Raw genomic sequence first — 54,795 nt, forward strand, 5'->3', positions numbered from 1 at the left:
CCCTTGTAGTCCTCTTACACCTCTTCAATCTTATTTGGGCACAAGGAGTTCTTCCCCAGCTGTGGAAATCTGCCATTGTTCTCCCTTTCCGCAAACCGGGTACTACAGGACATGATGCCTCCCACTATCGTCCCATCGCTCTTACTAGTGCAGTTTGCAAAGTGATGGAACGTCTCGTAAATCGACATTTAATGTGGTATTTAGAGACACACAACAGTCTCTCTGCTAGTCAATATGGCTTTCGTAAGGGCCGTTCTACCATAGACCCCTTACTACGCTTGGATACGTATGTTCGTAATGCCTTTGCGAATAATCACTCAGTTATTGCCATATTTTTTGACCTTGAGAAGGCATATGACACAACTTGGAGGTATAATATTTTGGCCCAGGCCCACTCCTTAGGCCTCCGAGGCAATCTACCATCCTTCCTTAAGAACTTTTTAACTGACAGACATTTCCGTGTTCGAGTTAATAATGTTCTTTCCCCGGACTTCGTCCAAGCTGAAGGTGTCCCTCAGGTATGTGTTCTAAGCACAACACTTTTTCTCCTTGCTATAAATGATTTGGCCTCTGTTCTTCCACCCAATATTTGGTCATCACTCTATGTTGATGACTTCGCTATTGCTTGTGCAGGCGCTGACTGTCATCTCATTGCAGTTTCTCTCCAGCATGCGGTCGACCGTGTTTCCACTTGGGCCACCACGCATGGGTTTAAATTTTCCAGTATCAAAACTCACCAAATTACTTTCACTAGACGCTCTGTCATCTCCGATCATCCTTTGTATCTCTGTGGCTCCTGTATCCCTGAACGTGATACACTCAGGTTTCTAGGCCTTCTCTTTGACCGTAGGTTATAATGGAAACCTCACATTACCTCTCTGAAGGCAACTTGTCACAGCTGGCTAAACCTTCTTAAAACCCTTGCTCATCTTTCCTGGGGAGCTGATCGTCGAACTCTGCTTCGCCTACATTCAGCCCTCGTTTTGTCGAAACTCGATTATGGTGACCAGATTTTTTCAGCAGCCTCTCCTGCTACTCTCTCTAGCCTTAACCCCATCCATCACCAAGGATTACGTTTGTGCCTTGGTGCTTTTTGCTCTTCCCCTGTTGAGAGCCTCTATGCAGAAGCGAATGTTCCATCCTTGTCTGATCGCCGTGATGCCCATTGCCTTCACTACTATGTATGCTCTCACGATCTCCACAATCCTTCCATTTATAGAATGGTAACCGATATTAGTAGACATTCTTTATTCGTTCGCTGCCCCTGTTTGCTCCATCCCTTTTCTCTTCGCCTACATTCGCTCTTGTCTTCCCTTCAGTTACCACCTTTATATGTTCATGTGGCATCTCACTTTTCCCTACCCCCCTGGGAAGTTCCAGCTGTTCGGGTCTGTTCTTTCTCACTCCCTTGCTCGAAAGCTCAACTGCCTACGGTGGCTTCCCGCTCTCTTTTTCTTGATCACTTCCACTCCTAGTCTCATGCCATCGCTGTGTACACAGATGGCTCTAAGTCTTCAGACGGCGTCGGATTCGCAGCAGTGTTTCCGGACAGCGTCGTGCGGGGGCATTTACTATCTTCAGCTAGCATTTTTACTGCTGAATTGTATGCCATTCTTGCAGCACTTATTCTTATCGCATCTATGCCTGTGTCATCATTTGTGGTAGTCTCAGACTTCCTTAGTGCTCTACAGGCTATACGAAAATTTGATACATCTCACCCCCTAGTTCTCCGTATCCAACTTTGGCTACGCCGTATCTCTACCAAGCTTAGCGCTTCTTTTTGATTATAATAATAATAACAATACCAAGCATAAAGATATTATTTTTTGTTGGGTCCCTGGTCATGTCGACGTACAGGGCAATGAACAGGCAGACACTGCTGCGCGTCAGCAGTACATGACCTACCAATTTCCTATAGAGGTGTTCCATTTCTGGACTATTTTGCTGCAATAGCTACCCACCTTCACACCCGTTGGCAACAACGTTGGTCATCTCTGCTTGGTAACAAACTTCATTCTATTAAACCGAGCATAGGTTACTGGCCATCTTCTTGTCATCAGTGCCGTGGTTGGGAGACCACTCTCTCCCGCCTTCGCATTGGCCACACTCGTCTTACTCACGGGTATCTTATGGAGAGGCACCCTGTTCCTCTCTGTGAGCAGTGTCAAGTTCCAGTATCGATTAGCCACATTCTGTTAGACTGCCCTCTCTATCAACGAGCACGCAGAATTTACCTCCAATGCCGTCTTCGTTCTACTACTCTCTCTTTACCTTCCCTTCTTGCTGATGGACCCTCCTTTAATCCTGACTTTCTCATTGACTTCTTGACAACGACTGATTTACTCCACAAACTCTGATGATGATACCTTACGCACTCCCCTCAGCCCTTTCTAGCTCAGTCTCTTGCTGCCCTTTACCCTTTCACCATCCACTGCCCCGCTGTTATCCGTAACCTATTACTCCTCCACCTCCCTTTTGCCACCTGATGCCCTCGCTTCCTTCCTGCCCTGCAGCCCTGTATAGCCCTTGTGGCTTAGCGCTTCTTTTTGATTATAATAATAATAATATCAGCAGGCATTCAGGATTCACTTCCAGTATCTCCAGTGCTCCTTTCCTCTCGTCAACATATTTTTAAACTATCCACATTTCCCTGCTCACTCCTATAGGTCTTTCCTGTACTGTTTAAGTTCCACTGCCCCAACACACTCGTTGTGACTGACTTCTCTGACACACTTACCTTTGATGCAGATTTTTTCTTCAAATTTTTTAACAGAAACTAACTTTTTGCACCCTCCTTGATTTCCATTTTCCTCTTGCACTAACCCTTACCTCTCACTCATTCCTAACCTTTGCACATTACTAATGTCACACACCGCTTCCCGCAGAGCTGTATTACCCTTTTGGGTTTAGTGATTACCTTGATTATAATAATGAACAGCACATCAAGTCCCAATAGCAACTTCTCTCCACTCAACCCAGTGTAACTTGGTCACATATGCCTGCTAAATGTTCAATCCTTCACCTCTTAATATCTCTTATGTTCCTTCCAATGATTCCTTGGATATTTCATAAACTCATTCCACCCACTCTAGATTTATCCTTCTTTATCAAGCTACCTTCTTTCATTGTTTCTACATGACAAAGCCTATTTCAATAACCTCTTCTGTTCTTTAGATTATACCTTTCATACTACTGCACTATCTTCTAATTTCTTTTTTTATACATTTTTTATTAACACATCAAATTTTTCCCACCAAAGTAGGGTGACCCAGAAAAGAAGAAACATTTTCATCATCATTCACTCCATCACTGTCTTGCCAAAGGTGCACTGACACTGTAATTCAAAATCTGAAACATATCTCCACCTCTCCTTCAGAGTGTAGGCACTGTACTTCCCACCTCTAGGACTCAAGTCTGGCTAACCCCTGAATCCCTTCATAATGTTACTTTGTTCACACTCCAACAGCACGTCAAACCATCAATACCATTAGCCTCCACTCCTGTCTAACATACTTGCTGGAAATCTAAGACCCCTTGCACACAAAATGTCCTTTACCCCCTCCCTCCAGCCTCTCCTAGGACAACTCCTACCCCACCTTCCTTTACAGATTTATATGCCCTCCATGTTATTCTACCCTTCCTCAGCCCTCTGGATAATACTACTGCCTCTTCACCTTGTTGTAACATTCACCACCCATGCTTCACACCCATATAAAAGAGTGTTGGTACCACTATACTCTCATACATTCCCCTCTTTGCTTCCATGGGTAACGTCCTTTGTCTCAACAGTACACCACTCACCTTTTGGTTCACCTTCTTTCATAGACACATCAGCTGACAAGTTCATGCCCAAATATCTGAACACATTTACTTTCTCCTACCTCTATGGCTCACACATCCCTGAACGTGATACAGTCAGGTTTATAGGCCTTCTCTTTGACCCTAGGTTATCCTGGAAACCTCACATTACCTCTCTGAAGGCAACTTGCCACAGCCGGCTGAACCTTCTTAAAACCTTTGCTCATCTTTCATGGGGAGCTGATAGTCAAACTCTCCTTTGCCTACATTCAGCCCTCATTTTATCGAAACTTGATTATGGTGATCAGATCTATTCAGCGGCCTCTCCTACTCTCTCGAGCCTTAATTAATTCCATCCATCACCAGGGATTACGTTTGTGCCTTGGTGCTTTTCGCTCTTCCCCTGTTGAGAGCCTCTATGCAGAAGAGAATATTCCATCCTTGTCTGATCGCTGTAATGCCCATTGCCTTTGCTACTATGTTCGCTCTCATGATCTCCACAATCCTTCCATATATAGAATAGTCACCGATGTTAGTAGACATTCTTTATTTGTTCATCGCCCCTGTTTGCTCCGTCCTTTTTCTCTTCGCCTTTCGCTCTTGTCTTCTCTTCAGTTACCACCTTTCTATGTTCATGTAGCATCTCACTTTTCCCTGCATCCCTGGGAAGTTCCAGCTGTTCAAGTCTGTTCTTTCTCACTCCCTTGCATGAAAGCCCAACTGCCTACGGTAGCTTCCCGCTCTCTTTTTCTTGACCACTTCTGCTCTCATTCTCATGCCATCGCAGTGTACACAGATGGCTCTAAATCTTCTGATGGCATCGGATTCACAGCAGTGTTTCTGGACAGTGTTGTGCGAGCACATTTACTATCCTCGGCTAGTATTTTTACAGCTGAAGTGTATGCCATTCTTGCAGCACTTACCCGTATTGCATCTATGCCTGTGTCATCATTTGTGGTTGTCTTGGACTCCCTTAGTGCTCTACAGGCTATACGAAAATTTGATACGCCTCACCCCCTAGTCCTCCATATTCAACTTTGGCTATGCTGTATCTCTACCAAGCATAAAGATATTGTTTTTTGTTGGGTCCTTGGTCATGTTGACGTACAGGGCAATGAACAGGCAGACACTGCAGCGCGGTCAGTAGTACATGACCTACCAGTTTCATATAGAGGTGTTCCATTTCTGGACTATTTTGCTGTAATAGCTACCCACCTTCACTCCCGTTGGCAACAACGTTGGTCTAATCTACTGGTAACAAACTTCATCCTATTAAACCGAGTATAGGTTACTGGCCGTCTTCTTGTCATCAGTGTCGAGGTTGGGAGACTACTCTCTCCCTTCTTCACATTGGCCACACTCGTCTTACTCGTGGGTATCTCATGAAGAGGCACCCTGTTCCTCTCTGTGAGATGTGTCAGGTTCCAGTATCGGTTAGCCACATTCTGTTACTGCCCCCTCTATCAACGAGCACACAGAATTTACCTCTAACGTCGTCTCCGCTCTACTACTCTCTCTTTACCTTCCCTTCATGCTGATGGACCTTCCTGTAATCCTAACTCTCTCATTGACTTCTTCACAACAGCTGACTTACTCCACAAACTCTGATGATGATACCTTTGGCACTCCCCTCAGCGCTTTCTACCTCAATCTCTTGCTACCCTCTACCCCTGCACTATCCACTACCCCGCTGTTCTCCGTAACCTACTAATTATCCCTCTCCCTTTTGCCACCTGATACCCCCGCTTCCTTCCTGCCCTGCAGCGCTGTATAGCCCTTGGGGTTTAGCGCTTCTTTTAGATTATAATAATAATAATGTTTCACACACATAAAATGTTTGCATTGTGATTCTCTGATGCATTGCTATTTTTGCATTCGTTGACAAATTTCTAACACTTTTACAACTTTCTTTTCTCGCCTGTTCTTTGATTTAAAGTATCTCTCAGGCACATGCACTGATACATCCACTTCAAGTACATACTGTTCAATATCAGGATATATTCTCTTCTTCCACACATATAATTCTGTTTTCTAAACTTTCATTTCCTATACTTGTTCTCATCACTTTGCTTAATTCTGCATTAACTTAAAGCTTACGCTCTGTACACACCCTTTCAAACACCTCTGAAGCATCTTTCAACAGCACTAAGTGTCACTTGCAAACTTCAACTGTGTTGATTCTTGTAGTAAGTCGTCATGTATTACCACCACACTACTTTCAGACACTAACTTTAACGTTAACTCAGGGAGGTTCCTTGATTACGATGAGGGAGTCTCGATGTGAGGCATTATACCTATCCTCCTCTTTCTCGGCTCAAGCCTCATTACTTCCCATTTCTCCAGGTGCTGTATGACCCCAGTGGGCTTAGCACTTCTCCTTGAATATAAAAATAATAATAGAATTTATTTGTGTCCAGCGTTGTATATAAACACATTAATTATCAACAGCAAAGTTGCACACAACTGTAACTTAACCTTTGCCTCACTCCCATCATCGAAAATTTTAACACTTTTTACAACTTACCTGGAAAAGGGAAAAAGTAGGGTAAAAGTAGGTCTTAGACAGGGATGTGTAATGTCACCATGGTTGTTTAATATATTTATAGATGGGGTTGTAAAAGAAGTAAATGCTAGGGTGTTCAGGAGAGGGGTGGGATTAAATTATGGGGAATCAAATACAAAATGGGAATTGACACAGTTGCTTTTTGCTGATGATACTGTGCTTATGGGAGATTCTAAAGAAAAATTGCAAAGGTTAGTGGACGAGTTTGGGAGTGTGTGTAAAGGTAAAAAGTTGAAAGTGAACATAGAAAAGAGAAAGGTAATGAGGGTATAAAATTTAAAGAAAAATTGGATATCAAATTGGGGAGGAGGAGTATGGAAGAAGTGAATGTTTTCAGATACTTGGGAGTTGACGTGTCGGCAGATGGATTTATGAAGAATGAGGTTAATCATAGAATTGATGAAGGAAAAAAGGCAAGTGGTGCGTTGAGGTATATGTGGAGACAAAAAACGTTATCTATGGAGGCAAAGAAGGGAATGTATGAAAGTATAGTAGTACCAACACTCTTATATGGGTGTGAAGCTTGGGTTGTAAATGCTGCAGGGAGGAGGCAGTTGGAGGCAGTGGAGATGTCCTGTCTAAGGGTAATGTGTGGTGTAAATATTATGCAGAAAATTCGGGGTGTGGGAATTAGGAGAAGGTGTGGAGTTAATAAAAGTATTAGAGGGCTGAAGAGGGGTTGTTGAGGTGGTTTGGTCATTTAGAGAGAATGGATCAAAGTAGAATGACATGGAGAGTACATAAATCTGTAGGGGAAGGAAGGCGGGGTAGGGGTCGTCCTCGAAAAAGTTGGAGGGAGGGAGTAAAGGAAGTTTTGTGGGCGAGGGGCTTGGACTTCCAGCAAGCAAGCGTGCATGAGCATGTTAGATGGGAGTGAATGGAAACGAATGGTATTTGGGACCAGACGAGCTGTTGGAGTGTGAGCAGGGTAATATTTAGTGAAGGGATTCAGGGAAACCGGTTATTTTTATAAAGCCGGACTTGAGTCCTGGAAATGCGAAGTACAATGCCTGCACTTTAAAGGAGGGGTTTGGGATATTGGTAGTTTGGTGGGATGTGTTGTGTATCTTTATACGTTTATGCTTCTAAACTGTTGTATTCTGAGCACCTCTGCAAAAACAGTGATTGTGTGAGTGAGGTGAAAGTGTTGAATGATGAAAGTATTTTCTTTTTGGGGATTTTTCTTTTTGGGTCACCCTGCCTCGGTGGGAGACGACCGACTTGTTAAAAAAAATTAAAATGCAAAACACTGTTTTGTAACAGCAACTTAGAATGGTTGAATTAGCAATTATGACGGTAACATTAATGATTAGTTTCAATGTCTTGCTTAGTTTATGCATGATAATTAACCAAGTGATCTTTACATTGCCACTGATTTGTACAAGTGATATTGTACCCGTGAGAGACTAGGAATGTTATCAGACACTGTGTAATAATGTGTTTTCCTACTTTGCACATCTTATAATAAACAATGAGAAAAATGTTTGTTTTTCATTGAAGAGTAGTTGATATCCATTGTGGTTTAAGTAGATCAATAAGATTCTTTGTACCAGCAACGGATAACACGAGACCACAGATGTAAAGTCAGGGGTAAAAAGTGAAGTGGGAGGAATAAAAAATTTCTTCATAGAGTGATTGATGAACGGAATGTATCAAAAGAGGACGTGGTATGTGATACAACCATTGAGAATTAAAAACAAAATACGTGATGGACAAAGTATTGACGACGGGTGGGGACAGGAGCTGTGGTCTGGTGGCGAAAGCTGTAGCTTCACACAGTGAGGGGTCTGGGTTCGATTCACGGTAAAGGGTGGAAACATTGGGTGTGTTTCCTTATACCGGTTGTCCATGTTTATCCATCAGTAAAAATGGGTACCTGAGTGTTAGTCGAATGGTGCGGGTTGCATCCTGGGACAAAACATCTAATTTGCCCGAAATGCTCAGCATAACAAGCGACTTTCTATATAGAAGTATGTCATTGATGTCAGCTAGGTCTGTATACCTTGTACATATACTTGTAGAAATATATTATTATTATTCAACTACACAGGTGAGTACACCAGGAGCTGAGACTCGACCCCTGTAACCACATAGGTGTGCATACACGTGCGCACACAATTTTTAGTAATAATTCTGTGGTTATTTCCCCGTTAGTAATTATTTACCTGGAAACTAGAGAGGTGTGATTGACAGGTTTATTGGCGAGGGAAACAAATACGTGTGTTAGCCAGATATGGGTATGGAGGAGTGAGGGTGGAGAGAGGCTTGGCATCATGCCCTGGGTGCCTCACTACACGCCTTATTACAGAGCCAGTGCAAGAAGGCCTCGCCCAGGACTTGTCTGCTCTCACTTATAAAAACAGTGCCACCACTGCAACATGTTCAGGTGCTGTGTTGAGCTTTATTTAGTGACACTGCGCTGTGGGGAGGACCTTGTAATTTCGAGCCGCTGAGCTCAAGTTTTTGAAATATCGGTGTTTTGTGCTGAGTTGTATATGGAGTTTTCAGCCGAGGAATGCTGTGTTATGCTTAGTTTCTGTACACAGTCGCGTTTTACTCTCTCAAGTCCCGCGCTCTGTTCTTAGATGTTCAGAAACGTTGTGTTACGTTCGTATGTAACTCGATCGCAAGTGCACTCAGCTCACACACTGAGGTCCGGAGTTCGAATCTCCTCCGGTATGGCTGGAAAGCATTAGGGATGTATTTCTATAAGACACCTGCTGTCCATGTCCCTGTTCACCCATCAGTTTAAAATGGGTACCTGGGTGTTAGTCGACTGGTGTGGGTCGCATCCTGGGACAGAATTGACCTAATTTGCACGAAATGCTCAGCATAACAAGCGGCTTTCTATATAGTAGTATGTCATTGATGTCAGCTAGACCTGTATACCTTGTACTTGTAGAAATAAAAATATTATTATTATTATTATTATTATTATTATTATTATTATTATGTCGCTGTGTAGTGTAAATTTATTTAGATAGAGGTACACTAGTACAGCTACACGAACTCAGGTGGCTACAATTATCATACATAGTGATATGGGTAAATTACCCACCTTGGTTATTAAGTCAGACGAAGTGACTTACTTCCATAGGGGTCCTTGTAATATCTTATTATCTAAAGCCTAGCTGTAAGATACTGTAGAAACCAGTCATGATTATAATATTAAAAATTAAGAGAGCTGTGTAATTCAACTGAGTGAAAATCAGTTACAGTAAAAGGAGGTGCAGTATTATTATTATTATTATAATCAAGGGGGAAGCGCTAAACCCGGAGGATTATACAGCGCCTGGGGGGGGGGGGGAAATGTGGAAGGCATTCAGGCTTAATTCGGGGAACGAGCACAGATCCAATTCCCTAAATCAAGAGCCCCTCACCAACATCAAGGAACCTTCCTTGAGGGGTGAGGTGCAGTAGAAATCAAGTGAACTGAGTTATTTACATGAACGTTAAATAGAGGATCACCTTACAATAATATGTACACTAATGGTAGCTACAAGAAATCACTCTCCTCCCTTACTGTATCGTCATTCATTAGGAACCTTTTAGTTCTCTTCCTTAATTAGTTAAGCTCATGCTAGGACTAGCTTTGATATATTCTGGCAATCCGTTCCATTCCTTTATCGTATCCTTGAGGTACAAGAAGCTGGGGTTATGTATTTTCTTTTTAGAATATTAATACTACAGTATATGGACATGACAACAACACAAGGATATGACAACACAAGGACATGACAATAACACAAGATCAGGTAGAAGTTACTACTGGGGAGGACACGCAGAAACCTGCGCCCAGTAATAACATCCACCTGGACAGCCACGGTCGTGGACTACCTAGCCGAGAGTCCTCACTCACCCAGCTAGTCCACAGGTGAGTGAGGGGATACCTCCCTCGGATCGCAGAGCGACCGAAATACTCTAGTTTGTGTATTTAGGTGTGAGCTACACACCGACGCCGCATATTTAAGAATTAGTCAGACATATGTTGTGTATAGGTATAGAAGTCTAAATGCGTCATAAGTTGGCCTGTGATACTCCAATACTGAAACTATGTATAGTGCCAAAACAAAAGCATTCACATTGCTAAACTCACAACTAGTATTTAGTCACTTAGCCATAATACCAACTTACCTCATAATCTTGTAATATTTTAAACTTAAGATTTAATATAAGTCTGTCCGAAATGCCTAGCCATGCTAGGTGCTCTAGTGGTACACTGTAATTATTATTTTACTACATGTAAACCACACAATAACCAAATTCTGTAAACTCAGCATTGTAATCCTTATAGAGAATAAACTTTGAATTTGAATTTGAATTTGAATTTGTATTTTCTCTTGGCATTCTTATATATGTTAGTTTGGTGTACATCGCCTGGCCAGTAAAAAGTTCCCTGAAATTTAGTATATAATATGAAGGTTGCAATGAAGTCTTTGTTCGTAGTGTTGGTTAAAAAAGTCAATTTAAAATTAAAAAATATGCAATTGTTGCGGACTGATATGAAAAATAAAATCCTTGCACTGATAGAAACTGCCCCAAAAATGTAACTCGGCAAGCGTCAGCACAGTCTCCATGAAAGGCATCACAAAAGCAACAGATAACCACTTTTTAATAAGCTTAGCCTGTCATATCTGCAAGCTCTTCCAGAGAATTTTGAGAGTACCAATGATCAGCCATATAACAGTGCACACAATCGCCAAAAAAACATACAAAACTGACATGAAAATATATTTTTAAAGCTCTGGTCACATTTTCTGAAACAGTCCCAGGCAGCCACGGTAAAAAAAAACAGTTCCAGAAGGCACAGTACTCGCTCCCATTCGCTTCTAATGACCAGAGCTTTGGTAAGATGGGTAAGGAAGAAGGATGGGTAAGGATGGAAATATTGGAAAAGGGTTGGAGGGGGGTGAGAGGTAGGATATAAAAGGTAAGTGGCCCAACCACTTTGGTGTAATTTAAAAAGTGTATTTGAATTGATAAGATATTTTTTAAGGAGTATAATACTAACCCATCAGAGTCACATAGATATAATAGGTATATAAGTACATGACTCTGAATTGGTTGTAATTATACAAGTTGCAATTGCTTTTTTTTTTTTTTTTTTTTTTTTTTTTTTTTTTTTTTTTTTTTTTTTTTTTTTTTTTTTTTTTTTTTTTTTTTTTTTTTTTTTTTTTTTTTTTCGCGATTGCACAACGGATATTTATACGACAGGAAAGGCAATATTTTCTGGCCAGTTTATGAGCTCGTGACAATAGCTTCTTAATGGTGGTGTCCAACAATAGTCAATAGCATAATTTTACATTAGAAAGTTATTTAAGATGTCTCCCTAATTGGGGGCGATGATTTTCTCAGTATACATAGAAGGGTTCTGGTGGTATCCAATCTTCTTCGTCAGGTAAGTTGCTCAAAATCATGGGTCGAGGGTAATCATCTTTATGAATAAAACGACGAACCCTCTGTGGGAGAGTCATTCTTTGAGTCCTGTGAGGTGGAGTATTGATGGTGTAATCGGTGGTATTTATCACTTGTATAGGATGTTCTCTATCTGGCATGTATAGTTCTTGCATTGTATAAAGTTGTTTCTTTTTTAGGGTGTCAAGGCGTACATTTATGGCAGTAATATCTTGTTGTGTGTGTAAATCTGCCATTTTAACTCTGTCTCTCCTCCTGGTATCGGTAATAAAGCGAAGAGCTCTATTCTGGACCCTTTGTAACCGTAGCATGTTGGTCTTTGTTGTTAATGACATTGGGACACAAGGGTATTCAAGTATAGGTCTTATTATCATTTTATACAGATGTTTTTTGACATGTTGAGGGGCTTGATTGAATCGAAAGAGTCTGCTAAGACCGGCTTTGGCTGTGTTGATCTTTTTAGTTACATGAGATGTTGAGTGGAGCAGCCTGTCTATTTCATATCCCAAGATCTTGTTAGGGTTTCTAATGGCTACAGGTGTACCTCTGATGGAGATACCCCCTTTATCTTCAATGGTTGATGCAAAACATCCTATCGTGCTAACAAGGACCTTGTCAGGATTAGTCGTAATTCTCCATTTCTTCTCCCAATTAGATGTTCGACGAAGTTCAATATTCATTTTTTCTATGACTCTCTCATACTTGTATTTTCCTGTTACTGGAGTTGATGAGACGACATGAATAACATCATCTGCAAACTGTGTCACAATTGTGTCATTAAACTCTGGTTGAGGAAGGTCATTCACATAAATGTTAAACAGAAGTGGACTGAGACAAGAACCTTGTGGGACACCAGCCGTCGGTATAAAAGGTTCTGTCGACTTGCCATGAAAGGTGGGAATGATTTTTCTTTGAGTTAAGAAATTATAAATTACTCTGAGAAAAGTCCAGTTATGGTCTGGTAGGTCAATGAGTTTGTATATAAGGCCATCATGCCATAAGCTATCAAAAGCTTTATGAACATCTCTGGTGGCAATTAAGGCAAGATTGCCCTGCTGTTTTAGACTTGCTACAGTGTCAAAAATAACATTTATTGCATGATTGGTACCTCTATGTGTTCTAAAGCCAAATTGTTTTTCAGTAAACAAGTGATTAAACTCCATATAGTAATTCAATCTGTTGGAAATGACTTTCTCAAGAACTTTTCCAGTGACTTCAAGTAAAGATATAGGTCTATAGTTCCCAGGTTGGTGGATGTCTTTATTGGGCTTAGCAAGAAAGATCATTCTAGCAGTCTTAAAAACAACTGGAAAATGTCCTGAGGCCAAGATGGCATTAAAGATATTTACCAAGGACTGTTTGCAATTTCTAGGTAGGTACTTTATTTGTTTCATTGTTATTCCAGAGAGGCCAGGGGCTCTATTTCTCATTCTTCCAATAACCTGACTTATCTCTAGTAATGTAATAGGTCTAGTAAGCGGGTGGGTATCTTCAAGAGTTGAAGTATCGATGGTAGGTAGTGGTTGTAGATCATCCAAGTTCTCATCTCTCCATTCATTTACTAACTGATAATGATTATTATTAAATTGACGACTGTTATTGTGAGAGAGAATTTTCTCCCATACATCACCCATCAAATTAGCCTGGTCCTGTGGATCGTCAAGTTTAATTTCAACATCTTCATCATCCTCATCAGTGAAGGTATGAACTAGGTAGTTAGGAGCCTTGTGCTTTGCCCCTAAAAGTTGTCGGATCTTACTCCAAAATTTTGCTGGTTCACGTTTATATTGATTAGCTTGAAGAACTAGAAATTTCCATATGTCTCGTTTGTGTTGACTAATCATGTTAATTAATTCGTGCCTTAATCGGTGCAGTGTAGCTGCTGGTGGTTGTCGCGTTTGAAGATGCCTTCGACATTCTGCTTGATAATTTCTTAAAGTGTCTCTAATTTCTCTAGTAGGTTTATATTGTTGGTATATCTTTGTGGAAGCTAATTGGCAAGTTGCATTGGTAGCTTCAATTATTCGATTGTGCAGGGACCTGATTGCATCATCAATTGCACTGGAAGGTAGATTTTCCAAAGACACAATTTCATCTTCACCCAGATATGCCCTGAAGGGGTCAAATCCTAGGGTGTTAAGATTGGGTTTAGGAGTTACAGGTATTCTAAATGGAGAAGTTTGTAGTTGTATTATAACAGGGATATGGTCAGATCCTACATTTCCACCAGGAGATATACGACAGTGAAAGATGTCACAGTCTCTGTTTGTCAGTACAATATCTGGTGTTCCTGGATGAGGTCCAATGTACGATTTGAAGAATGGGCCTTGAAATGACAAGTTTCTAGCTGTCATGATATTAAAGAGTTGTTTTCCTTTTAAGTCACCCAGTGGAATACCAGCTCCACAGTTAAAGAGGGCAGGGTGATGAGCATTAAAATCTCCAGCTAGAATTGTTGGAATATTTCTGCTTAATATCCTATGTAGAGGAATTGACTCTATATATGGCTGTCTCGGGGGAAAATATCCAGTTCCTATTACTAGTTGTCCATGCGACGTTGTTAGTTCTATTGCAAGAATGTTATCTTCATCCACATGAATATTTTTAAATGTATATCCTAATTTAACCAAGATGGCTACACCACTAAACTGTCCTCTCGATTTCTCAACAGTACAGTATCCACGTAATTTAATATGTTGATCAACTCTTGCAGCTGTCTCGTTCAAAAGTATAACATCGGGATTGTAGTTATGTAGTTCAACCTCAAGAAGGTAACGGTTATTAAAGAAATGTTGAACATTAAGTTGGAAAATTGTAATCCCCATTATTGCTTATTCTTCGCTCGTACACTGCGTTCTGAACGCCTGCAAGTAATGTTATGTGTTGTATCTACACTATCCCTGCTGGACTCGTCAAGGGGAGGAGGGAACTTTTGCGTGGATGCTTGTGTATTAAAAATGCCATCATCTTCACTAGAGGCAGTAATATTAACCGACTCATTAGAATCGTCGTAGAGTCGTTAGAGTCATCATCATAAAACTGAGGTATGCTATTCTCAGTTTCAGGAAGCAGAGGCTCGTGAGAGTTAATGGGAGACTGTGTAGGCTCCAAGTGAATATTAGATAGGCAAGGTGAGTTACCTTGGGAAAGTTCCTGTTCAACAGGATCAGCTACAATAGCGGGAGAGTAGGCACCACTTTCTGGGGCATTGTTATGTTCAGGTGTTGACTTATCGGGTTGAGAGGAGTTGACAACCTGGGTTTGCGAGGAGGGCGATCCCTGGGCCAGGGATGACTTAGGCTTATTTTTAGATGTAGAGTATGGTACATACTTCTTGTTATGAGAAGGCTGGGTCATAATGGCCTTCACATTTTCAGGGATAATGATGGGAGTGATCCCATTAGCCATTTAACAGATCATTTAAAACACGAGAGCAGAGTTGAATATCACCACCTGCTGTGTCTTTGGCCACCAAGTACATTAGTTGTGCTCTCGTTATATCCCCGTCTGTGGATACCTGAGACACATGAGATGCGACTGAACCTTGTTGTTGTGTCTGTTGTAAGTGAGGGTTAGATTGGGGCGCTCCAAGAGGGGCAGAATTCCAAACATTGGAACCATTGGTAGAGACCTGAGGAGTCCCACTTGATCCAGGCAGAGCTGGGAAGGAAGTTTGGGACATGGTTGGCGGTGCCTGGGGAGTGGTCTTCTTAGAAGTGGATAGTTTCTTGGCGTCAAGAATTTTCTGCATTTCCTTTTTTCTTTCAGGACAAATAGCAGAAACAGCATGATGTTTTCCATTACAGAGGACACATTTAGGTGAATTTTTATTGGTACAATCACGATAGGAATGTTGGCCAGAGCAAATGCTACAAATTTGCCCTTGTGTACTGCATTTGTTGTTGTTATGACCAAAGGCATAACACTTGAAACATTGTGTCACACTGACAAAACGTTCCATAGAAATTTGGTCAGATGTGCATCTGGTACTGAAACATTTGAAGCCATTTTGACACACAAGTTTGGCCTCCTCAGGTGTCTCGAGTATTAATTTTAAAGTTACCTTATTGTTGTTGTGATTCGAGAATTTGTGTGCTTCTACAGCCCTAAGGTCAGAATTCTCGGCATTAATGTTATCAACAATTTCATTAACAGTGCTGTGTTTCATAAAACTGTTGATTCTGGCCACAAACACAGTCCTCTGAGCTTGATAGCTGTCAGGTGCAACTGGGATAACACCAGAAGTCTTCAGTTTATCCAAGACATCATGCTTTAGGAGTTGAAGTAACTCTTCTTCCGAAGAGAGGAGAAGTACTGCTCCAGCGTGGGTTTGAAAAACATCCACTGGAGCAACAGTTGAGTTAGAGCAAATACATTTGAGAATGTCTTTCATGGACATTTGATTTCCATCAATGCGTAATCTTACACGAATCCTCGCCATGATGCCTGGGAAGGTGCATCTGGCAGAGGAGTTGCTTAACAAAAAGGTATCTTTCCTTAATGTTAGCCTAACATCCTATTTCAGCTGACTTATGAAGGTCAGCCCCTAAGATAGCCTACCCTCGAGTAGTGAGGGGAAAGGGCCCAAGGCAAAGATCGGCTGGATTTTAAAAAACCACACGGGCTACCAGATGGTCAAAATGCCTTGTGTTAACTCGCCAAAGCGAAGTTGCCGAAAAATAAGAAGATAGGACAGTCAGAAGGATAGCAATGTATGTAGTGTGTTAAGTGTGTGGGCCAGTGTTGATGTATGGGTGAGGGGAGGATGGGGAAGGATGGGGGGATGGGGATGAGAGGGGTGAACAAGCAAGCAAGTCACCGCCTTACCCTCTTGATGGGATGGGGCTCGAAGTGACTGCAAGCAAGTCTCCTCTCAGCTCTGGTGAAGAACTACTCAGGATAACCCAAGTAAATTCTCGAGCAACAGTGTTCAGAGTTGCTCAGCTGAAGAGCGGGAACGACGACGTCTTCTCTCCACGGTGGCTGGGCTGCAACACCTCATCCTCTAGGAAAATGATAGGATGGATAATGAGAACCTTCAAAACTAGGGACGCCAAGCCCATGATGATTCTCTTCAAATCGCTTGTGCTCTCTAGGCTGGAATACTGCTGTACGCTAACGGCCCCCTTCAAGGCTGGCGACATTGCAGACCTGGAGAGTGTGCAAATAACTTTCACGGTACACATAAGTGCGATAAGGTACCTAAACTACTGGGAACGGTTGAAGGTCCTTGATCTGTATTCCCTCGAACGCAGGCGAGAAAGATACATGATAATATACACTTGGAAGGTCCTGGAGGGATTGATACCAAACCTGCACACGAAAATCACTCCATATAAAAGCAAAAGACTCGGCAGGAGATCCAACATTCTCCCGATGAAAAGCAGGAGCGCCACGAATTCACTGAGAGACAACACAATAAGTGTCCGGGGCCCAAGACTGTTCAATTGCCTCCCAGCATACATACGGGGGATTACCAGTAGACCCCTGGCTGTCTTCAAGAATGCACTGGACAGGCGCCTAAAGTCAGTACCTGACCAACCTGGCTGTGGTTCGTACGTCAGCTTGCGTGCGGCAAGCAGTAACAGCTTGGTTGATCAGACCCTGATCCACCATGAGGCCTGGTCTCAGACCGGGCCACGGGGGCGTTGGCCCCCGAAACCCTCTCCAGGTAAACCCCACTAACTTCTGGGGCTTTACAACTGATGTTCTAAAGCTGGAATTCTCGAAGGCAGTCAACGAGTTACCACACAAAAAGCTTTACTAATTTTGATCATCCAAGCTCAGGGAACCACCTATGGCAATCACTTTCATGAATCTGGTATGGACGAAACAATGGCAAAAAAAAAAAAAAGAATGCTGTAATCAGTGATCTTATACAAGGACCTCAATGGAAATAAGTCACTGTGACTCTTTTGGGGAGTTATCCTAGTTAATTTACATACATATTACCATATATAATAGTATTATGTGTACCTGTACCTAAATAAACTTACACGAGCATAAACTTGAATGCGGCTACAATGGCTCCGAGTGGATTTATTCTGAATAACTTTTTCATGCGAGTTAATGACACAAGAAAACCCCTCAAGCTGCATCAACAAAGTCAGTTAGGACTGTCTGACCCACACATGTAACGCCCCCACATGATAATGAAGGGATGACAATAACGGAAACTAAAAATGAGACTTTGTAGAGACGTCAGGATCGTTCTCGGGAAGGGTAGGAGAGTGAATGTCCGGAACAAAGGTGTGCAGGAGGCCTGAGGAACCAGGTGCTGTAGATCCTCAGCAAAATACGGTCAGTGATAAAAAAAGGGCTTAGGAACTACGAATCTGCCTTCACAGCTACAGTTAGATGAATAAGGCGAATACTAAATCTGTACAGCCAGGTGATTGCTAGCTAATATGTGAAAACAGCCAGGTGAGTAGGGCTAGCCGAGTGCTGAAACACTAATGCGCACATTCCTGTGTTCAGGTGATAATCTCAACTTTTCTCTTGCAGTTGGGGCAGGCGATTGTCAGGGGTGGTGGTGATGGTGGGGGTGTTGTTGATGGTGGAAGGGTCGAGGAAGGGCAAGATGCCTCCTTCAAGAAGGTTCCACATAGGTGGTGTGTTACACAACAATCACACACAGCAACACTTCACCAAGGCTCTCAGGGTACGTCTCTCTCCCTCCTCGTCTCTGTGTTGACTCATCATTTCTGTCCAGTCATAACTTCAGTCCACCCTCAACAGTCAGTTAACGCCCCATATTAGCTATGTTAATCACTTTAATCGAATTAGATCAAATATACTAAAATCAAGCAATGTACTCGCCTATATGTGGATGCAGTGGTCGATGCTTTAGGCTCCGCCTCTCAAGTTGCCGCTTGCTACAAGCATTCCCCTTTAGCCTCGTGGGCCCTATCGTACTTCCTCTTAAAGTTATGTACGGAGCCTGCATCCACCGCTTCTTCACCGAGGTCATTTCACTTTCCGACCACCCTGAGACTGAGGAAATACTTCCTGACATCCCTGTGACTCACCTGTGTCTTTAACTTTAGCTATCCCCGAATTCCCGTTTATCGTCTCAAACAGCCTGTCTCTGTCTACCCTATCAGTTCCCTTTAGTGTGTTGTTATCATATCTCCCTTGCTTCTTCTATAGCCTCCAATGTCGTTAGATTCAGTTCTATTGGGCTCTCCTCATAGCTCATGTTCAGGAGCCAGTCTGCACTTTCTCCATTTCCTGATCTGCTTTCTCAGGAGTGGATTACATACTGGAGCTGCATACTCCAAAATGGGCCTAGCATATGTTGGAATGGTGTGAACCCTGATGAAATGCCAGGCACTACGCTCATTCCTAGGTCATTTTCTTTGAGGGAAGTCTGCAGAATATGTTCCTCGAGACTACACTGTGTCCAGTCTTCTGTCCTCTTACCCAAGATTCGTAACCTTGCATTTGCTGGGGTCGAATTCAAGCAACCATTATCTGACCAATTTTGTAGTTTGTTTAGATCCATTTGCAACCTTTTCCCTGTCCTTGTCTGCTTGTATTCTTCTCATCAGTTTTACATCCACAAACAGGAACACTTTTAACTCAGTACCATCTGGAATGTCATTCACATAAACGATAAATAGTTCTGGTCCTAATACTGATCCTTGCGGCACCCCGCTTGTAACACTTCTCCATCCTCACATCTCTTCCGTGACGACCACTCTTTATCGCCTTCCTTTAAAGAATAAACAGGCACAATACCATGACTGTAGCAATACACAAATAACTCGCATATAGGAGAATAAAACTTTCTTTGTTTAATATACAACGTTTTTGCTTACTTTTCATTTTAAGATGTATTATTAATTATCGTTACAATTATACAATCATTGTTACTATACATTTCCTTGCAACTGATACATTAATTAAACTACATCAAAAATTTTCTTCAGAAAATCAATTTTGATGGAGTGTCTGTGGCAGACCAGACGACGCTGTACGACGTGTCTACCGTCCTGCGTGGCAGCCCCATCACAGCCGCCCTGCAGGTCTGCCAGAAGCTCATCTCTAAAACAGTTAGTACTGTTGTCTAATGTCTGTTAAAACACATTCATTAGAAGAAAACGGGAGATATTACGGGAGGAGAGGGAGTCACACAGGAGAATATCAGCAGTGCTCACAAAAATAAGAAAAGAAGCCCTCTAGCACTACATATATCATTATCTCCCACACACACTGTGGGAAACTACCTCAGCGCCTCTCAGGCTAGTAGTAAATAAGTTTATTTAGGTACAGAGTAACATATGTGTAAATTACCTACGATATCCCCAAAAAAGTCAGACGAAGTGACTCATTTCCATCGGTCTTTGATATGACCTCTTAAAAGACGCCTCGTACAGTCACCATCATGCCAGTGATGGTCAACAGTACAGACAAGTTACTAAGTTTATTTAGGCACATGTACAGATAAGTACAATTGTCTTATATTGTCTAAATTACCTAGGAAAACCAAAAAGACGTATGTGCAACACTTAGTTTAATTAGTTTAATATCTTTATTATGCACGTCATACCCATGGTGTGGGCGGTAGTCATAAGATTACAGAGGTACATAATGGGTCCAGGGACTGGACCCCAAAGTTATGATAGCTGAACTAGTTACAAAGGGTGGTGCACATGTGAAATGTAGTATTAATGACCAGCTTGTAGTCAATAGGCTTTAAATCCAATTAACCAGTTAAGTAGTGGCCTCCGCGTCTCCTGACTCTACACCACAACTTTATAACTCTCATTACCTTTCTATTCACAGTTGTTATTATTACAGAAGAATTGAAGAATATTACGTGACAATAACAGGTATATGGTGTGGTGGTTGGGAGGCCTCCCACAGGTGAATCAGTGACCACAGCTGCAGTATCGTACACATGTGGCTTCTATCATATACCTGTCATCTCTACACACTCCAGAGACTCTGCTTTCTCCAACAAGCATAATTATGGAAAATTTTCTAGGGTGCTTACCTGTATGTACCTCAACATTATATACATACCAGTAATCTCATTGGGAGACAATCATATTGTTTACCGTAGTCACCCCGTGTAGACATGTGAGAAAACTTAACCACCCCTGGTCGCGGCAAGTGGTCCCCTCGACCTCACAATCTTATCCATATCTATCCGAGACCAGTATGGATTGGATAGCACCCACAAGTACGGTGCTACTAATTAATTGTGGACTGTATAGATTATATTAGTTTAGCTGAATGAAGGGGGGGGGGGTAGGATACACCTGGATACATCCATCAAGGAAAACATTTGTACATAATCCCACCACTTACCAGATGTTCTCTGGTGGTCACTTGATGTAGCTGGATCACTCATAACCTATCTAATTACAACATAACACAACTGGCCAGCATAAGTTTGTTATAACTAGAAGGGTTACTTAACTGTGGGTGATTGATACTCCTTATTTCCTCCATTCACCGTCTCATTTTCGATGTCCTGCTACACCGACACGGTTCTCATTCCAGCAGGACGAGGTATCCGTTGGTTTGTCCCGCTTTAAAAGTCGTGACTCAAGGAGCTTCACTTTCCTCGTCTCGGGAACAACGAGGTCTAACGTGTTCACTCGGAGCAAAACGACTTATTTCACTTCACGCATTCTCTTAACTCAATGTTATTATCACTAATTACATTACTATTCACAAGACGATTTAACCTCTCATAATTATTATACACATTAGAGATCACTCCATTAAGATCTGAGACCGATGAGTGATGATCAAACCAAGGGTAATTTTTCCCAGGACACAGTCCATAGTGACGCGCCAGTCACCCGGTCCTACCCTTATTCACTCCTTTTTCCACTTTATTACCGTGGTCCCGTAAATCACGTTCCCTCACTCTCCACCAGGAACAGTTACGACACTTCCTATTATGAAATGAGGCCTATATTAATCTTTAGGTCGCCGTGAATGCCAATTTCGTGGTTCCATACTTTCCAGCCTCCTCACCACCTTCAAAACAAACCCGCCCACCTCTCCCCTGCACATCCGCGCATGCGCAAAGGGAACTCTTGGTTCTACTCTATTTTCAAATACATTTTTGACCCATATAGACACATTAAACACCTATTAGGCACTATAGTTTCGGAAAATCAAAAATTTTCCACACTGCGGCCGGGCGGAGGTCGTTGCTAGACGACTTACATAATGTGGAGCACAATTTTCCCATCTTCACTGGCCACCTGGCTTGGGAACTCCAACATTGATATTTACATAATCACCCATTAATTCTTTCCACCTGTTAACTCCTCAGGTAGGGCTCTATCCAAAGCACACTCAAGCCTCCATGGCCATCCATATTTATTGAACCCTCAAAATGGACTAATTAGTGTTCCATTCTCTCAGGGGCATAAGCCTATGCTCCCTGGATTAATTTATTGGGCATACTGGAATTATGAGACTTTAACAATAACAAGTCTCTCTCAGTATCCCAAGTCAGCCCCAGCACATTACTGCATATAGGCACCAACTCCATGGCCATCCATATTTATTGAACCCTCAAAATGGACTAATTAGTGTTCCATTCTCTCAGGGGCATAAGCCTATGCTCCCTGGATTAATTTATTGGGCATACTGGAATTATGAGACTTTAACAATAACAAGTCTCTCTCAGTATCCCAAGTCAGCCCCAGCACATTACTGCATATAGGCACCAACTCCATGGCCATCCATATTTATTGAACCCTCAAAATGGACTAATTAGTGTTCCATTCTCTCAGGGGCATAAGCCTATGCTCCCTGGATTAATTTATTGGGCATACTGGAATTATGAGACTTTAACAATAACAAGTCTCTCTCAGTATCCCAAGTCAGCCCCAGCACATTACTGCACATAGGCACCAACTCCATGGCCATCCATATTTATTGAACCCTCAAAATGGACTAATTAGTGTTCCATTCTCTCAGGGGCATAAGCCTATGCTCCCTGGATTAATTTATTGGGCATACTGGAATTATGAGACTTTAACAATAACAAGTCTCTCTCAGTATCCCAAGTCAGCCCCAGCACATTACTGCATATAGGCACCAACTCCATGGCCATCTATATTTATTGATCCCTCAAAATGGACTAATTAGTGTTCCATTCTCTCAGGGGCATAAGCCTATGCTCCCTGGATTAATTTATTGGGCATACTGGAATTATGAGACGTTAACAATAACAAGTCTCTCTCAGTGTCCCAAGTCAGTCCCAGCACCTTACTGCATTATTTCATTAACCCCAGGAGGCCTGGTCTCAGACCGGGCCGCGGGGGCGTTGACCCCCGGAACTCTCTCCAGGTAAACTCCAGGTAAACATATCCTCATTAGTTCCTCTTCAGTTGACGTCACACACGGAAATTGTCCACATAAGATTATTTACCCAATTACTTCGCTCAGTGGACCACCTGTGCACTTAAGATGTGCATTTATCGTCGCCTGAAGTAAGAACAATTTATTATTTAACTGTTTATTAATTATATCATTATAAGCAGTCAACAATTTTGGTGTCTTGCTCAGTTCGCAGAGCTGGGCCCTTTAACTGTCCATACGCCATCCTATAATTAGTAGGTAATTCTGGACGGTCAAGCTTCCACGGAAGTCGCACCCAGTAATGTCCAGATTCACATTTAACATCCTTCAGGTATTGTTCCTGAGTAAAGGAATCATTTGGACTTTCCTCATTTATATTAATCCCTATGCTGTCCAGCTCCCACAAATTAGACTGGTTCAACATCATTCTCGATAGAAGAATACTTGTACTGGGTTGACCTTTTATGAGTAAGACACCATGACTGTATTCACTACTTCCTCTAGTCATTATTACTAGGCGGTAGTTTGCCATATATTACATGGCCCTTACCAGTGTTGAGGAGAGTGACGCCGCATGGTTTTGGATTTATGCCCTTTATCCTGAATTTTTACATCCAACGCCGGCAAGGCTACCTCAGCTAGGCCATCATTATTGCCATTAGCTGCAACCTTTACATCAGTCACTGTAGTGTCAGGGTTATTAACCTTATCATTATTGTCACCATTATTATAAGAATCACATACAACCCTGCACATAACTGTATGGTGCCTTCCCTTGTTGCATTGATAGCAACTGTTCAATTTGGTATGACAATCCTTTACATTATGATTGTCTAGACATCTGATAAATCTGTCAAGTTCTTTCATTCTTTCCACTTTAATATCCCATGAATTACAGGCATTACAATTTTTAGTGAAATGAGTACCCTGGCAGAAGAGACAGTCTCTCTTTTCCTTGCCTGACCTCTTATTAACTGGGTTACCTTTACTGAGGTACTTATTCCTCTTACCTTGATGTGAGGAACCACTATTACTGATTCCTGTCACTTGATATGTGCCTATTTAACTCTTAACTATGATTATTACCACTGGGATTATTTTTCCCTTTTGAGACTTGACAGATACTTCAGAGTCATTATGTGTTATATCCTTAGAACTGTTTGGCTGACTGGTCTGCAATTGAACAATTAATTCCTGCCGACCTAGTCTGATTTCCTCCAGACCGTACTATGGAGGTTTTGGCAAACCCACCCTTTGCATTAATAGGTTGATCAACTGCCTGGCTTACACCCTTTAATTTATTCAAAGCCTTACTTTTACAAGACAGTTTTTCTTCCAATTCGTAATGTTGATTAATTAAAACATTCATTTCCATTCCATCTGCACAATTCTCTAGCAGATCTCTTTCACAGTCTTTAAACCACAATTTGTACCAATCAAATCTACTCTCTAAAGCATCTAAATATAACTTTAATTCATTAGGGTTCACGGTTCTTTGATTCACTAAATCAAATGCCTTCGTCACATGGCTTTTAATAGCCTGTAATGATGCTTTCATTACTCTAAAATTCACGGACTTGTCAGCCACATTAATTCCATTAGATCCAGTCATGGTTAGAGAATTATTAATCACTGATTATACAACTTAAGTAGGCGCCTTATAAGAGTAATTCTTGCACTTTACTCTTGTATAAATCCTAGCCACACATGTGCTAGCAATTTATTGGGCTAATTATCATCCATCACACGATCGATTAAACTTGTGCACCCTACATCCACTTCCTTCAATCAGTCACTTAATTATTAAGTAATTAATTCAATTAATTTTTTCACTGATTGCATCCGGTTCACGAAGGACCAGCGGGCAGATATGGAAAATTTTCTAGGGTGCTTACCTGTATGTACCTCAACATTATATACATACCAGTAATCTCATTGGGAGACAATCATATTGTTTACCGTAGTCACCCCGTGTAGACATGTGAGAAAACTTAACCACCCCTGGTCGCGGCAAGTGGTCCCCTCGACCTCACAATCTTATCCATATCTATCCGAGACCAGTATGGATTGGATAGCACCCACAAGTACGGTGCTACTAATTAATTGTGGACTGTATAGATTATATTAGTTTAGCTGAATGAAGGGGGGGGGGGTAGGATACACCTGGATACATCCATCAAGGAAAACATTTGTACATAATCCCACCACTTACCAGATGTTCTCTGGTGGTCACTTGATGTAGCTGGATCACTCGTAACCTATCTAATTACAACATAACACAACTGGCCAGCATAAGTTTGTTATAACTAGAAGGGTTACTTAACTGTGGGTGATTAACACTCCTTATTTCCTCCATTCACCGTCTCATTTTCGATGTCCTGCTACACCGACACGGTTCTCATTCCAGCAGGACGAGGTATCCGTTGGTTTGTCCCGCTTTAAAAGTCGTGACTCAAGGAGCTTCACTTTCCTCGTCTCGGGAACAACGAGGTCTAACGTGTTCACTCGGAGCAAAACGACTTATTTCACTTCACGCATTCTCTTAACTCAATGTTATTATCACTAATTACATTACTATTCACAAGACGATTTAACCTCTCATAATTATTATACACATTAGAGATCACTCCATTAAGATCTGAGACCGATGAGTGATGATCAAACCAAGGGTAATTTTTCCCAGGACACAGTCCATAGTGACGCACCAGTCACCCGGTCCTACCCTTATTCACTCCTTTTTCCACTTTATTACCGTGGTCCCGTAAATCACGTTCCCTCACTCTCCACCAGGAACAGTTACGACACTTCCTATTATGAAATGAGGCCTATATTAATCTTTAGGCCGCTGTGAATGCCAATTTCGTGGTTCCATGCTTTCCAGCCTCCTCACCACCTTCAAAACAAACCCGCCCGCCTCTCCCCCGCACATCCGCGCATGCGCAAAGGGAACTCTTGGTTCTACTCTATTTTCAAATACATTTTTGACCCATATAGACACATTAAACACCTATTAGGCACTATAGTTTCGGAAAATCAAAAATTTTCAACAATAATAAAATTATATAAACTCAAGAAAGTAAAGAATTGTTTATATTCACAGGCACTTCTTAAATAAACTTTTTTCTGGATTTCATATTGGCAAAATCATAAATTATATTCTGAAAATCAATATTTCTTGTTAGATCAGACTCAATGGTCAACAAGGCTAGGGTACACAATTTGTCTTGGCTCATTGTTGAACGGAGCTGGTTTTTCACTCTTTTCAAAACAGAAAATGAACGTTCTCCTTCACAGTTAGTAGCTGGAGTGTTAGGTAAAGGCGATACACTATGTCAACATTAGGGAAGGTTTCTGAGATACCTGCATTTCTTAAATGTTTCAAAGCAGCTGAGGGCGCACATTTTTCAGGTGGAGCTTTAATCTGATTCATATACCCAGAAAAATGAACTATTTCTTCAACAAATGTGTCCTGAACATCTGCTGAAAGGTGTTGTTGCAACTTTAATGCAGCTTCTCTCAATTCTGCATCTGGCATAGTAGTAATTTTGAACAGAAATCCAAACTTGTCATTGAGATTCTGGTAGATTTCTTTTCTTTTCACCAATTCTGTAATCAGTGAATCCAGAATGACGAAGTATGTAGCTGTCTTACATTTCTGCCTTGGTAGCAACACAATTTCATTGTCTGGCTCTTCAAAATTGCGTTTCCTCTTCCTTGACCGCTGATGATCAGCCCGGTAACTGTAGTCTTTCACCAGCAGTTTAGCTTTCTCTTCAAACATTTCAAAAGCTTCATCATTGCGAAGTGAGCTTACAAATTCCACTAAGCCTGCATAGAGGTTAGCACAAGTAGCCATTTCAATTTCAATTTTCTGAAGTGTCTTGTTCGTGGCATTTAACCGTTCCAGTATACAGTCCCAAAGCACACAGAGTAAGGCCAATTCAAAATCTTCCAATTTTGATGCTAAGCTGGCTGCTTCGCTTCTTGTAGTTGCTGTCTGGTCTTCATCCTCTGCTATTTGGATCAAAGCAGAACGTATTTCAGCAAAGCTGTCTTTCAAAACATGTTGCATCATGCTGCGCTGACCACCTTGTTGTTGATAATGATTTGATGACATCTCCATGAATGGTTGACTTGAGTATACTCCACCGATGCGTTGAAGCAGAGAAAAAGTTAAAGAGTGCTTGTAAAAGTCCAAAAAATGAAACTGCAGCGACACAACACTCCGCAGCACATGACCCAACAAGATTAAGAGAATGTGCTGAGCAGGGCACATATTCAGCAAGTGGGTTGATTTGCTTGATATGGGCTTGCAATCCATTATATTTACCCGACATGTTACTTGCATTGTCGTAGCTCTGGCCACGGCAATCCATAATAGAGAGATCATGTTCAAGCAGAGTATCCAGTACTACATTCATCATTGTTTCTCCATCATGGCCTGAAAGAGGAATGAATTTTATAAAGCGCTCTACAGGCTTACCACTGGAGTCGACAAAGCGAACAATGAATGTCAATTGATCTGTATGTGAAATATCTGGTGTTGAATCTACACTTATTGCAAAGTATTTTGCAGTTTTCACAGCTGCTATGATGTTATTGAGGACCTTCTTAGTCATCAGTTCAATAAATTCATTGCATATAGTAGATGACATGTAAGATACAGTGCCTCTTCCTGCATTCCCAAGGCGTGACACATGATTTGCTAAGAATGGATCGAATTGTGCTAACAGTTCTATGATCCCTAGGAAATTGCCATTGTTTTCCGAACCAAAAACCTCATTTTCTCCACGGAAAGCAAGTCCTCTTAGAGCTAAGAATTTTACAACAGCAACAACTCTTTCTAGAACTTTTCTCCAATAAGTGCGCTCTTTTTCAGTTTGATTTTCCAAATGAGAATCCAATAAGCCTTTTTTCTGTGCACGAAATACACTGGCTAAAATGCAGCTCCTGTGAGTGGTGCTGTTTTCATGTTCCTCGAAACGCTTGGAATTTTTCCAGTCATTGAACCACTGTGTGAAGGTATTTTCTTTGGTAGAAAATAGCTTGCATGCTGAACAGTACACTTTTCCTGAGCTTTCAGAGTATACCATCCATGATCTTTTCACAGTTTCTGAATTTGCAAGCTTCCTATAAAACATAGATGACTTTAAACAACGACGACTTCCATCATCATAAATCCTTGCTGATTTCCTAAAGTCAATGTTCAGAGTTTGAAGTTTTCTGCAATGAAAGCATTACGTAGAGAATCTGGGATTACATTTGGCCATGAGGCAGGATCTTTTAAGACAAATCCTGTGGATGAAATGTCCGTTGAGACATTGAGAGGAGACACAAAAGAAGTAGATGCTGGCTGAGAAATAATGGAGGGAGGGCTTCCTGTATGATCTGACGTATCTGCAGATTCAACTGTACTGGTAACATCAGAAACTTTTCGTGAGCATGTCTGTGATCTTTCTGCAGCTTCCTACATCTCTCTTTTTCTGTTCTTGAATTTTCTTCTTTCTTTTATGTGACCCACTCGCATAAGAACGTCCAACATCACGTTCACGAGATGCCATAATGAGGATGTATCACTGTCTGTAATCATACAAATACAAATTTTTCATTATCAATTATTATTAATTTTTTAATTATTATTAAAAAAATTTTTCTGTCAATTGGGGGGATATGGCCCTTGTAGCCCCCTTTCCTCTGGCTGCGCATCTAAAAATTCAAACCGTTACCAGAAAGGAGTCATATACAGAAAGAACTTTTACCATAGATTAGGTTAGTGATTTGGGCTACTAATATTTTACTAATTCATCCTCCTTGATCTCCAATTTACTTAAACAGAAATCATACTGAGTCCAAGAACAATGCACAATGGTATTTATATTACCATTTTCATAACTAAACTAATCATTATGTTTTGCATGATATATGGCCTACCACCATAGATAAGGACATGAGAATTAAAGAATGCAGGGACAATTTTCAGTTTCACCCAACCAACGATTTTCTGATGTGGCTTATGTGTTTCTGGGGAAATATGTAGTAAATTAATTGATGTTCTACATCACTTCCGTCGCAACTTGAAAACTAAGCATTTGCGACGGAAGTGATGTAGAACATCAGTCAATTGAGATCTGTTATTGAAATGATAAAAACTTAAAGACAGGACAAAGTGCTTTTAAAACCTACAAACGGAAGTCAGTTTGCGTTTTAAGGTTTTTCTTTATAGTATTTTTACCAAAAATGCGTCTTTACTGGTCCATGCGTCTTTACTGGTAAGTAACCCTATCAGGTACCTCCCTTAACGTTTAGAGGCGAAAACAAACATTTATTCATACACATCAATGTCTATCAACAACACTTCAGTTAATTTGTCACAGTACAAGTCTAGATAACGTGTAATTACTACAGAAAATTGGAGAGGAATCTCCCATACTCACCCATTAGCGGGAAAACACAGCTGTTCTGATGTAAACAAAGGCGTGTTGAGTGTTGCCATCTATGGATTAACTCCAGTTTTAAAAATTAAATATTTACTGATACTTAACTACTTGAGAATAAACCGCCCTCTCTAGAATTTTAGATATTATACTGAGTATACTAACAGGCCTATAGTTGCTTACATCAGACCTACTATTTTTCTTGAAGATAGGAGTGACTCTGGCCTCCTTGAACCCCTCCGGTACTGTATTAGTGGTGATTGATAGATTTATTATGTGAGCAATAGGGATTGACAGTTCAGAAGCACCATCTTTTAGGAACTTAGACGGGATGTTATCAGGGCCTGTGCTCTTAGTTGGGTTTAACCTGCTTAGTTCTTTTTGAATAAAGTCATGAGATACACTTACTAGTTGACAACTGTTTGGGGTTACCCCTTTATTGGTATAGTATGTTTGAAACTTATCAGAGTCTGTGTTAAAGGTATTTGATGCAGCTGGTAGTTTACTTACTAGTGTTGATGCAACAGATGTGTAGTAGGAATTAAAGCAATTTGCCACCTTAGATGTTTCGTGGCATACCTCATTATCGATAGTGAGTACTATGTTAGACCTATCTACTGGCTTATGGCTATACCCCAACTGTTTTAGTTGTTGCCAGAGCTTTCTGGGGTTATGCTTATACTCTTCAATTTTTGAGCAGTAGTGCTTTGCCTTTGCTCCTTTTATAAGTCTCTGTACTCTGTTCCTCACCCTTTGGAATTCATTTAGTGCTGCAATATCCTGTCTGTTTGCTTTAAATCTTTTTAGCAGCTGGTCTCTGAATTTCATATTATCTAATATCTCAGTATTCATCCAGGGATGAGCCCCTGAACCCCTTGGACCGTGGGGCCCCCAAATGCGCGGGGCCCCCAAATGCGCGGGGCCCTAGGCAAATGCCTAGCTTGCCTACACGGTAATCCGGCCCTGCGTGGCAGGGCCGGCCTTAAGCCAATTGGACCGATTGCTCCCAGTTGGGCCCCGCGCCTAAGGGAGCCCCGCGCCTAAGGGGGCCCCGTGCCTAAGGGGGCCCCGCGCCTAAGGGGGCCCCACACCTAAAGGGGCCCCGCACCTAAGGGGGGCCCACGCCTAAGGGGGCCCCACGCTAGAGTGTAATCTACTCTCGTCTTATCACGTACACACAACAACACGAAGCAAAAACAAAAGAGGCATCTGGAAAAAAGTTTTTCAAGCTGAAACTGATCAAAACTTACTGGGATCATCAGTTCAGCAAGAACGTTTGAACAGTTCGGTGATTATGTCCATTGAATCTGAAATTAGCAGTTTAAACTTCGACAAATTTTGTTTATTTGTAGGCTTACATATATGCAATTTTATGTTAAAATGTAGCTTACATCTGTTTGGTCTATTAACTCGCATGCATTTTTAAGCGCACAGTTTCATTGCTTTCCCTACATGGGGGTCACCAAAATTGTTCCCAATTGGGCCCCGCACCTCCTAAGGCCGGCTCTGCTCCGTGGCTAGGTTGGTACCGCACTCAGTTCGTTCCCGGCACGGATGGAAATGTTGGAAATTTCCTTACACCTGCTGTCCCTGTTCACCTAGCATTAAGTAGGTACTGGGTGTTAGTCGACTGTTGTGGGTGGCATCCGGGGGGTGGTATAGTATACCTTAGATAGGGGTGGGCTTTGAAATAAGCTGAAGTAGGATAACAACTCTTAGCCTGTAAATGAATTGAGGCAGGATAACATGTAAAATTGATCTTCGTAAAAATATGTAATAAAAAGTGTCGTAACAGGTATTTGCAAGTAAATATGTAGACCTCATTGACCTCGTGGCATATATTTTTTTTTAACATTAGAAACTGTCTTGTATAGTTAGATACCTTATATCCAGCATTTACATGCTTCTAGCAGGCGCTGGAGTTTTCCTAGGCTTTGACCTGGGGAGGGCGAGGGGGATGGAGGATGATCCCACCTCCATACTATACTAACATCACGTGTTTGTAATGGCCAGAACATCCACTTGTCGTTGCTGAGGACAGTGCCGCCGTACAGTCAGCAGGCAGACGTGTGGGTACACCTCCTGAAGGAGTTGCAGTACCGTCAGGTGATTCTCCTGCATTCCTCAGACGGTGACGGTCGTGCCCTCTACACTCGCTTCCAGAGCCTCGCCCAGCACAGGGATGACGACAAGGGCATCAAGGTGAGTACCATTATTATTATTATTATTATTATAATCAAGGGGGAAGCGCTAAATCCGGAGGATTATACAGCGCCTGGGGGGGATGTGGAAGGCATTCAGGCTTAATTCGGGGAACTGGAGCACAGATCCAATTCCCTAAATCAAGAGCCCCTCACCAACATCAAGGAACCTTCCTTGAGGGGAGGTGAGTACCAGCTTGTTAGTTAGTTTAATATATTTATGATGTACCCCACAACCATCCTATGGGCTGTAGTCAAAGGATAAGAGAGGCATATAATGGGTCCAGGGAGCTGGCCGTGTTTGTCGCGGCGGCATCAATATATCTGCATCAGGATGTGCAGCTGGGGAAAGAATAACATGTGAATAATGTATATAACTTGGTGTTACAGCTGGTGTCAGTCACTGAGTTCACTCCTGGCAAGGACTCCTTCCTGGTAGAGCTCAGCAGTATACGTGAAGAGTTGGTCAAGGTGATTCTTCTGTACGCTCAGTGAGTAGCCCATTATTATTATTATTATTTAAAGGCGTTAAACAATTCTGAAAAGCCCATGGGATACACATCAATTCGGACAGACTTATATGATAAAGAGAGGAACCACCTCTGGAACCTCTATGACCGCGGGTTCAATCCCGGCCGGGGGTATGGTTTATATATATATATATATATATATATATATATATATATGTATATATATAAATATATATATATATGTATATATATATATATATATATATATATATATATATGTACTCACCTAGTTGAGGTTTCAGGGGTCGAGTCCAAGCTCCTGACCCCGCCTCTTCACTGGTCGCTACTAGGTCACTCTCCCTGAACCGTGAGCTTTATCATACCTCTGCTTAAAGCTATGTATGGACCCTGCGTGTGTGTGTGTGTGTGTGTGTATGTGTACTCACCTAGTTGTGGTTGCAGGGGTCGATTCACAGCTCCTGGCCCCGCCTCTTCACTGGTAGCTACTAGGTCATTCTTCCTGCTCCATGAGCTTTATCGTACCTCTTCTTAAAGCTATGTATCGATTCTGCCTCCACTACATCACTTCCCAGACTATTCCACTTCCTGACAACTCTGTGACTGAGGAAATATTTCCTAACATCCCTGTGATTCATCTGAGTCTTCGACTTCCAATTGTGACCCCTTGTTGCTGTGTCCCATCTCTGGAACATTCTGTCTCTGTCCACCTTGTCAATTCATTTCAGTATTTTATATGTCGTTATCATATCTCCCCCTATCTCCTGTCCTCCAGTGTCGTCAGGTCGATTTTCCTTAACCTCTTCTCGTAGGACATACCCCTTAGCTCCGGGACTAGTCTTTTTGCAAACCTCTGCACTTTCTCCAATTTCCTTACATGCTTGGCTAGGTGTGGGTTCCAAACTGGTGCTGCATACTTCAATATAGGCCTGACATACACGATGTACAGGGTCCTGAACGATTTCTTATTGAGATGTCGGAATGCTATTCTAAGGCTTGCTAGGCGCCCATATACTGCAGCAGTTATTTTGTTGATGTGCGCCTCAGATGTGCCCGGTGTTATAGTGACCCCAAGATCCTTTTCCTTGAGCGAGGTTTGCAGTCTCTGGCCCCTAGACTGTACTCTGTCTTCGGTCTTCTTTGCCCTTCCCCAGTCTTCATGACTTTGCACTTGGTGGGGTTGAAATCCAGGAGCCAGTTGCTGGACCAAGCCTGCAGCCTGTCCAGATCCCTTTGTAGTTCCACCTGGTCCTCCTGCGATTGAATTCTTCTCATCAACTTCACGTCATCTGCAAACAGGGACACTTCGGAGTCTATTCCGTCATATCGTCCACATATACCAGAAACAGTACCGGCCCTAGGACTGATCCCTGTGGAACCCCGCTCGTCACAGGCGCCCACATTGTGTGTGTGTGAGGGGGGGGGGCAGTGTGTGTGTGTGTTTTATCGTATGCCATTTATGGATTTAGAGCTTTCCGGTTAATACAATGATCACTGTGGATGACGGACAGGGAGGGAGATGCTGAGATGATCTTCACGGAGGCTGCCTCTCTGAACATGACGGACGCTGGCTATGTGTGGCTGGTGACAGAGCAGGCACTGCAGGCGCACCACATCCCCGTGGGCACTCTGGCATTCAAGCTCAGCTACGCTGACGACTACGAAGCCCACATCACCGACAGTCTGTAAGTTGGATGTAATCTGATCAGTGTTGTGTCCGGGGGGGGGGGGGGGCGGGGGGAGGGCGGGGGGGGCGGGCACAGAGTGTACTGATGACACTGTTGAAATTGCTTTCGTGTTTAGTAAGACTTTTTCGCAGTTGTGTTTAGTGATAGTGATATGTGTTTACACACATATCTTCAGAGGAAGATATGTGTGTAAGCATTTATTAGCGTTTTATTGTGATTTCTTCCATTTTGTAACGTATGTATAAATTACCTAGGATAGTCCAGTAAAGTCAAATATATCCCTAGTATATTATGTTGATGGAACATCTCTCAGACGCGTGATGGCGTTGGCTCTGCGTCAGTTGCACGAGCAGGAGGAGGAGATCCCTGAGCCACCAGTCACCTGTGATGCTGAGGGCAGCTGGGACGCCACCGGTACTAAACTTTTCAGGTCAGTGTGCTCACCTATATGTGCTTGCAGGGATTGAGTCTTAGCTCCTGGCCTCGCCTCTCAACTTGCCAGATTCACTCCAAGCCTCGTGAGCTAGGAGTGAATCTGGTATCTATTCTGGTGAATCTCGTATCTATTCTTAAAACTATGCATAGAGTGTCACTTATTCGCTGAGGTGATTCCACTTCCCGACCACCCGAAGGCTTAAGAAATACTTCCTAACATATGACCCAGCTGGACTCCCCCTCCCCTGAGTACGTTTCCCGCCGCTAGCAGCCTGTCTGCTCTATCAATTCCTGTGAGTATTTTGTATGTTGTTATCATGTCTGCCCTGGTCCTGTCCTCCAGGATCGTTAGATTCATTTCCTTTAACCTCTCACAGCTCATGCCCCTTAGCTCAAGAACAAACCTTGTTGCGTACTTCTACACTTTCTCTACTTTCTTAACATGCTCTCTCTTTGTTGTTGTCTTCATATTTTCTGCAGGGGTCTTCTATGGTTAGGTGGTGGACTCTGTATCACCGCGACTGCTACTCTGGGTCCGCCAGTATTAAATGAACCCACTTCTTGGAGGCGAAACATAAGGACATGTCGCCTTTTACCTGTGACTTAAATTAATATAAAAAATAATTTGTCACCTTTCTGCATCTTCCTTCTTACACATTCCGCCTTATATATGCTAGAGTATGTGGCGCTTCCCTAGAAAAACTTAAAACCCTAATTTTTAAAGGGGTGGACTGGTAAGTCAGCGGAAGGCCTCGGTCAACTGACCAAAAGCTCCAACGGCGGGTCATCATCTGACTAAGACCCACATCAGGAAACACTTGTCATGTTTCCTGACGAATCTTACCTAAGTTAACCGTGGCTTCGCTTCCTTTATTCCTTCAGACTGATCCAGGAGCAGGTGTTGACTGACGGGCAGACAGGGAAGGTGGCCTTCGACCGTCAAGGGGACAGGACAAGTGCTGAGTACTCCATCATTAATGTTCAGGAAGGACACCATGACCACCCCTTCAGGAGCCTGCAACACGTAGGAGAATATTTCTATGATAAGGTGAGACATTTGCTAGGTAGAAGTGGGTACATGCGCAAGGCAAGATAAAACAATGAGACTAGAATAACAATCAGATGATTGATTAATGTGATTTTAAGTTTATCGACTGCACTAGTCATTAAGGCTAAGATAAACATAACTCAAGTTAACTACATATGATTTTATAGTAAATTGATAGTGGTTTTAATAATCATGTGTTGTAATGAAAATCATTGTGGAGATGATGCAAATTTAAAGATAACTCGGCAAGAGAAAGAGGAAAAGAATGTGGGGAAAAAAATTTAAAACAGTGTGAAGAAGCAAATAGGAGAAATAAATGTAGTCATGGGGGAATATTATATACTTAGGAATAGGAGAAGTCGTCAAGAAATAATTCATAAGCTAGCCTCAGCTGAGGGCAAGTGTGACAATGAACTCTTGGTAACTCAGGAGCAAATCTGAATTGACTTTCTCTGATAATCTAGAAAATATGTATATTTTAAGCTTAGCCTACCCGGTTATGCACTCTGGTAGCTCATTTATGCTTTTCTTCGGTCACATGCAAGAATATTTTTTTTTTATTCTGACCTGGGAAATATAGTTTATGCTTGTTTCCGTAAAGAATTTATAAGTTAGTATTTATCAATCTTATTGTCTAAGTGCTTCTACTCCTATATCCTTTAATGAGTATGGGATTGATACTCCCTTGTTGCAGTTGTACTGGTGGTTGTTTCTGTTGTACTGGTGGTTGTTTCTGTTGTACTGGTGGTTGTTTCTGTTGTACTGGTAGTTGTTTCTGTTGTACTGGAAGTTGTTTCTGTTGTACTGGTAGTTGTTTCTGTTGTACTGGTAGTTGTTTCTGTTGTACTGGTAGTTGTTTCTGTTGTACTGGTAGTTGTTTCTGTTGTACTGGTAGTTGTTTCTGTTATACTGGAAGTTGTTTCTGTTGTACTGGTAGTTGTTTGTTGTACTGGTAGTTGTTTCTGTTGTACTGGTAGTTGTTTCTGTTGTACTGTAGTTGTTTCTGTTGTACTGGTAGTTGTTTCTGTTGTACTGGTAGTTGTTTCTGTTGTACTGGTAGTTGTTTCTGTTGTACTGGTAGTTGTTTCTGTTGTACTGGTAGTTGTTTCTGTTGTACTGGTAATTGTTTCTGTTATACTGGTAGTTGTTTCTGTTGTACTGGTAGTTGTTTCTGTTGTACTGGTAGTTGTTTCTGTTGTACTGGTAGTTGTTTCTGTTGTACTGGTAGTTGTTTCTGTTGTACTGGTAGTTGTTTCTGTTGTACTGGTAGTTGTTTCTGTTGTACTGGTAGTTGTTTCTGTTGTACTGGTAGTTGTTTCTGTTGTACTGGTAATTGTTTCTGTTGTACTGGTAGTTGTTTCTGTTGTACTGGTAATTGTTTCTGTTGTACTGGTAGTTGTTTCTGTTGTACTGGTAGTTGTTTCTGTTGTACTGGAAGTTGTTTCTGTTGTACTGGTAGTTGTTTCTGTTGTACTGGTAGTTGTTTCTGTTGTACTGGTAGTTGTTTCTGTTGTACTGGTAGTTGTTTCTGTTGTACTGGCAGTTGTTTCTGTTGTACTGGTAGTTGTTTCTGTTGTACTGGTAGTTGTTTCTGTTGTACTGGTAGTTGTTGTCGCTGTTATAACTGTAGTTTTTGTTGCAGGAGAGTGATGAGATGAAGTTAGATATTAACGTATCCAAGATAGTATGGCCCGGGGGAGCCTCGCAGGCTCCGCTAGGCTACGCCCTCCCCACACACATCAATGTAAGTTTCACAGATATTCAATCAAGAAATATCCAGTCATTCATGGATGTACATGGCTTATAATTGACAACTTTTTTAAATTACATTAATGTTCACTTAATTCGAACCTAGTTGAAACTAGTCTCAGGTCTTAATAAATCTTATTGACTTAAATCTACCTGGAATATTCCTAATCTCACCAGCTTCCCCATGCTCACCCTTCAAAACTCCCTCTTATTCCCTCTCCCTCCAAATCTCCAGTGTCTTCCCTCCAAAACTTTTTTTTTTACCCTTATCAACCGGTGGTACCCCCGGTAAGGTTACCTCTACGGCAGGTAATGACCATCCCGGAGACTCCGTTCGTGTATGCTGAAGCTGTTGAGTCCGAGAAGGAATGTGTGGCTGAGGATGAGCAACTCTGTCCCCGAGTCAATGCTACCACTGCTGGTAGGCTATAACACTGCTGGTAATACAACAATACTGCTGGTAAGATACCAACATTGCTGGTAGGAGATTAACACTGCTGGTAATACAACAACACTGCTGGTAATACAACAACACTGCTGGTAATACAACAACACTGCTGGTAATACAACAACACTGCTGGTAATACAACAACACTGTAAGGGTACTCTGAAGAATTTATCATCTGTTTGGAGTGTTGGAAAATACATGTACATAAACTATCAAGTTTGTGTATGAGAGAGACCAAATACGCCACCCAAGGTGTGCTTGATGAAACTGAATGATACTGTTCTGTTATGTAAGTATTCCAGGATCCAGATTAGTATCTGCCCTCAGCAGCGCCACCAATCATCGTGTATCGCAAAACAGAGATCACCAAACTAATAGGTGTAAGGCTGCCTCTGATAACCTTCCAATATGGCTCGTACAGCCCCTCAGCATTATTCTTGGTCCAGCCCTAGCTAGTTTGGGGAGGCAGTACAGGTGATAGTATCAATGAAGGACCTCCCTCAAGAACTGAATTGTTCGTCTCCTGCAGAGGTGGAGTTGATGTGCTGCTGGGGCTACTGCATTGACTTGCTCCATACCCTGGCCAAGAGGAACTCCTTTACATACAACCTCACTCTCTCTCCTGACGGTCTCTACGGTCACCGCTATGACAACGACCAAGGTGAGAAAACTCAGGCAGAGCAAGGGAAAAGTAGGTGACTAAAGATCACTAGAAGTAATTCTTCACAGAGTGGGAGAACTTAAGGCAAAAGTAGGTCGTAAGAAATCTTTTATAAAGAATGTGAAATCGTATATAACTAACAAATGAAACACAAGAAAATTCTAAAAAGTATGTAATTATGCGAATTATTTAAATGTGTGAAATGTTGGAGGCTCGACCCTCCTTCATGGGAACTGAACCCCCGTGAGCCGCGATTGTCACCACTAGGCTATAAGCGTGTCAACTGGTGTTAAGAACAAATATATGAAACATTAAATACCGAGAACACCAGGAACTTATCTTTGTCTCTGTACACAGACACACACACACACACACACACACACACACACACACACACACACACACACACACACACACACACACACACACACACACACACACACACACACACACACTTTCTCTCGAAGTCAAGACTCTGGTAAGCGGCTAGTTGAGACAGAGCTAGGAGCTGAGACTCGTCCCCCTACAACCACATACAGGTTAGTACACAGAGAGAAGTCCACGCTAAACACTTGGTACACCTTGCAGGTCAGAAGGAGTGGAGTGGCATGATAGGTCAGCTGGTCAATGTGACTGGAAACACAGAGATGATCATGGCACCTCTCACCATCAGTCCAGAGCGCTCGCAAGCACTGCACTTCACTAAGCCATTCAAGTACCATGGCATCACTATACTCATCAAGCGGGTAAACATCATATTTATAATGTTCGCTGTAAGGCTTTCTCATGGTTATATTCATGGGGAAGCGCTAAACCCACTAGGATCCTACAACGCATGGGGAATCGGGAGCTATATGTGACACCAGTCAAGTTTTCCATTGAAGGGACTAATAATAAATAATTATGGTAAACATAATGATATGATTATGATACTACTACTACGGTACTATTATTATTACAATTTATACTACTACTATTATTACTTTTGTTATTACTACTACTACTACTACTAAGAGGGACTGGATGAGTGTTACAGGTGATCCTTAACACAGACATCCGTACACCACTTAACCTCATGTTCACTTTACATGTACTATACTGGTGGCGTGACCTGGTTTGACCTGCACTCCCCGTGACCTGCCTTGGGTCAGACGGCCGTGGTGCCTGCCCTAGTGTCAATCCTTCAACCCTTCCACGGTACACTGTGGCTGCTGCTCCTGGCTACCGTCCATGTTATTGCTCTACTTATCTGGCTGGTGGACCGTCTGAGTCCAGTGTACAGGTGAGTAGTGAGGACGAGGAGGAGAACTAGGGTGAAGAGGAGGACTAGAAGGAAGAATAGGAGTAAGAGGATGCGAGGGAAGGGTGAAGCAGATGTAACTGATGGAAAGTTAAAAATACGAGAGGAAATGAAAACATGAAGTCATAGACAAAAAGGAGGTAGAAGAACTAAAAGGTGGAGGAGAGGTAGAAAGGGAAGAACATTAGAGACGATTACAGAACAGAGAAGAGTAAGGGGAAAGAAACTTCAAGTGAAACAGAAGCAGAGACGGTAAAGAAGGGTGAAAGAGAATTAAGGAAACAAAGAACGGATTGAAGGAAGAAAAAATGAAAAAAAAAAAATTATGTGATATAAATTAGTGGATCACAAGAAAAATATGAGAAGGAAAAAGAAGCAAGAAACTGAAACTGAGTTCACTATACAAGGTGGTCCCTGGACCGGGTCATCTTGTGTTCGCTATAATGAGGTTAATTCCACCTTATCCCCCTCCCCCCTTCTTTTTAAAAAAAAATCCGCATAATAATTTCATAATATATCTTTTTTCAGGTTTTGATTTACAATTTTATTTTTGGAAGTAATTTTTTTCCGTATATACTTTTTTTTAAGCAAACTTTTAGTTGACTCTTTGAAAATATTTTGTTCATAATTTTACCATTAATATTATAATATTATTTTTTCAGTTCCCCCCTCCCCCCCAAAAAAAAAAAATCTCTGGACAATTTTCAAAAATTTACTTAAGAGATAAAAAATACGAAATTGATGAATACTTAATATTTTTTGCGATATTTGCGACATCGTAAATTATTAAGCACTAAGATGTGAGATTTGTTCAGAGGTGTTTTGTTCAATTGTTGTAGTCCAGTTGTATGTACTCTAATGTACGAGTACTTGTGAATGTGTGCTATGTTATCATTTTACTAGATCGTCTTTGAGAGAGTTGGGTTGAGTACATGATGACTTTGGCTCTTAGGATGATGTGAGTACATACTTAGCCTATAGCACAATGTGTGTACATGTCAGGTTAGAGTGTTAGTGTGGGAGTGCGTGTTTGAGAGCCTTAGGGCGAGTGCATGGTATCTGAGTGTGTTAGGGATAGAATAAGTTGAATTCTTGAATATTTCTACCCATGGGTAAGCCATGGGTGAGCCGTAGGAGACCCCCGTGGGTGATCCTCCTCTCCTCTCTTACAGACTGGAGGGGGCAGAGACCGACTCTCTGGTGCTGTCAGAAGCTTTCTGGTTCTCCTGGTCTGTCATCCTCAACAGCGGCCTCACCGAGGGTAACTATACACCAAACCATACCACGGGCGGGGTTAAAACCCGTGATAAGAGTCATATAACTCCAGACCGACGCGCTAGTTGTACGACTCTCTGATCGCGGGTTCTAACCCTCCTACATATTGCAATTTCCACAACTCAGTCAGAGGCTGTTTTAGAACCCAAATATACATTTCATTTGCCCATCAGATCCTTAACTACTGTAGTAGCTAGTTTGATAGGTACTGTGTTGTTGATGATGGTTGTTCTGACAGGTACTGTGTTGATGGTGGTTGTTTTGACAGATACTGTTTCACTGGTGGTTGTTTTGACGGGTGCTGTGGTGCTGATGGTGGTTTTGACAGGTATTGTGTTGATGGTGGTTGTTTTGACAGATACTGTTTCAGTAGTGGTTGTTTTGACGGGTGTTGTGGTGTTGATGGTGGTTGTTTTGGCAGGTACTGTGTTGTTGATGGTGGTTGTTTTGACAGTTACTGTGTTGTTGATGGTGGTTGTTTTGACAGATACTGTTTCAGTGGTGGTTGTTTTGACAGGTGTTGTGGTGTTGATGGTGGTTGTTTTGGCAGGTACTGTGTTGTTGATGGTGGTTGTTTTGACAGTTACTGTGTTGTTGATGGTGGTTGTTTTGACAGTTACTGTGTTGTTGATGGTGGTTGTTTTGACAGATACTGTTTCGGTGGTGGTTGTTTTGACGGGTGTTGTGGTGTTGATGGTGGTTGTTTTGGCAGGTACTGTGTTGTTGATGGTGGTTGTTTTGACAGTTACTGTGTTGTTGATGGTGGTTGTTTTGACAGTTACTGTGTTGTTGATGGCGGTTGTTTTGACAGGAACTCCGCGGTGTATGAGTGGACGGATTCTTGGTATCGTGTGGGCAGGCTTCGCCATGATCATGGTGGCTTCCTATACCGCCAACCTGGCAGCCTTCCTGGTGCTTGACACTCCCACCACCACCATCACAGGCATCAACGACGCTAGGGTGAGTGCACTTGTCTTATTGATGTCGAGTTATAAACCCATTTGGGTCTTTAAGTGGAGGCTCAGTCCTCCGTCCGCCAAACAGCGGGAAGTAAGATTATTCAGGTACAGGTACATATGAAGATTGAGACACTTATGCAGCATATGGGAATCTTTATTCAGGAAACGTTTCGCCACACAGTGGCTTCATCAGTCCACTACAAAGAGGAAGGCGTAAGGAGAGGAGGGGTATGAGGTAATCAGTCCCTCAGCCTGGAGTCGATGTGTTCAGTCCATCAATCTTGTAGAATGTACAGCATAGGGCCGTAGACGTGGCTTATATACTGTAGTGAGGTGACTTGAAGCAGAAGGAGGCGGGATCATAGTGGTACCATCCACTAGTCGAAGTAGGTCTTTGTCCAAAGGTTGAACAAGCGTTGAAGAATTCTTTGTAAGAAGATCCCATGATGCTTCAGTGTCTGACAGTTGTGATGAATGGTTTGAAAAACCGACAAGTTGAAGATTGAGACACTTATGCAGCATATGGGAATCTTTATTCAGGAAACGTTTCGCCACACAGTGGCTTCATCAGTCCACTACAAAGAGGAAGGCGTAAGGAGAGGAGGAGTATGAGGTAATCAGTCCCTCAGCCTGGAGTCGATGTGTTCAGTCCATCAATCTTGTAGAATGTACAGCATAGGGCCGTAGACGTGGCTTATATACTGTAGTGAGGTGACTTGAAGCAGAAGGAGGCGGGATCATAGTGGTACCATCCACTAGTGGTACCATCCACTGTCAGACACTGAAGCATCATGGGATCTTCTTACAAAGAATTCTTCAACGCTTGTTCAACCTTTGGACAAAGACCTACTTCGACTAGTGGATGGTACCACTATGATCCCGCCTCCTTCTGCTTCAAGTCACCTCACTACAGTATATAAGCCACGTCTACGGCCCTATGCTGTACATTCTACAAGATTGATGGACTGAACACATCGACTCCAGGCTGAGGGACTGATTACCTCATACTCCTCCTCTCCTTACGCCTTCCTCTTTGTAGTGGACTGATGAAGCCACTGTGTGGCGAAACGTTTCCTGAATAAAGATTCCCATATGCTGCATAAGTGTCTCAATCTTCAACTTGTCGGTTTTTCAAACCATTCATCACACAGGTACATATAAATACAGTTACATAAATTATCAAGATAACCCAGAGAAGTCAAAGTGACTTATTTCCATTGGGGTTTTTCTTCTACTTATTTAGTCAATGAATAACTAAAGTGTAATGAAAACTTCTCAGTTTTCAATAATAACCCACATCTCCGACCCCCAGAAACACTCCTGTGATTGATCTGTAAATTTCGACTCTATTCTGGGATCCTCTTCAGCAAAGACCCCTCAAGGGAGGTTCCTTGACGCTGGTGAGGGGCTCTTGATCTAGGGAATTGGATCTGTGCTCCAGTTCCCTGAATTGAGCCTGAATGCCTCCCATCCCCCCACATGCACTGTATAATCCTACGGGTTTTGCGCTCCATTATTCTAATAATAATCTTCAGCAAAGATAAGGGAAAATCCGGGGAAAGGAAGAACTAGGAGGGAGAGATTGGAAGGGATATAGTATCTCTTGTCCAGCAAGGATAATAGGATGAGACTTCTCAGCTACACTTGTTTATTTCAATCTGTAAAAATTGCTGAGAATTCTCTCACTTCTCTCTGAGCCACATGTCTGTGGTGCATCTAACAAAATAAGCAGATTAGTGGATATCACTACTGGCAGGCTCCGGCTGGGTTACCAGGATCTCTGGCAAGTTTAATCATCACCACCAGATGTAGACCAAACTAAATGTAAATTAACTTTGCCAGATGGGTAGTTGTCACACCTTGCGTCATTGTGTACTGGAATGGGATAAAATTAATTCAGAGACAACTCACTCAGAAATGTTCAATGTATTTTATCCACAGTGGTTTATTACCAACCATTCTGGAAAAATGCCCTGACTTTGCCCACTATATATAACGTATAACCACTTAAATCTTTTTACAAGCATTACCTTGCTAAAATATAATGTAATGTTTTTGCAATATTTTTGTGACTTCATTCGTATCTGCATAAATAACTCATTACGACTGTAACCAGATATAAACATGTAAACAGCTTATTACCGCTGTAAATTGTTTAGCTATCAAAACTTTTCGACCTTGTCCCTGGACCCATTTTGTGCTTCTGTAGTCTTTTTTGACTACCGCCCACTGAATGGATATGGGTACATGACAAAGAAAATAAGCTAAATTCTCTCTGCACCACACTTGAAACTTCTCTCGCTTATCTCAGTACCACAAGTGAGATTTCCCCGCACTTCTCTCTTTTATCACAGCTGAGGCTTCTCTCTCTCTCTCTCTCTCTCTCTCTCTCTCTCTCTCTCTCTCACTTTAGTACACCCATCACTTCACCCACTTGTGTCTCTAACGTAGGTAAGACATCGCCCACAGGAGCTTGGAGGATTGGATAGACACAAGTAAAAATGGTTAAGTGTTAACTAGACTGTAGGTCTACTGTAATTCTTATTTTTATGTCAACATATCACTCCCACAGCTGAGGAACCCAGTGGAGAACTTTACCTTCGCCACAGTGAGAGGGTCAGCTGTGGACATGTTCTTCCGCCGCAAGACGGAGTGGGCGAACATGTACCGGGTGATGGAGGCGCATAACTATCCTACCGTAGATCTGGCACTTCAGGCACTACGTGACGGGTAAGTGTGGCGCTAATACGGAGGGAGCTAGGCTGATGGAGAGGGATCTAGATTTACATAGATTGACTGTAGAATAGTCTAGGTTGATGGGGAGGATCTAGGTTTATATAGATTGACTGTAGAATAGTCTAGGTTGATGGAGAGGGTTAAGGTTCATTTAGACTGTAAAATAGGCTAGGATGATGGACAAAACTCTGTAAGGAATTCCGCTTCACTATATATAATGCACGAACGGATTAAGAGATGGTCTTGTTTTTAGTGTGTCAGTGAGTAGGACACTCTGAATGGTACTTTCTATTACCGTGGAATCTTTATGAGTGCTCTGTATTCCACAAAGTAGCCTGTTGTCCCTTGCACAGGAGCCTTCAAGCGTTCATATGGGAGAGCTCGCGTTTGGAGTACGAGGCCTCGAGGGATTGCAGCTTAGTCACCGTCGGGGAGCTCTTCGGCCGTTCTGGCTACGGGGTGGGCCTGAAGAAGGGGTCACCCTGGGCAGACAAGATTACCCTCGATATCCTCGATCTGCACGAAAGTAAGCTAGACTGATAGTTTATTAAGCATTTTATAGTTATCTTATAATCTGTAGGAACCCCATATTCATTATGTGGGGGAGAGTCGCCTCCATACCCATCCTGTGGTCACTGGCCATAAGATTAGAGGCACATAATGGGTTTAAGAAATGAGCCCAGAAATGGGTGCTTGTTAAGTAAGAATTATTCATATGTATTTCTGATTGAGTAGAGTTAGATCAAATATTAGTTGTGGATATAAAACTTTAATTTGTTCTAAATCAGCTGTTATAGTCAGGACACTCACCTACATTCACAGATTATTATATTAAATACTTAGAAACTATTAGTTTGCATGGGGTTTCAGTCCTTCTTGGACCATTATCAAGTCACGAGTGATAATGATGGACGGATCACAACGTCGTGTAGTTTGTGGGTTAGTTTTTTTTCAGCCATAGTATTGTGGCTTTATTGTTATTACTGGTATTTAAGTCGGATATAAAATGTTACTAGACGTTTCCTCACTTTCTTCACCACTTCCAGGAGGCTATATGGAAGACCTGGACAAGGTGTGGATTTGGAATGATGGGGCGATATGCCAAGAGGACCAACTGGATGCAAACTTTTCCAAGCGTCTTGGGTTGAAGAACCTGGAGGGCATCTTCATCATGGTCGCTGGTGGGGTCATCAGCGGTGTTATCCTTGTCCTGGGAGAGATCGTCTACGACCGCTGCAGGAGCGGCAGGTCACAGAGAGATGAAGACCTGCAATGTGTCGCCACACAGATGGTCAATCGTGAACACAGTGATAATGAACGAGGCACCGATGAAGATACCGAGGTCACAAATTACAATAGATTGTTCTAGTGGTATATAGAGATTGAAATGTAAACTTTTTAATGAACTTGAGGATGAGAGGTATAACTATTATGTGTGTTACACTTTAATTTCGTTTGGTTTCACCGTTATTATTAAACTAGGAAATAATAAAGATTTCATTTGGCAGATTTCAGTTATGACGACCCAGGCTGAGGTGCACTCCACCAGGGCCCACTACTCTCTCCATACAGGTCAATAACCGTTCTTATTTCATTATTTTTTTGTATATAAAACGGTGCATTAATGTGTTACTGTTGCATGAAATATAATAAACTAAGTAGAAATGCAAGAAAGAACTAGAATACAAGTTTTTTCAGGTAACAATCGCCAATCTTGCACCACTAATGCCAGCTGTAACATAAGTAACAGCAAGGTGGATGAACAGCCGCCACAGGATGGGTGTTGTGCATGTTGCAACACAAAAGGACTGATGCTCCAGGATTTACGTCTGTCTGAGGACGACTCTCTCTTGCTAGACGTCGGACATAGACTCGAGGGCAGTCCCAACATCCCCGAGGAGTGGAAGACCCGCACACCACTTCAGTGGTTCCAGTACTATTTGCAGATACTCAAGAAAGACGCAGAAGCTGACGATTCATCGAACTCACCCGAGTCCCTAGCTGTCATGGAGGACTTCGTGGAGTTCGTGAGAGAGATTGGCATTAGAGACTTCTCTGAGCTCTACATGGATGACTTCTTTCCAGGTCAACCACTAGAAGTGAGTGAAGTGGAGTACGAAGCTGACGATGATTCGGGAAGTCATTTAAGTAGTGATAGTGTTCACTTAAGGCAAGTCAGTGGATGTCCCGAAGGTGCAATTTCCATCCAGGTCAACGAACGCCAGGTGAATCCAAAAACGCTGCCGATGAAGTGTCTCTGTGAGAAGCTGCCGGACGTAGTGGACAACTGTGGCGAGAGAGACGTGTGTTTGCAGAGCGGGTTGAATATATGTGCTGAAACTGCAGTGTCTACGGACGGAGGTGGTAGACAAGTTGAGGGAGACGCAAGTCAGGGACACGAGAAACCTCGGGGACGTGAAGACCCCAGACAAGCAGTACACGTTTAAATCTCGATACAATTATCAATAAGTAAAAAACGCTAAAACAAATATTGCTGCTGTGCTTGCCTCTTTACATTATAACTAACGAAGCAAGTTTATAAACAGTATTTTTTTGTCATATATATATACATATATATATATATATATATATATATATATATATATATATATATATATATATATATATATATATATATATATATATATATATATATATATCTATATATATATATATATATGTATATGTCGTGCCGAATATGTAAAACTGGTCAATTAGCAAGAACTCATTTAAAATTAAGTCGTTTCTAAAATTTTCTCTTATAGGTTTAAAGATATATTTTTTTCATTAATGTTAATGTAAAAATTTTTAATTTTGCACCAAAAGAATCTTAGAAAACTTACCTAACCTTATTATAACAAGAACAATTTATTTTAGCCTAACCCAACTATATATATTTTAGATTTGTTTACAATAATTTAATACTAAACAAACACAGTGAAATATATTTTTTTCGTTAGGTTCAGAATGATTTTGGCGAAATTATTGCATACACAAATTTTCGCTTGTCCTATATGGCAAGATGAGCGTTGCTATTTAAGCCAAGATCGCAAGTTCTGCCTATTCGGCACGACATGTATATATATACATACATTATATATATATATATATATATATATATATATATATATATATATATATATATATATATATATATATATATATATATATAGACTAGCTATTTGTTTCATTGCATCCCATAGTGCCTGTGATGTTCTCTGATATATACCCTTGATATTCTGAATTTTTAACCTGGAGGGTGAGAAACCTGGGATACCCCAAAAAAGTCAGTGCGTCATATAGAAGTCTGTCTTATTTTCTTTGTGCTCCTTCAGTCTTATCCCCCAAGATGCGGCCCTCAGCAGTCGACTAACACCTAGGTACCTACTTACTGCTAGGTGAACAAGGATGGTAGGTGTACGGAGACACGCCCAGTGTTTCCACCCGTATCGAGGATCGAACCATGGACTCGATGTGTGAGGCGAGAGTGTTTTCAACTAAACCACTGGACACCCTGAAGTGGACCAGAACTACTTTCACACTATGTTAGTATAAACATTAACCCGCAGCCTCAGTTCTATCTGGAGATGAGCAAGTTTTTATAGGTACAGGCTTTCAGGGCAGGTGAAATTGCTGGCCTAAAAAATGTACAGAGAACCTTCACGGTACACATAACTGCAATAAAACACCTCAAATACTGGGAACGCTTGAAGTACACCAGTACTCCTTAGAACGCAGGCGGGAGAGATACATGATTATATACACTTGGAAAATCCTAGAGGGACTAGTACCAAACTTGCACACGAAAATCACTCCCTATGAAAGCAAAAGACTCTGCAGATGATGCAACATCCCCCCCAATGAAAAGCAGGGTCTCCACTAGCACGATAAGAGACAACACAATAAGTGTCAGGGGCCCAAGACTGTTCAACTGCCTCCCAGCATACATAAGGGGGATTACCAATAGACCCCCTGGTTGTCTTCAAGCAGGCACTGGACAGGCACCTAAAGCCAGTACCTGACCAACCGGGCTGTGGTTCGTACGTCGGGTTGCGTGCGGCAAACAGTAACAGCCTGGTTGATCAGGCCCTGATCCACCATGAGGCTTGGTCACAGACCGGGCCGCGGGGGCGTTGACCCCCGGAACCCTCTCCAGGGATACAGGTACACATAAGTACAATTATCATACATACTAACATCTGTGGTCCTTGTAATATCTTATTATTGATAGGTTAGGAAAGGTTCGTCAGGAAACAGGACAAGTGTTTCCTGACGCCGGTCTTAGTTATATGATGACCTACCGTTGGAGCTTTTGGTCATCTGACCGAGGCCTTCCTCTGGCTTACCCCCTCCACCCCTTTAAAAATTAATGGTCATTATTATAACCATTTTTGATCAGTAGTTTAAAGCCTAGTTGCAAAATACAATATAAATCAGTCATGTTTATAAACTTAAAATAGCTAGGTATAGGATGCATAATAACGATATTAAAATCTAATTCTTTGATACACCAAGTTAACTATTCATTCAGAAACTCCATGCACATGAAAAAAAAAAAATGGAACTTTCTACCTGAACATGCCAAAAAGTTACCTGTCTGCCAACAGTTTTAATAATACTGAAATATCACTTATTAAATATTCAACGTTATATCTAATGAATGCCTGACAGTACTTATGCGCCATTATAATTCTTAGATTTTGCCACCGAAGTGGCTAGTTTATTGTGCACCCCATATCCATCCTGTGGACGGTAGCGCGAGAGCATGTGGATACACAAAAGGCCTAGGAACTAGGCCCCAAAGGGTTAACAGGAATACATATGGATTTATATCTACATATCTATAGTTCACTTATCTGTTACAAGCAAATTTAGGAAATTTGCTTAGTATATCTGGTATCTTATTTTCATTAATAAGATATCTTGACATGTCACATAGGTTATTATACTGTCTGTCTCTGTATTCCTCAATAAGTGGACAATTAAGCACATAGTGTTCAAGACAGTGACCATATGCCTGATCACATAATTTACATTTAGTTTGATCATCATCTGTGTGTCTCCCAAACTGCCAGAAGTACTTGTAACCAAGCCTAAGCCTGGCCACTACAACATCAGTCAGTCTGTTCACATTGCAAGTTGCTCCATAAACATACTTATCTACGTTCATGTTATCATAGTGGGTTATAGATCTACTCAGGCTTCTAACTGCATTCCTATAACAATCATCTTCATTATTTACTTCTCTCCTAATATTATTCCTAATGCTAGACACAGTTATACCAAAGTTATATTCTACGTTCTCCTTCTGGATACTCTTCTTGGCTAACATATCAACTTTATCATGAAGGAGTAATCCAATGTGTGATGGGATCCATAGCAATTGTACATTAATTCCTTTGTCCCTAATTTTTGAGTATCTATACCTGGCTTCCCCAATGAGCATGTTGTTGGAGTCATTATATGAGCCAAGAGCCTTCAATGATGACATAGAATCAGTAATGATGATAGAGTCAAGCTCAGTGTCATAGGTTAGCTTTAGCGCCATTAGGATTGCAAACAATTCAGTTTGCAGTGTAGACGCCCAGTTGTTAATTCTTATGCCTAACTCAACAAATTTATTATCGTTCTTAACTAGGGAGGTGGCAACAAGAGCAGATGCAGCCCTGCCAGAAGACTCCTGTTTAGATCCATCAGTGTATATAACTTGTGATAACTTATTACTACCAGCTAGGCGAAAAATTTCTTCTTGAGCAGTTGCTCTAACAAGAGATTTAAGGAAGGGATTACTAGCAATGAGCTTCTTGGGAGGGACTTGTAGGTATGTGATATTAAATGAACACATCTTCCATGGAGGGGTGAAATGCTCTTGTTGCCTACAGTGATACAGTTCATGCAGGTTATAAAACTTAATGCAATTGCACGTTTTCACAATCCATTTAGATCTGTGTGTATTTACCTCTAGACACTTGGTAAGATTCACTGTGACAGTGTCTGGTTCGTTTCTCAACATTCTAATACCGAGTACAGTGTTAATTTCAACAATCCTATCACTGATACTAGAAATACCAAGCTCCTTCCTCATGTTAAGAACTTTTGTAGATCTGGGACAGCCAAGAATAATCCTGAGAGCTTCATTTTGCATTAACTCCAAGGGTCGGAGGGAACTTTCTCTAGCTAATATCAACATGGGAGCAGCATAATCAATTAAGGACCTAACATAGGCTATGTACATCATTCTCACGATTCTCACATTAGCACCATAGTTGGGATTGTAGCCAGCAACAGCTTTGAGAGTATTTAGCCTAGCTTTGCATTTCTTGTTTAGTTGTGGTATAGTGGATTTGTTAAAGGGTACATCTACACCAAGATATCTGTAAGTTTTAACGTAGCTAATGATTTCACCCTGCAAATAGATGGGTGGGGGATGTCGTTTGCTTGTTAATATCTTTGTTTTAGAGGAAGATATTATAAGGCCTAGTCGATTACAAATTGCTTGAACTTCATTAAGAATGGTATTCATCTTCTTATGCCCTGTTGTATGGATCATGATATCATCAGCATAGCTTATAGCTATATGTTTAGGTGAGGCAGGTAGAGCATTTAGGAGAGCATTAATCAGAATATTAAATAGCATGGGACTAAGAACTCCTCCCTGCGGTGTACCTAAAGACATTTCTTTAGAATCACTTCTGAAGCCTTGGTAAACGACAGAGGATACTCTATTTGACATGTATCCTATTATCCAGCAGAGTAAGCTACCACCAATATTCATTTTGGCTAGTTCATGTAGTATAACTGTTCTGTTTGCAATATCAAATGCAGATTTTAGATCAAGAAAAGTGGTAAAACTAGTAGAGGTGTGTGCAGTGAGAAAGGTGGAAATACAGTTCTGCACACTTTTACCTTTCATGAACCCATAGAGGTAGGGGGAAAGTTGATGTCTGATTCTGTAGTTGTATACGTTCTGCAGTGCTGCTGGCATACCAGTGTTTCCTGTAGTGGCTTGAGAACAATTTGACGAGCATTGCAGTGCTGACATTTTGAGTGGGACATGCCAGAGGTTCACTTACAAACATAGTAAGTTTGTGGTGATTGGCTTGTACACATTGAACATTCATCTGTCATACTTGTGCTAGAAGTGTTAAGTGCTGCTTTCCCCAACAGTTAATTGTCATTTGTAAGCCTGTATTAAGACTTTAAAAGGCTCAGAGTGTGCTTCAGTGTAGCGACTCCTTACATTTGATAAATCAGTGTAATACATGCTCTGCTCAGTGTAACTGAACTATTAAATACGGTTACATAATTAAATTGCTTGTCCTAGTGTCATTGTTGTGTTTTCTAACACATTTTCTCGTTCAGACTGAAACTTTACTGCTAAATTCCCAGTAATATTTCAAATTGCAGTGTTCATCTGTGGTGTGAGTGTGTAACTTATGCTTTGTATTTTTACTGTGAACAATCTTACTCCTGCATAATGTTCAGTTTCATGAATACTTTCTCTCTTGAGTAATTCGGTTACCTTTCAACTGTGTTAAGCAAGAGTCAGCCTGTTAACATCTATGTTCCTTGCCATCTCATCTAGTGGGTCTAGCGCCTAGTTAAAATTGTAATAGTAACAATTTGCAATCATTATACCTCTAGTTATACATTGTGTAAATTGTTTTAGACTATTTGATCAACTGGATTGTAGTGTTTAACTTCTGATACACCAATTTAATGACTGCAGACACGCACTGACACATAATAAACACATCAAAATGCTGGTACCTCTACAGAAGCTGGGCCTAGTGTGTGACTTTGAGAAGTTGAGTGTGTTTATTACGACCAGCGGTGTACCACTCTCACTTATATTTACATCAACACAAGTGTATTCTAAGTGATGAAGTGTACACTTGGTGTACTTGGTAACACTTGTCATACATAGTAACGCGTGTGTAAGTGAGATTGTTTAGGTACTGGTTCATCTATCTACAGCTGAGTGTGTTTTTGGTGGGGTGTGTGTCGTATTGAGTGGTGGTGGTCTGGGTTGAGTATGGTTGGAGGTGTTCATTGAACTTGAGCACTTGTGTCTTGTGATCTATTTTGGACTTCTGACTTTGTAGTGAATATTTGCTCTTGCATAATTTATAAGGGAAAGATAAGTGAGGAATTCTTGTGTTGTGAGTCTTACAACAGATATCATCACTGGCAAACATGGCAACTGTCATAGAGGAACCTATTTCTGCAGGTGATGGAAATGATGATAGCTTCCAGACCTTTAAAAGTAAACAAAAGGGAAAAAGTGAGAAAGGGCTAGAGCGTCGACGTAGTCAGACTCACTTGACTCGTACACAATCTGATACTAAACGTCCTTGGTGCACAGAGGCTGCAAGAAGTCTTTCTTCAAAGGAAGAATGTGTTAAGCTGAACTTCCCTGACAACACCCCGCTGCCTGCTAAGTGTGCATGGCTAATGGCAGCTGTAAACAAGCATCATAATTCAAGGATCCAATTTAGGAAAAACACACACAACTTTGTGTTTGTGGAACAGAATAAAGAACTGATCAATGATCTACTTAGTACACCTTATGGGGGTATTAAGCTGCTCCGACCTCCATCAGACACTCACCACTTTAAAAAATTGGTCAGTATCATAATCTTTGGATACCCTCCTCTTCAAGGGGGGCTCCTTGGCGTGGTGAAGAGGCTCTTGGTCTGAGGAATTAGACCTATCGGTCTTCTTCCTCAGACCGAACCTAATTACCCCCCAATCTCCCCTCCCCTATCCCATCCTCCCCTTTTTCCTTTCCTCGTCCTCCTCCCCACCCCTCCCTTTTGCCCTTCCTCTTTTTGTCCCTTGGGATTTCTCCTACAGGCGCGCTAGTTCCTAGGTAGGAGAAAGGATACCGGGGTCCATCTCATTCCATTGAGGTTCTTAGCGGTGGCGTAGTTTGCCGTGGAATCTGGATCGCCTGGGGATGTCCCGATCCCTCTCCGGTATCCCGGAGTAGCTTTGGGTGTCTTTCGGGCGACGAGTGTATCTCTGGAAGCCACCTTTCGGATTCCGGGGGTGGTGGCCGAAGGAGGTATGCTTTGTGGTGGATATCCGGCCGCCCTCTCTTTTGTCCACCGAGGTAGCTCGGCAGATGTGAGGTTGCTATCCCGGATTGTTAGTTTACTAGCATGATGGGTAGGGTATGGCACGGGTTCCATGCTGCATCTGCGCTACTTGCGGTGCTGAGGTCCTCTTGGGCGCGGAGGGAGATTTCTGGCCCTTTCATTCCTCCTAGGAACTATCCCTCCCCGGTCCCCCCTTTTTTTATTCTTTTTTTATTTTTATTTTCTTTTCTTCTTTCTTTTTTTTTCTTAAAAACAAAAAGAAAGAAGTAACCTAACCATGGCAGCCCTAGTCCATGAACCTAGTACCCCCGGGCCCCTTCTTGATACCGCACCCCGATCTGACCCCGCCTCATCTTTGGACCACTCTTCAGACATTCCTCATGCCTCTGTACCTATTGCCGGTGCTGTTTCCTCACCCACTTCAGGTACTGAGGCCTCGACTGACTCCTTCGATTTATCGGACCTTCGCTCTCCTCTGACTATGCTTCCGGCCTCTCCCTCTACGGTGCGGCAATTTTCAAATCGCCGACCCGTTCCACGTCGGACCAACTCTGGTCCCACGCCTAAACGCCAACGACAATTACCTGCTGATGATCCTTCTCCACCTTCTCGTTCTTCTCAGAAACGATCGACACGTCCTTCACTACCTTTCCACGCTCAGTATCAGACTGAACAGTGGACTAAATTCTTCACTTTACGACCAACTTCCTCTACTGCCTATCTTTCTGACCATAGTATTGGCAAGGCACTCCTACGCCATGTTGGTAAAGATATTTCTTTTCATGCTCTTAAGAGCGGTACGCGCATCATTACCGTACAGAATGCTACCCAGGCTCATGAGCTCTCTCGTCTTTCCCATATCGATACTGTTCCTGTCACTCTTGAAAAACATCATTCCCTCAATTCTTGTAGTGGTACCGTCATTCTGCCACATACCATAGTTCAACAAAATTTCCAGACTTGTGGCACTGACATTCTAGAACAGCTGGAACTCCAAGATCTCCCAATCCTCAAGGTAGACACTTACGTTCTTCCTGCCCGTGGGCGGAGACGATACCCTAGCAATGTGGCTCGTTTAACTTTTGACAGCCGAGAACTCCCATCCTCAGTTTATATAGCAGGACATCGGTTACAAGTTCGAAAGGTGATCCCTACACCACAA

At 41.9% G+C, this 54,795-nt stretch overlaps 1 protein-coding gene across 1 annotated transcript; it reads left to right on the forward strand.

The window, feature by feature from the left end:
- The first annotated feature begins 8,630 nt into the window (after positions 1–8,630).
- Positions 8,631–47,021, forward strand: LOC128684748 (glutamate [NMDA] receptor subunit 1). Its single transcript, XM_070104339.1, has 21 exons — positions 8,631–8,747; positions 18,281–18,437; positions 19,708–19,830; positions 20,611–20,740; positions 31,556–31,746; positions 32,136–32,236; positions 33,745–33,918; positions 34,235–34,351; positions 35,239–35,404; positions 37,047–37,148; positions 37,463–37,574; positions 38,131–38,262; positions 38,851–39,008; positions 39,414–39,544; positions 40,735–40,823; positions 41,649–41,797; positions 44,369–44,526; positions 44,886–45,058; positions 45,579–45,874; positions 46,041–46,104; positions 46,231–47,021. Exons 1-21 carry the CDS (start codon positions 8,740–8,742, stop codon positions 46,977–46,979), a joined length of 3,480 nt encoding a protein of 1,159 aa, XP_069960440.1. The 5' UTR covers positions 8,631–8,739; the 3' UTR covers positions 46,980–47,021.
- The last annotated feature ends 7,774 nt before the right edge of the window (positions 47,022–54,795 follow it).

Source organism: Cherax quadricarinatus, chromosome 5, assembly GCF_038502225.1.
Source record: "Cherax quadricarinatus isolate ZL_2023a chromosome 5, ASM3850222v1, whole genome shotgun sequence".
NCBI lineage: Eukaryota > Metazoa > Arthropoda > Malacostraca > Decapoda > Parastacidae > Cherax > Cherax quadricarinatus.

What these genes read in the sequence shown, in the direction of transcription:
- LOC128684748 (XM_070104339.1), top strand. An exon ending in AGACTCTGCTTTCTCCAACA is followed by an intron (nt 20,741 to 31,555) that starts AGCATAATTATG and finishes TTTGTAATGGCC; the next exon opens with AGAACATCCACTTGTCGTTG. An exon ending in CAGGCATCAACGACGCTAGG is followed by an intron (nt 41,798 to 44,368) that starts GTGAGTGCACTT and finishes TCACTCCCACAG; the next exon opens with CTGAGGAACCCAGTGGAGAA.